The 72,089-nt window shown below is 36.8% G+C and overlaps 1 protein-coding gene and 1 long non-coding RNA gene across 8 annotated transcripts in view; one reads left to right on the top strand and one right to left on the bottom strand.

Annotated features, from left to right (window-relative positions):
* The window catches only part of GRXCR1 (glutaredoxin and cysteine rich domain containing 1), a 33,355-nt gene extending 28,802 nt beyond the window's left edge, over positions 1–4,553 (top strand). The window contains exons 3-4 of the mRNA XM_042871108.1: positions 2,371–2,436; positions 4,377–4,553. Of these exons, the coding sequence (XP_042727042.1) occupies positions 2,371–2,436; positions 4,377–4,553 (243 nt within the window). The remainder of the gene's footprint in view (positions 1–2,370; positions 2,437–4,376) is intronic.
* A 25,574-nt stretch (positions 4,554–30,127) lies between these two features.
* On the bottom strand, positions 30,128–56,281 carry LOC122180117. 7 transcript variants are annotated; one of them, XR_006178919.1, is made up of 8 exons: positions 56,241–56,281; positions 53,218–55,542; positions 52,017–52,108; positions 48,086–48,199; positions 46,044–46,127; positions 42,893–43,036; positions 36,302–36,647; positions 30,128–33,446 (listed from the first exon to the last, which is right to left on the bottom strand). It is a non-coding gene; the product is annotated as an uncharacterized LOC122180117 (long non-coding RNA). The 7 variants fall into 7 exon arrangements; XR_006178920.1 differs by lacking the exon at positions 36,302–36,647 and having other exon boundaries at positions 53,218–54,051; positions 55,415–55,542; XR_006178918.1 differs by lacking the exon at positions 36,302–36,647 and having other exon boundaries at positions 42,180–43,036.
* Positions 56,282–72,089: the final 15,808 nt, after the last annotated feature.

The following is a 72,089-nucleotide window of genomic DNA, read 5'->3' as shown; positions in this document are numbered from 1 at the left end:
CTAGTTCTGCCAAACCCATACACAAATAAAGATGCATCCCATGATGAGGAATTATATCAGAATTACATCATGGCAATGGTAACAGGTTACATTCATGATGGATGAGCATCAGGCTAGTTTAACGACAAGACAGATCTGGTGTAGTAGGTAATTTACTGGGCTTGTCCTAGTTCTGCAATTAGTGGGACCATACCTGAAACATGATGCTAAATACTGGATAATCTCAAAGGAAAACAGAGAAAATAGTTTGAAGAATAAAAATGGCATAGCAAACCATTTGAATGATTTAGCAAAGTCTGCACATAGCATTTATCTATCAAAAAGAAAGCAATCACCTCACTGCAGCCCCTGGGCTGGACTGTGCAGATAGGTATTTAAACTAGGAGATGGGGCATTAGCAGGCTGGAGCTTGGAATATTTCCCTGGTTCACAAAACTGAAAGCTCTCCTCTCTTGGCTAAATGTTGTGGCCCTTCTAAGTTGTGTTCTTGATGTCCATCTTTAGATGAAAGGCTCTTAACTGTGACACATCCCTTTGTGGTCAACTGCAGACTGACCACAATCTGATAAAAAGAGGCATCACTCTGTGATCAGAAAGCAGCTGTTGGACTTATTTAACAGCTGCTTTAATTACTCCATTAATTACAGACACTGCACATTAGGCTTCACAGATTCAAAGGGTAGATTAACCTCTGCAAAGTATCTTTTATTCAAATTTCACTTGAGGCAGACATTAATCAAGAGGACATATTTAAGCACTTGAAAATGCTGATAGTCATTTGGAAGTATGGTTTTTAATTTTAAAGACATACTAATGAGACTTTCCACTTTGGGAATAACACAGCTGGCTGACTGAATGTCATCTGAAATATAAATCCTTTGAAATATCAATCTATTATAAGAAACCTGTCAGACTTTTAATTACAGGCTTCCCAAAGCCAGTCAGTGTTGCTGTACAGTACCATTGAATCACTAAGCAGAAGTCACAAGAATGGTTTCACAAGAAATGATCTCCGCCTGCATGAGGGCAAATCAGGGCTTGACCTGCTTAGAGAACTTGCAGTGCTGCAATTATATCTGCAAAGCTGCAAATCTTTAATGTTTCTTCCTTGTGCAGGCAGTGCAAACTCTCCCAAGCCAGTGCAGCGTGTTTGAGCCTGAGCTGTGCATAGTTCTCAGCCACAGGCAGAACTGCTGGCCTCTTTCCTGCCTGCTCTGTTCCTTGGAAGATGTGACTGTGGTTGACTCAAAGTAATGGCTAGACTGATCTGTCATATGCAGCCTGCCCCAGAATCCTCTTGTACCTCTCTGCTCACAGATTCACCAAAGGTGAATTTTAGCAGTCTGGGCTAAATTCAGGGACAAGGAAAGAGAAGAAATGCAATGGCATGAACATGTTACTTATGGCCAATTGTTCTCACCTGTGAATAAGCATTTATGCTTATTCACACTGAAGAGATGGAAACCTATGCCTCGCCTCGCCTATGCTCTGCTACTAGCTGGCTTCATGACCGTGCCATTCCTTTTGTCCATGACTAGATTTCCTCACCTTTTCTCACTCTTTTCTGAATCACCGACTAAAAGCACCTGAAAGCACTGGTAGTAGTCAGAATTCAGTGTATTTAGTTGTATAACTAATGTGTAAACAGTCAAATACAGCCCTCTAGTTACAGGTGGGAAATAAATTAATTAAAGAAAAAAGGAAAAAAAAAGTTTTATATCATCTTTAACACCTTCATTATTTTTTTTCTCTAAAAATTTATCGTAATTTACTTTCAGAAGGAAATAAGAACTACCTCAGCACTGCCTTTGCTCAGCTCACAGAGCCCTCAGAGGCCCAGTGTATTCATATTGAATTATTATTATTCATTATTCATTGTTGTGTCTGACTTTAATGTCGTTACAGTATTTTCATTACACTTTTTCTCCTGTTATACATTCAACATATTATATCTTAATTCAATACTCAGCTGCTAGAATACTTGAAATAAAATTTTCTCCTCTCATTTATCTGCATTCTCTGATATGTTGTATATTTGAGTAACTGTAATTTCTGATGTAGTAACTAGACATATTTTTTACTCTGTCAGGAGGCATACTCTGTAAAGTAAAGTGAACACAACCAGAATTTCCAAGCTATGTCACTTTTTATGACGGGGAAATGCAATACAACACTTGGTAACTAACCTCAGACAGTTCTACCACAGCTGCCATTAGGTTGTTCCCTCCTTCTAGCTTGCCTGAGGTTGACCTAGTTACAATATACCTAATGTGAATCAAATTTGTACTCAACTTCCTTAAATCTTCAAGACCAAATATTCTAATCATCTCAGGCTTTTCGTGCTGACCTTTTTCTTCCTTTTACTAATAGGGTGCTGAGAAAATTATGCTAATGAATGAATCTGGGGAACTGCAGGATCTCTTAACCAAAATTGAGGTAATTGTATTTCTGCAATTAATCATAGGGAACATACACTGAATATTTACAATTGAAAATGCTTTTCTCAGCTGATTACTTTTCTTCTGTTACAAACTGATGATTCCAAATTGAAATTGATTAGCTAACCAGAAACTCTCAAACAAATGTGTACATGCAATTAATACATGTGGAATTATTGTTGCCTGAGAGGATAGCTAGTACCTCTCCCCAGCATTTTTTGTTAGTTTGGAATAATTGTCCCTGTATGCTGTCTATAGGGAGGCCCTATGACATTAGTTCCAAACTCAGTGTAGGTCCTAATATTCACACAGCGAATACAATTAAAAGACAAAAGATGCCAGGCTACAGCAGGCTATGGTAACTGCTTACTGAATACAGTAACTACTTTGAATACGTAGTTACCTGCTGGGTTTTATCACAAAAAATGGTTTTGCTACAGTTACAAGGGACAGTCATGTTTCTTCATTACTGAAGGAACAGAGAGTGGTTATAGAAACAATGTGTTCCAGAGAGAAATAGTGATTTTTTGAGCCACTAGGATAGAATGTTTCTTTCTTAGCTCTCAAATTCAGCTTTCTTCATGGAAAGGTTGTTACTTACAAACATAACAAGTAATAATGAATTTAATTATTGAAATACTAATATTGTATTAAAATTTAAAGATTAATTGCAATGATGAAAGACAAGGGCACACCTGAGATAAAAGTAATTGATAGATTTGCACTAAATTTTTCTAAGCATTGCTTCTAGAGTAAAACAAATCATTTGTCCAGTAAAGAATGGAGGAAAAAACTAACAAACTAACTGAAAAACCCCTTCCAATACTCCATGCTACTGCATTTCTAGTTGATTTGTCCCCCATAAAAAATTCCCATATAACTGATTTTTGTTTGATAGATGTATATATTGCATAATCTATTGGTCTTCCTATGACTTCTCCTTATCTATAACAATAATCTAACAGAGCAATAAAACACATGGCAAGAAAGAATGATGTAAGTATTTTGCATATCTAGTAAGACCAAAATACGCTGCTTTAGATAAATTTGCACAATAGCTGCTGAGTATGAGCCAAAGAACTGTTGTATCAATAGTACTGTCAGGTGAAGTAAGTAGGAACGCACTTCTCCATTGCAGTATGAGTTTGGAGCAGAATAATATACCACCACTAAGCAATCACTTAAATTAGCAATACTTTCATCAAGTATAGCTTAAACATGCCTTCAAAATCCCTTTCTGTGTTCTCTGCCAAATAAATAAATAAGTGAAATGAGAAAAAACATTGTTTTACTCATGAATTAGGACACCTGAGCAAACCTAAGACTTGCGTGCAACAATTTTCTCCAAGTATAACATGAGTAATGATGATCTTTCTCTTTTCCACATAAAGCTTCAGTGTTCTAAACCCATAAACATGAAGACACTACTTATTTCCTAAAGCACTGCTTGTCAGAAGCTAGGATTTCTTTTTACTTTTTACTTATTTATTTATTTATTGTATGATCAGCTCTAACTTTAATAGGAGCATACTCAGCATAAGAATACAGGTGATGAAAGTAATAATATGTTAACATACATTGATATAAAAACCAATCAATTCCAGTACCTAGTAGAATTGATGACTGCAAGAGAGCAATGTACGCATTCTTTCATTTTGCTAGCTATTTTGGCAACTATGAACATGAGTTACTGAGGTATAATGTGACTGACAGATCTGCAGTGAGCCTCTCTAGCTACTGCATGCATGTTTCTACAAAGGAAAAGGCAGACATACTGTTCTTCTGTGGTGGCATAACTTAGGATGGGGAAATGGCAGTTTCTCAAGATGGGAACAAAAATGTGTTTCTGAGAAGCTGTCCCAGAGGCCTCTTTTTCCAAGAGCTTATGATGGTTGACAAAGTAACATTTTGATCTTTCTCACTTTCTTCCTTGAGCAGAGAGTCCATCCTCACGAGTGCCTCTCATGTGGGGGCTTTGGTTTCCTTCCGTGCTCAGTGTGCCATGGGAGCAAGATGTCTGTGTTTCGAAACTGCTTTACGGACTCATTCAAAGCCCTCAAGTGCACAGCTTGCAATGAGAATGGGCTACAGCGCTGCAGAAGCTGTGCAGGTTAAACAGGGCATCTCCACATGTGCAACTCAATTTTATTGTACTGCAGCAGTTTGTAATATGATTTTTTTTTAAAAAAGAATTTATCTGTTTATCTAATTCAGTCAATAAAAATCAATTTATAGTATGCTTCTGCTGGTTTGGTCATTGGAACACTTTCAACCTGTGCCTGACTATATAATGAACTCTGTGGTGTTTGTTTCTACATTGATAGATAGATTTGTTGTCTACCAAACTTACTGTGCTTACATTTGAGTATGAAGTATTCCCTTCTTCTGTGGGTAATCATCAGCTACACCAAACAAATGAGAAGATAACATAGCATTATATATCACATGGAAATTTCTGATATTCAACTTAGTAACAGTTATGGATCAAGGTCTGGTCTAGTGCAACTGTTTTAGAGCATTTGTTCTTTCCAACAGGGTCTGTGGTCAGACAACTCTATCACTGCATAGAACTTCATCATTTTTGGATGATTTCCCCAACAGGAACACAAAAGAATTAGGAACAAATTAGGAACAAAGCAGAACGAAACAATTTTCTCCACTTTTCATAGAGTCATAGAATCACCAAGGTTGGAAAAGACCTCCAAGATCATCCAGTCCTCATATGACGAATATTTCCTACTAAAACATGTCCCTCAGTACAACCTCTAAACATTTCTTGAACACTTCCAGAGATAGTGACTATACCACCCCCCCGGACAGCCTGTTCCAGCACCAGATCAGGGAAGTTTTCCTAATGTTCAACCTCCCCTAGCACAACTTGAGGTCATTTTCTCTTGACCTTTACCAGTTACATGGGAGAAGAGGATGATCCCATCTTGCCCCAACCTTTCTTCAGGTAGTTTTAGAGAGTAATAAGGTCTACCCTGAACCTCCTCTTGTCCAGATTAAATAATCCTAGTTCCCTCAGCAGCTCCTTATTCTGCTTTGGACCCCTCCAAATCCACCTTCATACCACTTGCTATAACCAGATGTGGCTGTTGGTGCTAAGAGTTGGACTAACATATGTTTTTGAAAATCTGAATATAAAGGACTAACGTGTATTCTATGAGCTACTAATTGTGCAGGCTCGAAAATGCTGTAAGATCCTACAGCTTCTGCAGTGAGGATCAGAATGAATGTCTTGGTCTTTTACATAACATGAGAGAGATTATATTTTATATGGATGACATCCACGGCTCTTAGAAGCACCTCAGCTATAAAACTGAATTGCAGATGTGTTTAAATTATAAGCGTATGGGGAAGGAATAAAAAAAAAAAAAACAGAAAATATGATTCCCTTCTAATATCAATCTGTAACTTCAATTTCTGGCTAATATTGCAGCCCAAAATGGTGTGACTAAGGAATGAAATGTAGCATAAAGCAGAATAGTGATGTTTAGAATCATCATTTCTGTTATATGAAAGCTATTTCTTAAGCTAGTAATATACCATGGCTGTAATAGCTAAGTGTATTCTCAGCAGTGAATACTACACTTCATGTGGCATAAGCAAACATGTTCTTGAAATTAATTTTCAAGAAAATAACAGTGTATTTGTAATTCTATAATTCCAGTCTCCACCCCAGAAAAGACGTATTGTATGATGAGATAGCTCATATCACTGTTCTTCCACTGAAGCATTACAAGGAAACATTACTGTAACTGGTCAGAGCATATCAAATATTTTCAGTGAAACCAAGTTCTTAATTAATCTGGTATAAGGGTTTGAAGATGTTTTCCCAATGTTCTAAGTGATAAGAAAAATCATCTTCTTAAGAATTAGATGAATACACTAAATCTAGTTTATTCCATGAATTACTGCTAAGGGCCAGGCGAGAAACACAGAGAAACTACCCTAACCTTGACACGGCCCTTCTAGAAGAGATATTTCACTCCTATAAGTTCCTACTATGGTGAAACTTCCTCATTTTTCTATTTTGAAGAAGAAATTATAAAATCAAGAGTTCAAGCACATATATATATATTTTTTTTGTCCAGAGAACTTTTAAGGAAAATTAGAAGATAACTTAATAAAAACACAGAGCAAATTATGTTCAAAAATAGAGAATTCCCAGGCACTTTATCTTTCAAGAAACCAATGACAAATTTTTACTGGCCTTTTCTCTTCAGCTGTGTTTTCATTATAACACTCTGGAAAAAAATAAAAATAAAAAATAATAAAAAAAAAAATGTTGCAGGAAGATGTTTTTACTTCATGGTTTGATGTCTTTCCTAGAGTTTTGGGTCTGGCTTCTTCAATTAGCCTGGAAGAACATGATACAATGGAATAACAAGACGACCAAGAAAACCCAGGAGCCAGAAACAATATTGATAGCAAAAGTTAAGGGAATAGCACTTCCTGTTGTAAGGCATCTGGCATCCAGAAACATGACTTCTAAGATAGTATGAGATCGGAGAAGTAGTGCATTTCTGTTCTGATTTAAATATGCATAGCTTTGTTACATCCAAAGTTTTGAACAAACGGAGTCAAACTGAGGAAACTTAGAAAGAAATAAAAAGGGTGTTTCAAAGAGAGGGAAAACAAAACAGAGCAAACAAAATAAAAAATACTGAATGCTATAGATGACATTACCTGGCTAATTTGTGGAAAGGGAACAATTGTCCATTGGATATCAAAGAAAGAAATATCTGGACTACTTTTTACAACAAAACTTAATGCTGACGTGGTAGGGACTAGGAACTGAAGCCATATGTGACATAAGGTCTCTGCCAATGCCTATTCAGTGTCGACACACATTCACTCATGAGCATTCTGACTTGTCTGAGGTGAACAGTTAGTCTGAGAACTTATGTGATAATTTGGTGACCAGACAGTGATTAGGAACTTCTTTCAACTTTTCTCCTTATTTGCCTGACGTCGGGCTTCAAGGCTGCAACAGCAGATTTTCACCCACAGGCTTTGACCTACTATCTTACTCTTCTCATTAATCATAACGATCTGATAATTTTTAAGAATGGAATGAATGTTCTTTAAGCATTGGCCGTGTCACACTGAGGAAGAAATTCATATTTTAAATTTCAACAGATGACTGCACGTTGAACAAACCTCTATGTAATGTCATCCTATGTAGACTCAGGATGGATTTAATTACAGTAATGCGTAAGTAAATTAGTCACTCTAAGTGATAGGATCACTTAAGCAGAATTTAAAATCTCCTCACTTCATTTTCTTTATGTTGACATGCTTCATAGTGATCATTTCTCACTTGCACTACACTTGCACTAGGAATTCCCAATTTTATTTAATATATCATATTTAATACATATTTGTATTTTTACTATGTTGCAGAGAAACTTTTTTCTCTATTTAAATAAAATCACAAAATAAGAAATACTGTTACTGAGAGTCGATTTACATTCAATCACTGGTTATTTCCTTGATGCACCATTTCTGAAGATACATAGACTTCTACCTGCCAGCCATCTACTCTAACAACTTATTTTATATTTATTCTCAATTAGAAGATTTTCTGTGGCAATGTTGCATGGACATGATTGTGCTTTTAATTCCTATCTAAAAGAATATTAGACATGGAGCTAACATTTTTTCCTATTTCTAACATTTACTAATTCCAAATACACTCCTCTCAAATTTAGGAGAATGATTGTATTGACTTAAACACTTGTTTGATTGGGACTACCCCATGTTGTCTTTACTAATGAAGCACTGTGAATGTCTGACTTACTAAATTAACTTTATTATAGTGCATAGCATATTTGTATCTTTTAAAATAATGAATGTGCCTTGAGATTTTCACTCTGAGTTAATTTGCAGGAATTCATAGTTATGATTGAAAACAATGTGACAGGTCTTGAAACACGAGAAATTTGTTCTGTTACAAGTAAACTTGTATTTCAATGAAACACTAGTTTTGACCTCAATGTCATATGAAAAAGTAATTAAATTCCTGAGACATTTGGGTTTTTATTCATGAAATCAGGGAAATAATTTTACTGAGCTGAGTTTTACAGTTTTTTCATGAGAATATTTATAACGGTGGACTCTGGTTATTTTTTCTATCTACTGCCTTTGTGTTGTATTACATTTAATTTTATACACTTCACTTAGTCTTAGATACATTATTTGACCACAAAAGCATTTGACAGGAAACATTTATGCCGTAAATAATTTAGGAAGGAGAAGAATTTAGTCTGCATATCTTACTTTAAATAATTTAGAGATTATTGTAATGGTCATTGTAAGCCAACAATGATTTGAAAAGTAGAAGTTATTAGAAATAAATTATTATATTTAATCCTGTTTCTCTTTCTTCTAGTATTAATTTGCTAAGGGGAGATGAATTAGGAAATAATTGCATTAGAAGGAAAGAGCTGTAAAAAAAAAAACAAACAAAAAAAACCCAAAAAACTAAAAAAAAACCTTGCAGCTTAAGCTTCTTCTAACTTATCTACTTTGCTCTGAAAAATGGCTTTAAAATAAGCTCAAAAGATTTATGAAATCCAGTAAGTTCACTGTTCAAGAGGAGCCACACCGCAATAAGATATATACTACCTTGTGTCTCTCTTTGAGGCCTCATTTTTTCCACTGATAGGAGAATTCTCTTTTTTTGAGAACAATTCAACATCAAGCACAAGAAGTTATGGATTACTGTCCTGAAATTTGAAAATATACAAATATTTTTCAAGATAATATCCTCTAGTAGCCAGAAAAGGGCTATATTCTGATGTGGAGAAAAATGAAATCTGATTTTATTTCTCAAAACGCACAAGGATATATGACCCCATAGAAGAGCTGACTACAGTTGTTATTTTTATTATAGATCATGATCTGTTCAAATTAACAAATGAGGATCAGTAAAAAATCTTAAAAAAACACCATTTAATTGCTAAATTACCACTTAGAATTTACTCATTTAATGTATAGTATTACATCTGGTAGATGATTCTCTTGTCTGTTAGATATGGGAGAAATTTCTTCTTTAAGACAGAGTCTCACAATGGTCATTTGTGCATTAATTTTCCCTTCTGTGACACCTGGGAATAGTGCATCATAGGACAGAGATGTTATACTTCAAAAAAATCAGCCAAACCTGTGTGATGATAAGTTTATGCTAAATCTTTTGCATCAATAGAGCTGCACTGGCAACCAGTGCTTTCTACTGCCTCAGGAGTCTAGTCAGCAGACAGGGCATAAAATCAGTGCCTTAGTCTGTAATGTCAAAGGTCTCAGTAAAAGTCTTTTTGTGTGTGTGTGTGTGTGTGTGTGTGTGTGTGTGTGTGTGTGTGTGTGTGTGTGTGTGTGTGTGTGTTAAATACAAGCACAAAAAACAATAAACAGTCATTGTAAATACTCATGTATTTGAGGTACTGTAATCATTGCTTTTAACATTACATGCAAACTGATGTTAATTGCAGGCTGATATTTGATAAGTTTTATCTATCATCATAATGATAGAAAAAAAAAATTATGTGGATACCATCAAGCAATAGAAATGTACTTTTAAACAGAAGTAGGATGTATCTGCTGTTATTCTATCCATGAATTAAAATCTTGAGAAGATTGGTACAGATACAACAGAAAGTTCAGGCTGTAATTGTTCTTGCTTAGTGTTTTGGGACACCTTTGCTTTTCAGGGAGTCCTCTTGTAATATCAGCTGGCACTGCATACATTGCAGCCAGGCAAGTGATGTACTATCTCCTTTCTCCATGTCCCATATTCTTTTACCAGCCTGAGACACAGTGAGCCCAAATTTGCCAGTCTTACATTCTCTACTAAAAGTTCACATTCTGTGTCAAATAAAAGTTAAAAACAGAATTCTTTCCTGTTTTTATAGCCAATCTTACAGCACATTTTTCATAAGCAGTATGGACTGAAGAACTCTTTAATACTCTTCTGCATTTATTTTCCAGACCTTTAACTGATCTATTATAGTAATAAGCATGTCCTATTTCAGCCTATGCTTCTTGCAGATTATAGGATGTTCAATAATGCCAAATATGTCATACTGCACATTACAGTTCCCTTCAATACCTCAGTACAGCTACTTACTATGTTATTTATAGACTTGGGATTTAGCCATAAGTCCTGTTGCCCTGCCTAGGAGATTTTCTACTACCTGTCTTTGCTGTGGTCTAGAATACTTTGCTATACCATAACTTGTTTTTAATGTTTGATCCTGGATTCACACAGTTCATCTTTTCTCCTTCAGACAGTTTGTCCATCCTATTTAGTAGAGATAGTCTATTCTACTCTTTCCTACTAAATTTTCAGCTGCTGTCAGGCTTTGTATTAATTTAGCGTGCACTTGCAGAGCAACAGCCTACTGATAGTGGCTGTTATTTTTTTTTCCCCTTAACTTCACAGTGAGCTTTCTTTTCAGGAGTTTTAGAAAACTCTTTCAAAATGACTTCCAACCCCCCCCCCCCCAATGTGGAATTCCACATAGATAATATTTGTAATAAAGGAATTCTTGTTAGTGGATCTTAAAGTATTTCACAAACCTTGAAGGTCATCACAGCAGTTCTGGATGGTGAGTCAAATTTAGCAGCCCCATTTTAACATCCCAGCTTGCCTCAGCAGCAGTGAAGCAGATAAAACCGATCTGAATTTCCACAAAAAAGCAATCATTGCTGGTGTGTAGGTTAACATAGATAATTCTGGGCAGAAACTGGAATTTACTAAAAGCTTTACGCACCCTAACATATGCTCTGAAGAACATTCTTCCTTATTCCTATTTTTTACTTTTTTTTTTTTCTTTGTTAAAGAGAATAAAATTTTATTTTCCAAAAGCTTCATATTGGAAAAACTATGAATTCTTTACTTTCCTTATTTTCTTCTTCATTTCATACTGCTAAGATGCCTGGAAACAATTAAATTGTCAAGAATACTCATAGCATGGCTGATTTAGCTTCTACAGTCTGTCTGTGTGCAAAAGTCATATATGTTAAAAAGTAAATCGAAAATTCAAGCTTTAAGTTTCACTTAAGTTCCAGTTAACACTGAGAAGCAGATAAATTCAGCGCTCATTAGAAACATACGTCTGCTTGATAGAAGAAAGACTGGTCACGTTTTCTTGTGTTTAGAGGTATTTGATTCTTATTATCTCTTCTAACGTTTTCAACACTCATGACATTGAGGTTTTTTGTTTGTTTGTTTGTTTGTTTGTTTTTTTACACAATAGTGCATTAGTATCATATCACATCTACCGAAGCAAGAATTCATGCTTCGTACTGAGAGGTCACTACAAGTTTTTGGAAAAATTTGTCAGTTCTGAACCTTATTTTGCTTGGTGATGATTTTTCTCCTGCAAAATGGGCCACAAATATTTTATCTTGCCATTTTGCACAGAGATATAAGAATTGTTAGGCACTGTTTTCTATTGACATAATATTGGAAAATGTCTTATCCGCAAAGGACAACTACTACCTTAATTGCAAGAGAAAGAGCCAATGATGACACAAAAATAATCTCAGTACTTCATCTAATTGAAGTAAAAACAACACCCTTCCTGGAAGAAGTAGTTCATGTATTTTGCTATTAAATGAATCTACCAAACTGAGATTATTAGCTAAAAATGACTTCTTATTCTTACATACTTTTCTTCTTTATATATGTGCAATCTGTTCAGAATGCAGTTGAAAGGAGATAATGAAAAGCTGAGGTAATATTTACCAGAAGTGATATAATTTGTTGGCTGAAAGAAAACCACAGAGCTAAACACAAAGCTACAGTCCCATTTTCCTTCCTTTGTTTCTGAAGAAAATAATACAAACTCTTGTCCCATTGTCCTCATGTATTTGCTTTGCTAGTCACTTGGTGCCATGCAGCATTTGTCTTTTCAGTTACAGAATTCTCTTAGGTGGACCTGAAGCTGCATTCAGCAGAGACATTCTTTGCACAACAGTTAGGATTTTCCCTGACCTTTGCTGGACAAGGCCAGTTAAAATTCGTCATTAATACCTTCAGTCCTGCATGAGGCACAGTGAAAGTCTGCAGCACTTCAGCAAAGGCTCTGGATGCCCCCTTATGCCACATTCCTGAACTAGCAGGATGTCATGCTATGGTAGCATATTGGACTCAGTAGCACCTACTGCTATCACTGCTGGTGTACCTCCATGCACAGGCCAAAATTGTCATTACAACTAGGAAAACACACAGATCTTAGGTAATGCTACTGCTATTCATAATGTAAACTTAACTACTCATTATATCAGTAATTTTCTTCCCTTTCTAACAAAGAATCTTCAGATGTTCAAAGAGATCTGAATTTTCCCTTGTCAAATTAAATAAAAAGGAATGACTATCTATGTGGTTCAAGCCAAAATTGTGCAGATTCATTACTCAATGAAAAAGAAATTTTATCACATGCAGAGATCATGTCTAATTTGGTTTTTGCTGGACATTTTCACATTCTTGCAGGCAAATACTCATCGTGCAACACTGAACACTTTCCCTTTGAAGTACACAACTTGAATTAAATTGTAGCTCTTCACTTGTTCACCAGACCCTTTTCTGTATACTAAATTCATCTCCAACTTCTACTGTGCCAGTAACCCAGCTAAGACAAATAAATAAGAAAAAGGAATCTGTCCCACATAGTAATTACATTATATAATAGTTATATTCCTAATATTTAGAATAGCAAAAAAAGTATGTTAATTCATCACATTACTAGAATCGCTACCTTCTAGTGAAATTGAGGAACAGATTTTTTCTATCCTTTAGAACTGATTTTTTATTTCAAAGCAGGAAATTTTAATAAATAAAACTTCCTCTCAGTCAAAATCAAATGAGAATATTAAATGTACATTGAAACTAATACAAACCCTAAAAATTGTATTTAAGTTGCGTTGTATTTAATTTCACTAAGAAATTCAGATCAGGGATGACAATGTTGTCTCATGTTTCATGTAAAAAAGAAAGAATGTGCTGCCTTGCACTCTAGCACTATGAAGGTCCTCGCTGAAAAATTATAATTTTTTTTTCCCTGTCTTGTAATGCTGTGAACATCCATATGTAAAGAAATTAGTAGCTACAGAAAAAATTTTCTTCTTAATACAACATAATTTAGACATCAGTTTTCTGGAAGGGAGTGAAAGGGCTGAACAGAGAAGTAGCCCTAATCCATCAGTGAGACTGAGAGCCCCTGAGGAGAAAAATAGTGATTATGGCTTTTCAGGGAGCTTGTATAGCAAGTTTAGGGTTATCATCACTATGCTTTAAGTTGCAAACACTGCTGCTTATCACTGAATGAGATTCTCTACAGCAATTCATTAATTGAAAAAAACTCATTAATGCATTTTTAGCATATACTTTTTTGTAGCACAGATCACTTATAAGAAAAAAATAAAAGGTTTGCCACTTTAATATCTGTAGATAAGACAGAAGACCAGACAGAAATATTACCAAGATGTATTCAAAGTTACCTGATCTGGAGATAGTCATTTCAGGCTCTATTTTTAATTCATTGGAAAAGGTCATGAAATCCTGAAAAATATTGCTGAAAAATGGCAGGCTGCCCATAGTAATCATGCTAAGGGTACATGTCCTTCTGATTGAATGCAACAGAAAACGTGGCACAGCAAAATGGACACTGAAGGACTTTCAGAGCTGCCCCAAAGGAACCAATAACAGAAGCAGAGGGACAGAAGTGTTACTTAGTTTAAGGAGAGTAGAAATACCTTTGAGAAACAAAAAACAGTCAAGAGCTGTGAAGCGTCACTTAACGATACATCTATATAAATGATGTAAATAATACAGAGATTGTTGTAAATGAGAAGTATAGTGAGCAGGTCTAAACAGGTAGAGAAACCATTCTTGCTTTGACAATGATGTTTTCCTGTAGATTTTATGTTCCTGTGGAAAATTTGTTGCTGTTTTTAGTGAACATCTTTTACTCTAAGGAGATTTCTCTCTCCAGTTTAAGCTGCTATGAGCTCATGTCTTAAGTGCATATCACATATCATAAGAGATCAATTAGATGTGTTGACTGAATTTTAATGATTTGGTGGAGGAAATCCTTGTTGTGAGAATTCCTCCTGACCTAAGGCTCAGATTCCCAAACTGCACAAATATTTATTAACATCATTTGGACCTAAATCCATATATTTTTATTGGATGAAAATATTTCCTGCCTAGATCTTTCACACCTAATATCACATGCAGCCATAACATCTACACTGACAACAGGCCCTGGCCTATTATATTACCCAGTATATCAATCTGAAATTTGACACAAGGGAACTATGCAGTCTCTGTAATACAGCACACATTGGAACTCCCACATCAGCAACTCATGATCTCTGTGGAAAGCAGATAAAATAATGGCTGTCAAAAAATAAATGCTGATACTGGTATCTCAGCAACTTTGACACATTATATTGCTGGATGTGAACAAGGGCAATTTAGAATGTAATGGAAATTTGGTTGTTTTCAATCCTCAGAAATAACTTGGTATACCAATCAACAATTTTTGAAGCAAAGTCTACTTACTTCTTCCCCTGTAGATACAAGGAATAATATAAATGGGTGGAATAAATAGGGGCATACAAAATATAGTAGGTCATTTCACCAATGACATCCTATAATCTTGGATCAAATAGAGAAAGCAACTTCTATATTTTTATTTATTCTTTTATTCAGTGGGTGTTACTGAGTTTGGAATTCAGATAATCTTTTTAGAAAACAATTTGCATCTCACAGGAAAAAGCAAAAAACCTTTGAATTTGTACCAAAGGTGTTATGAACTTTGAATCTTGTCACATTAGCCCAGCATCATACAAAATGATGTTCTTTCATAGCACTGACAATCTAGCTGAAAATGAGGATTCCCCTTTTCTCTTTTATAAGAAGAAGGTTGTTCAGAAGAAAAAAAAGACAGTGTAGGTATTCCATCGCAAATTCAATAAAATCAGATTTGTGGAATTTGGAATACATTATGTAAGCTGAAAGGCTTGCAGAAAGAAAAAACTACCTAAGAAACTCTAGACCTCATAGCTCAGGCTGCTATTTCCTTCTCAGTTCTTTAGCCTTGCTTAACAAATCCAGGATAGACCTATTGAATGCCTTTAGGGCCTTTTGAAATCCCCAAAGGGGTCAGGAACTCACAGAAGAGGTCCTAAGTGAGGGAGTAAGATAGCTGAAGTGTTTTCCTACAACTGCTCTGAATTATGATTAAAATGGAAAAGAACTTGCCTTTGACAGAATGGAAACGAATGTCTCCTTTGTATCTGTGCTGCTCCTTCTAAGTACTGAATGCTTAGTTATTTCTGATCAGGAAAGCACACAGTAATGTGGTAGGGAGAATTACAACCAAAAGCTGCTGTGTTTTGTTTGTGTTTTGAACTGTCACATCACAGTGACAGCTATTTCTGGAAGTGCAATATATGGTATTTGTAATACCACCAATGAGCTGCAGGGATTAGAAGAAATCTCACCAAAGAGAACAATATACTAGGAAACAGTGATAGCACAGTGTTGATAAAAACAACAGAACCAGCATCTGGAGCACAGCAAATAACAGTGTTCTTACTTTCATTGTAAATGAGAACCCAGCAGAGTAGGTAGAAATCCACATGGGATATGCAATATATCAGTGAAATTCTGTCCTGAAAACATTTTATGGTCAGCAGTTTTACAGGATACCAGGAGTAATTCAAAATGGCTAGGAAGCTCCTTAATGACTGCATTGTTCACAGGCTGGGCAAAATTTGTAGGCACACTGAGACCAGTGATACAGTGGACACGTCACTATATAGCATCGTAATAGTTTATTGCCATATTATTGCCTTTCCTGACAAAAGAAACAAAAACACCCAGAAGCTGCCTAAACTTGGAGATTGGTTGGAAATATTTTCAGTAATTGTTTCTATCACAGGCAATGCAGCTCTGCAGGCAGACTCAGCCTGCAGCTGTCTTTTATCCCAGTTGCAAAAGAGCCACTGGGATGACCTTGCTTCTTAAGAACTCAACACTAATGCCCTCTAACATAAACTGCAATGCAGGAGGGACAGAGCTGCTTTTCCATAGGCAGAATTCCCTGTTTCCTTTTCCTGTTGCTCAGGAAGTTTGTGTCACTTTGATCGCAAATGAATCACTAAGAACAAAGCATAGAGAGAAGTAATTTCTATTTGAAGAAGAAACAGAATCATTGGAGCTCTTGAAGCCTTCAGAACAGGGTGAGGTTAAAAGGGAAGGGCACAGCAGCCAGCTCTGGAAGAGCACATTGGCACTGTCAAAAGAATTTTCTGTTGCCCATTGAAAAGGGCTGTTGTTCCTGGTTTGGACAAGAAGATGTCCGGTGAACATCAGCATAAGCAGAGGTCCTTTACTCACAATGAGAGGCCATCTGAGCAATGCCACTCACAAAACCCAGGCTGAGATTAAAGGGACAAGCAGTGAGTGAACACAAAAGGGAGCTACTTATGTTTCTCTAGTATCTCTAGAACAGGACATGAAAGAATTTTCTTCAAAGAAATAATCTTCAGCAAGTTAGTCTTTTCCAGCCCACAGCAGCTGGAAGAGATTGTCACTGTGGTGTGTCCTCTTCTCATTCATGCAAATACTACTGCTTTTGAGTTGCAAAATACATTTTTAAAATTCCCATAATAATTTGAATGATATAAACAAGTTTGGAAAAGTAAGAGCAGAAACATACTATTGTCTACAACAGCAACTATAGGCAGGTAAGATATTCTGAGATGAAACTGTGTCTCAGAATATCTTAAACAGGTTGCAGATGTTAATTATATACACACATACGCAGAAATATTATGTATATACTATTGCTATGGTGTATATATATATAAACAATTATGTTCAGACCATGAACAAGCACATGAGCTTGCTTACAGTCTTCCCTTTTATTCTTTGATTTGTATCATTGGCTGTTCATCGTGTTTTTATTTAGAGTGTACATTTCTTAGGTTTCTTTGGAATCATCCTTATGCTTTCTGCAAAATGTAATAAAAATATTTACAAACATTATTTTTATATAAGTGTGTCACTTTTCACTGAGGTCTTCCAGCACCTACTGACTGATCGCGATTTGTAAGACAGATTGTTTGATCTCCAGACTTGGTTTGGAAGAGAAACAAACTAGAACGTTGTCTTGATATTGTCTGCATTCTGGGAAGAGGTGGTGGATTATAATGATAATATAATGATAATATAACATTTATATATATTGATAAATCCACATATATAAATGTTATATATATAATCAATCCATTTAATCAATATAATATATATGATGATGATCATGCAGGAAGTTTTCAAGACTGAACTGTCTCTATGTAGAAGATAATTCTAGCCATAAAGAGAAAGCAAGAAAATATACTGAGCACTGATAATGTTATGAACTGCAGATGAAGAGGTAAAATACAATATGCCTGTAGAGAAGCAAAATATATTTTACAATAATTTATACTTTTCTCCTACAACAACAAATCTACTACTAATCTTTTTACTTGGCAGCGATGATAAATTGATATCAGATAAATAACTTTATAACAATTACTCAGCTGAGGGCACGTAGAGATATATGGCTGGGTTATATACAGAAATAAAACCTGTATCAATCCTGAATTTCAAAACCATGTTCTTCGTGTTCCTTTTCTTTCCATCTTTTATTTTGTTACCAAGCACTGACCATGCACAGTCTTCACATGTGAAATAAAAAACATAAGGTAAACTGTGCTCCTGTAATTCCCACTGAAATATCAATATGTAAAGAAAAGCTACCAGATATAAAACCCACTGATCTTTATAGATGACTTGGAGGACACTTTGCTTCTAATAGCTTCATCCCTTGCCAGGTTGTTATTCACTTACATTTCTGTCAACATCCTCATCAGTGTATGCCTATGAATTCCATGAAAACTACCATACTATAAACCTTTCTTTTCAATGAAATTTTAATTGCTTGATGCAGAGGAACAGAAAGACAATAGAACCAGGATTCTGTATTATTTTGCCCTCTATTCTGAATAATTAAGTCTGCTAGGAGAGAAAAATGAGGTAGAACTTGTATAAATGATTTCACTTTTTTTTTTTTTTTTTTTTTAAGACAGCAAGTGAAAGGGCAAGTGAATTTAACCAGGAGAAATGAAGCTGTCTCAGAGAGGCACCTGAAGCAAAACAGATTGCTTGGTCTGGGGTCAAACATCTTGCCTGGCCTTTGCCATCATGGGTAGGATCATTCAAATACTAGGAACTGCTTTAGAAAATAAAGCTTTGCAGTTTTCTTGGCACTGGGAAAGTACTTAAAACCTTCCATTTATTGGGGCAGCCTGACATCAATATGACAATACTACAGAATAATAGCTAGGTATTTTTGTCTGTTTATGTTAGGTTGCCTGGATCATGGGGTAAAAGACAAAGGTAGATTGAAGGTACTTTGAGAAAGGCCTTGGCTTCACCCTAAAGATAATGGCAGTCCAGTGAAGGAAGACCACCAGAGCAAGATTGATGCTGCTGTGCCCAAGCTGGGCAGCGGAGGCAGAAATGAACACTTCCTTGCCCCACACTGAAAGCTCAGCTTGCATTGGCTGAGTCAGTGTATGGTCACATTGAGATCAGCTGGCTATAAGGAAATTTAATTGGCTTCAACAAAACTTGGGAAAAGACAGATGTTGCAGGGCTGGCTGCATTCCCACAACATGATTGTCACCATGTAATTTCCTGCTGGTGTTTTTCACATCCTTGAAAGCCCAATTAACAAACTCAGCTTTGCTTGCAGCAAGCAGAACCAGGAATGCACTGGCTTTCCCTTCGGCTACTGCTTCCTTTTATTTGTCTCTACACCCAGAAAACTGGGTTTACTTTTCAAAGTTTTACTTTTTCTCCCAAGTTAACAGAACTGGAACACAGCACTTTATATCAGCAAGGCTTTAAGAAAAAGCTATTCTATATATTCACATATGTTTCCCTTATATAACCCTATGCAGTTTAATGATTTCCTTTCAAAAGGACACATATATGATTTCAAATATCTTCTGCCAGGCAGAATGTAATTTCATTGCTTTATCTGACTTTCCCTAAAACCCCCAAGCCATTTCCAAAATATATTCCTTCTTACCCTGTACAGCTCTATGACCATGCTTTTCAGGACTTCAGACCTCTTATTAAGTGCTTCTGCTCCCTTTTCTTCCCAGGATTCCTGTACTAACCTCATATCTACCAAAAACAGCTGTACTACAGCTATCTCCAAACACACAGCACACTTTCAGCTCTCTAAAGATTGTAGTGAAGGCATCACAGATTCTCTGTCCTACACAAGCTTATCTGTATAACCCCACCGCTTTCACATGGATAGAAATGTGATGAACACTGTACCTTTTAAAGGCCTAGGCTGGCCGGAAATAAAAGTTAGATCCTTTCTTATTGCCAGAGAATAGTCTCCTAGTATTTTCTAACCATTCTCTAAGGCAAGCTGTGCAGCTGAACTTCATGCTGATAGTGGTCTGAAGAAAGAGGGCTATTCTGATTTTATTTAATTGTATCAGCTACATTATCTTTAAATGAGACATCATTTCTTTTCAGCATAAACCTTATGTATTGCCAAAGATATGACAAAGACACTTTTCCAAGATGGGCTGAGTGACTGGAATGCTCCAGAATATGTTCTCCAATAAGACAAGTCCCATACTGGAAAAGAATTTAATAACTCACATTTTGCATTAACAAGACATGAATATCAGCATTTGAAGAGTGATTACTAATCAATACACTGTCAAAAACAAGATTCTGTGCCAGAGCTGTGGATGACTTGAAAATGCATAGGCACAACACCTGTTTCTTGATCTACAGAAGCCAGAGTTATCAGGGGAGCAGAATGGCTGCTGGTCTTCCAGCAAAGCAAGAGCAAGGCTCCACTATGAAACAGAAATTCACGCATAAACAAAAAGCGCATACACAAAAAAATGAAAGGGAAATTTGAGTCAAATTTGCCACCTTCCCATAAAACTAGCATAACCAGTAAGGAAAACATTTTATTTTTGATGATCCATCACTATTTGTCAAGGATCAAATCTTATTAAAGCTCCAAACTAAAAATCTATTTTAGATTTACATACAGAAACTACTCTATTTAGGAAGTCAGTGAGAGTTGGTGATTTAAAGGTGAAAAATGGACTATATTGTTACATAAAATTGCATGTTGCTTTTGTCTAGTTATACAAAATGATTCCATAGACAGGTGTTTTCAGATATCCCCAAACAGTTGGGAACATAGGCATAGATTTTCTTCCATGCAGAAGAAAAAAGAAATGACTCTTTCAATGCATAAAGGACTCTTCCCTGTATTCCCACGGGGCCTCACAGACAAAGCACAGCTCTTGTCCGGGTGTATAAATGTCAAATGATCTTGAATCATCTTGTTTCACTTAGTTAAAGCCAAATGGGTTGCATTTCACAAATTTATACATCCAGCAGAGACATTTCATCTTGATACAAAGGCATGAAACAGTTACAAACCCATCACTTCTCTCAGATGTTCCCTGTAATGACTGATCATCTTCGTTACTGGAAAAATGCCAGATTTTTCTGGCATGATGTTATGGTCTGGCCATATGTTCTTATTATATCTCTACTATATTAAACATCCTCTTAATACAGAATTTATTTCTGTGGAGATACTTACAAGCAGTAATGGAGTCACCTCTCAAGTCCCTCTATTTGGACTGAACAGATTGGGCTTTCAAACCCTCACTAAAACACAATTTCTCTGGCATTTAGAGCATTTGTCTTTCATCAGAGAATTTTCAAAAGGTATTTTTACTGTGTGGACTCTTAAATTGTACACATTTCCACAGTATAAGTGAAAGTCTCAGCACAGTTAAAAAGAAATCAGTTTCTTTTCCCATACCTTTATTACTAATTTAAGTATCATATGACCATTAACCCTTTTTGCTGCTATATCATATAGGATCTAATGGGATTTTATTAAGAGCACAATATCAAATAGTTTATTCCTTTGAAATCTGCAGTGCAACATTGTTTAGATATTTTATTTAAATGTTTACTCATATCTATCTGGTCCACTCATGCTAGTAATTTATTCAGCTTTTTTGCCATTGTCCCTGTCACCTACACAGTTTTAAATATGTATTCTACTCATAAAGGCTTATTTCTAACACTTTGACTGCTAATCAGTAAAAGCACTCTGAATTTCAGAGTACAAGCATAAAATCAATAACATTAAAGACAAAAACATATTGTCTGTTAGCACCTTTGCACTTTCCTTAGAATCATAGAGTATTTCAAGTTAGAAGGGACCCATAAGGATCATTGCATCCAACTCCTGGCTCTACATGGAACCACCCAGAAATCCACCCGTATCTTTCTCCTTTGATATCTCCATTTTTCCTTAAACCATGCCTGATACAGCTCGTACTGTAGCTTCTACATTCTGATTAGCTGCATTGTATTTTTCCCTATAAGTTTCAAAGTTTCTTTTTTTAACATAGTTGTTATTTTTAGCCTAATTTTAAACTGCACTTATATCCCATATCCATCTTAGGGATAGATTTATTTATTTATTTTTAAACTAGAACCCTTAGCACCAATTATTTACACACAGCAAATCAATTGCTTGTAAGCTACATTGATTCTATGTTTATTTCCCCCTTCCGCTTTTTTACTTTTATTTTTTTAAATAGTCTGATCTACCATCAATCTGGGGAGACAGAAACACACCAGTTTGTTCTTGCCTGTCTTAGAACTTAAGATGCAATTACTGCAGTTCTACTGATTACATGAGAACCCTCAAGAATGTAAAGGCTACACAGGTGTCTGGTAAGGCCTACAATATAAAGACATACAGTCACAGAATCACCAAATTTGGATGAAACCTCCAAGATCATCTAGTCCAACTGCCCACCTACCAACAATATTTCCCCACTAACAACAGAGAAATGTAAGAGAAAGTCAAGGTAAAATGCAGAATAAACAGCTAAATAACTTTACTTGAATAGATATTTTTCACCTAACAGATTGCTCCTCTTAACCAATGAAAATAAACTCATAACAGCAACCTACACATAGCATTAACAGATTTGCAAACAAACCTTCATAGAGACAAAAACATAACAAACTGTTCCTCTACCTTAACAGATCAAACATAATGCTCTAAATCCTCTCCTTTCTTAAAGCTTGTACGTTAGGCTTTTTTTTTTTTTTTTTTTCCTTTTTTTTTTTTTGAGGTTTCAAAGCTTTACACTTAAATACATTCAACTCTAGCCAGTTACTTTCCAGCTGGGATATTTTTGAGCCTAAGTACTGACTTTTCTCAGTAGGTACATACAACCTGGTGAAGAGAGGTCATTCCCCAAGAAAAGGGCTGGACTGCTAAGAGCTGCTAAACCCACGTTTCTGTGGTGCAGAACAAAATTGCTTTCCCACCCCTCCTGTGCTGTGGGATGAATGTGATAATGTGATCCCTGCAGTCTATAGCTAATTACAAGTTCATTGTTTTCTTTAAACACCTTGAAGCACAGAACCTGTTCCTCTGGTGAAATCAGTCTATTAGTCCTGCAGTATGTCTGTCAGCTTTGCAGCTGTGGAACACAGGACAGAATTTGAACACCCTATATGAACCTTAGAAGCCAATAGTTGTAAAGAGTATTTAAAACACCTACTATGCTGTATTTTTTTTTCTGATACATGATCAATACTTTTGGTTTTTTTTCCTCAATTTTTTTTCACTTCCTTGTGTTACTGTTCCTTTCCCTCTACTGCAGCCTGAAGGTTCTGTATTTGGTTTTCAGGAGAGGCTGTCTCTCATGCTGTGCAGAATTGGGCTCTACCTTAGAGAGAAAATATTCATGAAAGGAAACACCCAGAGGTTACTGAGAAGCATTACTACAGCCTCAGATGCTGCCACCTTTGTCTCAGAATTAGCACAATGGCTGTGTAAAATATGCTAAGTAACTGTGTAATTGAATGCCCTAGATTTTCCACCAGATTAACAGCTGGGATGTGACAAGTATACATGTGTTCCCAGAGATGGTGAAGTCAGTATCTGTGAAAAGTTTATCCTACATGTTACCTTACTAGGACAGCAAACATTTCACTACAACACACTTCAACACATTATTTCTATTCCTCCCCCTTCCGCCCCCCCCAGTATCTGTATCATATATATCTGTATCTATATATTTTTTTTTGCTTGTCTCAGAAACTGAGAATTTGGAATTGATTGAGCATATCAAGTATGGAAAAGACTCCTCATTACTCCTTGAGGGACAAAGCCCTCAGAACTAACAGAAGAGAAGCTGAGCAGAAATGATGATAATCAGAGGCCTGAGTTAAGTACAGCAGCAGTTAGTAAGACGACCTTCTACGTGCAGGATCTGTTTAATACAAGCCTCTGTGAGTTCATAGATGCATCACTGGATGGAACAAAACCCTTCATGACCCTCAGTTAGGGATGTGCTTTGGGAGCCTCAAGAGATACTGTTTAGAGAGTATATTGCTCAGAAGCTGTACAAACATCTGTCTTTCCTATTTTGTGTCTGTGTTGTTTATTTTGACTTTGTGTGGATGTCATATTTTTTTCTATAGCTCTAGGCTACCTCTGAGCTTCCTCGATGTTCTTGGGGCAGCAGCCTACCAGAATCGGAATGGAAGGCACACACAGCATAAGCAAGGACTGAAATGACCCTTCCAGTAACCTCCTGGTCCAGGCAACTTCCTACTGTCTCACAGATGAAACAGATCTTGGGATCTTCTGTTAAAGATAAACTGCTCAGAAAGTCTGACACAAAGTTGGTTTCACTAATAAATACATGTAAAAATGAATCATTTGGTAGGAATATTTTATTTTACCTGATCAAGGTATCTTCCTGGTTGATTCATGCTACAATTTAGAGGCCCTTAGAAATCTTACTTTGGGATATAAACTATTCCTTTTTCAGTCTGGCCTCTGACAGTTCAGTAGCAGAGAAACATAACTGTAAACTGCTAGGGCTTACTAGAAAGAAAAATACCTACACATTCTCTGTAGTTCCACCTGTTGATCTAGATTCAGTGTCAGATGAGTTTGACTATGTACCAGATTGACTTCTATTAAAAAGGAATTTTCTCATGTCTGTTTTGATTATTTTGTAGATTTATTTTCTTATCAATTTAACTATCAGTATTTTCTTGGTAGAAGCTGTATTTTAATACCAGCTTTGGTGATTTCTGTCCAAAATTCATATCTAATATATATGCCAGGTTATTTTCTCTAGTGAGGCAAGGAAGTGATATATTGTCAGTTACTTTTCTTTGATGATTAACCAATTTTTCCATGAACAAGAAAATATTAATTTTGACATAAAACCTATTTTAAGTAGAAAGACAATCTTTCTAATTAGATGTTTAATTCAGCACTTCTTATCTGCCCCAACACAATCCTCTTATCTTTACAGCTAACAGAACTTGAAGGATTACTCTGTAATGAAAATCTTCTGAACCAGGTAAGAAAATTTTCACTGATGCTAAGGGCACAGAAATCTATGGAGGTCCATGAAAATAGGAAATATTTAGAAAGATTGGCAGTTCACTTTTATAATGCTACTTTTTACTCTTAATATGAAGGACAGCACATTTTTACAAACCAGACTGAGACATCGTTAAAATACACGTTTTTGTTTCAGCCTTGACAAAGGTGCTTTCGTAGTTTTCTTATCTGCTTTCAGTACTCATCTCTTGATATAAAAGCATGCTAACTCTGGTATTTGGGTAAAGCTCTGCTGACACAGATTCAGCAGATGGAGCTAGTGTGCTTCTAATCTTTGACAGCTGTGCCTTCCGTGAAAAAGATGAGCACACAAGTATACAGGATTGTCTAGGATCTGTCATGGTCAGCACGGTGAAGATTTTCTTTCAGCTTAATGAAAAAGTAGCAAAAAGTAAAGGGAATTAACTATCCTTTCTTAAGCACTAGTGGCTGTGAAGAGTGCAGCTGTGTGACACGGATGATTTATTTCAGAATAGCAAAAATCTGAGAGGTATATAAAATAGTGTAGATGTCTCCCAGGGTTTTATGATATCCTGTTCTGTCACTGTTCCTGTCACGTAGTAGTACACCACTCATAAAGTGACGTTAAATATTAATTAATTCAGAGAACACGTGGCTGAGTCTTTAGACCTAATGCAACATGTTGGTCATATTGGACAACAGTGAACATGGAGATGTCTCTGTGGAGCTGAAGCCAATTACTTCAAACCTGCATTGATGTGAAGAAAATATTTCAGTTGTATTCAGTGACAAGGACATCACACAGCTATTGACACTTATAGATATCTTAATGTAGGAAGATATTAGAACCATCCCTATTGCTAGCAGAATAGAAGTAAGATGCTTGCCAGTTAGTAACAATTGCCAGTTAGTAAACCCACTTCTAAAACCATGAATTTCCATAGTTAAATCCATGTTTCCTGTCTCCAGATTTACCTTCAACCTCCTCAGCGGGCAGGACACAGATTACAGTGAGGGTCTATCCAGAGTTCACTGTAGATGCCCCAACCCCAGAGGCATTCAATGCCAGGTTGGATGGAGCCCTGGGCAGCCTCATTTAGAGGGTGGCAGCCCTGCCCAGGGCAGGGGATTGGAACTAGATTACCCTTGAGGTCCATTCCAAACCAAGTCATTCTGTGATACGTGTTCGTAACAATATTTTCTAATTTTTCCAACCTAATTTTGAAGATCCTTTAATCCAAAGGGTGCTCTTGTGATGGGAGCTGTCACTGAATGAAGGCCCCTAGCTGTTCACACAGCTAGAAGCTGCCCTGTCTCCTTGTATAGGGAAAGAACTTGCCCTATTAACACTCTCTGGTAACTTTATTTCAGGAGCTATGTGGAGTAGGGAGCTATGTGCTATTTTCAAATTTAATATGCAATATTGGCACTATCAGGCTGGACCTTCTCTACAGCTCTTTGGTTTTTACACTGTGATTTATTATAGAGCATTATTAGAGCAGTGTGAGAGTTTCAGAGCTGTCATTGGTCATTGTTACAGCAGCATAACACTGACAAGCAACTGATGGAAAGAGAGGTTTTATTGCTACACTGCTCTCTCCTTGTTGCCCATTTAGGTCTTCAGATTCTGTAAATTAACAACTCCAGACTCTGCTGAATTCATAAGCAAAGTTTCCATGGGTATAAAGCAAGGCATTAGTCTGTCATCTACATGTCTGATACTGAAAGGACAATTCTGGCTTTTTATAAACTACTTGCTGCAGCAACAACTGTGTCTTAATATACAGTTCTGCATACACATACATAAAATTAAAGTCCTGGTTTTGAGTTCATGTTGTGATTTCATGACCTAATTTGAATTTGGCTGACTTTAAAAGATTCTTTCCTACAGATTTCTATTTATTGCTAGTATTTCAAGACTTTGTTCCTCATGTCCATAAGACCATGACTATTTCAAATCTCTGTTGAAGTTTACTGATCTCTGATACCAGGAGCGTAGTGTAAGATGTACTTAGTAATGGAACATTCTCATGTCTGATATTCAAATACAGTGCATATCCAGCACTAATTACACATAAAAGTGTTATTTGCTGTAAAGGAGCAAACATTGCAAAGTGTTGATGAATTTTCTTTGTTACTATAAGTTCCTAGCTATGGCAATGAATCTCAACTGGAAATAAGGATTTTTTACTACTTTTATTATTCAGTATTATCATTATATTACTATTATCATTCAGTATTTCTGAATGACTAGTCCTTGCATTGCTTGTTGTCACAGTCTCTAAAGCAGTACTTGTGCTAATTGCCTTTTGTAAATTCCTTTAAATTAGTGAATGGAAAGTGATCTATGAAACTTGGGTTTAACATTGCACTTCTATCCACAAAATATTTTCAGCCATCAATCTCATCTGGCTTCAGGTGTCCCCAGGCTTCTGTACTACTAATGGAGAGTGCCCTGCAAAGTAAGATTCAAAATACATATGGCGAACGTGCTGTGGTCTCCACATTCTCTCTCCCCATTGTGGCTGTAAAGAGTGCCTAAGGAGATTATCTTCTACTTCAAGAGATGTGATATCTCTCTCACTCACCTCACCACTGCCTCTGAGACAAATTTTGAGCTTGGAGTTAATTGTACAAACTCTCAGAGAAATAACCCAGGGGGGCAGATTCTCTCTGCAACCAGCAGGATTAAAAAACAAAAAACAACACAAAAACGCAACACAGCAAGAAGTGTATTTAGAAACTGATTGAGAGCAGGAGACTAACATCAGCACAGCAGAGATGCACCTGCTTTCCCTTTGCATTTCTTAGTAGAAGGGGTAGCATGCTGTCCTTCCAAGAATAAGGTTAACTTTTGCAATAGGCAGACAGCAAGTTACATGAAAGAACTCAATTTTCACCCACCCTGACTCACAGCACTCACTAATTTCACCACGTATCCAAGCCAAAGTGATAGATTTCTTAAACAATTCCTTGTCTAAAGACTTCCAGAATGGGAATTATGGTCCCAGAAGTAAAGAATCTGCATTCAGACTGAGGCACTGTTAATACACAGATACTGCTAGGGAATAATTAAATAAATAACATACAGAATTATTTTCTGAATTGTAACAATAAAACTAAAAGTACTTTTGCTTCTTTATTACAGTGAATTTACAACTGACACAACCTTTGCAATGAAATATCACCTTGCTAATGCTATTGTTTAAAAACCCATGTGGGCTACCAAAACTGCATTATCCAGTAATCTATGAGGGTTGCTCTGAAAGTAATGCCTCCCTTTTTATTACTTTGGCACACAACATTAGAAGCAGATGTTGGTAGTAATGCGGTAGAGGTTGAACCTTCCCACCAATATTCCATTACGTTTTGTGGCTGTGAGACTGATGGCAGCAGAGGAGCAGTCTGACAAATGGCATCTGACATGGAAGTGCGTATGAGGCAAAAGAGCACCTCTGAACTCCTCCATGCAGAAATAAGGGCACCATCAACATTCATCAATGCTTGCTGACTATTTATGGAGACAAAATGGTGGATGCAAACACAGTGAGGTGGCAGATGGTGTGTTTTTGCAATGATTACAACCGTGTGAAAGACAAACCCATTTTGGATGGCCATAAAGTCTTTTAAAAGCACGGCATACAGGTTTCTGTTCATCCCTGGTAAAAATCCATAGTTAGTGAGGATGACAATGTAGAAAAATAGTATTTTGTAGCTGAGAACATGCTCTATCAAACAGCATTATTTAGCTCTTTGTCTGTGCTGTGTTCTCCACTGAAATTAATAGGAGGCATTACTTCTCATGAAAGCTATTTAGGTTATTCTACAAGTATTTATACACATAAAGCATTCCCTTCAAGCATTTATACACATTAATAACAAGTCTTCTCTTTGCTAGGCTTAACAATGATTTTTGTGCAGTGGTTTTCAAAGTGAGGCAATGTTCAGAGCCAGGAGATAGATACTGACAATTATACTATGATCACAGAAATTGTTTAACTGTTAAAATGGTTCCTGGCTACCTTACAGACTCTTAGGCCATCCAGATATCACTTGTGCAGAGATTCCAACACCTAAACCAAAGCTTACTCCTAGAAGGCAGGATAAGTGATGTTACACCAAGCTTGGCTCCCTCGTCACTCTGCAGTTATCCAAGTCTTTGTCAGAGGTCTGTGAACACTCTGACACTCCACATGCCCAGCTCTGGTGATAAAGCCTCATGTGAAAATGCTTCTTTCACTGGATCAACCTTAATTATGTTGAAAAACTCAGCCTCCCTCTAATCCTGTTACAGCTGTACTGTTTTATATGTCTCCCACCACAAACATTCATTTATTTAAAAAGTCTTATTTCAGAAAACACAAGATTGGGAAGAATTATTGCTGTAGAACTGTGGATGCTATAATTAAACACTGGTTAAGCTACACTGCAGAAATAAAAGAAAAAAAAAAGGATATGGATAGAGACTAATGGGACTGCCAAAGTAAGTAGGAACTTCAGGGGAAAAAAAGCCTAATGTAGAAATTCAAAGCCATCCTTGCTGCCTCACGTTTCACAAAGTCAACTTTACAAAAATGCTTGATAGAATGCATCAGCACTAATGTTGAAAAGCAGATTCAATGGGAAAAAAGAAAACATGCTCAACTTCCCATAGTGCCAGAAGAACATAATGATGAGAAGGAGGCTGTTTTCATCTGTGGAGTGACAGAAAACGTCTCAGAGGCCCTTGTTGCTTTTTAAAGTCTCAAAAATGGCGTTGATTAAAAAGTAACTATTCTCACTGCCACACTATTGATGAAAGTAACACATGGGATGCTCATCTCTCACTTGTGTCACAGCAGATGGTGCCTTGTGTATGATGTGGAGAGGAAGAAGTGTTATAGCACTTATGAACAAAAGATGTTGTAGAATCTGAAGATGAAGACATTGTATGCTGTCACTGATTTATTCATTAGCAAACTCTATGGCACATCTCCTTCAAGCGGAGCATGTAATAAGCTGATAGCAATGGTACAAAAGCCTCTGTATGAAAAAAAAGGAAGCCCTCCATAGAGAAACATGAAGCTAAATTTCATTTTAGAGTTACTGTACATTTTATCCATCCAGTATTAGATAAATGTCCAGCCATACATAAACTTTCATTTGTATTTATTCATTGTATTTATTTATTGGGAAGACTTAGATGTATATCTGCAAAAGAGGAATGAGGATTAAAAATATCCTTGAGGGACTGCACAAGTCAGCTTTCAGTCTCAGCTTTTTTCATGTTGCAGAAGTGCATCAGAAGCTGCGAGGTAGCAGAAATTCACATCTCCCTAATTGCCTGTACGAAACCTTTGAAGGGGAAACTAAAAGTACTGCAGAAACATCAGAAGTGTATTGACACAGCAAAGGAAGAACTAGTTGAGAAGATTTTCTTTTCATGATATAAGAACCAGCTTCAGATTTAAGAGATCCCAGGCTTCTTACAGTTTTCTTAGAGATCTCAGTGCTTTTTTCAGTAATAATTCAAGGAAAGGAGAACTTGCTCCTTTTTCCTGTGACCCAAGGAATACTCCAGATACACAGGTAAAGCTTTAGACCTGAAACAACCTACAAAGGCAAAAGCATAACATGAATCATAACTTACTGTTTTCTACAGAAACTTATAACCTGAGCCTTCCAAGTGATTGCCGGCAAATAAGCACAAAACTTTGAGCTTACTCTTCAAAGCACACACATTATAACACTGTAACACAATGGATAGCACAGCAATGACAACATAGTAGCAAAGTCTGAGGCTCCAGCACCTGAGGACTTGCTCAAAGAGAGCAACCATAGACACAGAAATAAAGGAAAGACTCTACTTACCCTTAAAAGGCCCCAAATGCACAGGGAACTCCAGCAAGATATCCTTACTTTCACTGCTAACCCTATGCAAGGTCTGTGAAGGGCTGTATCCTGACTCCACACCTTCTGGTTCACTCATGTGCATTGCATACACCTGAGATCCCCTAGATTGGCCCTGCCTTCAAACCAGGTGCTCAATCACTGCTTCACCCCATGACAGCATTCCCACTACACCCAGATGTGAACAAATACCCTTAAATATAAATATAAGTAAAGCCATTCTGAGACTGTGGCAAGTCAATGCGATCTTTAGGTCAGACTGTTTGATTATAAGCTTTAATCTCATGTTACTGCTAAACATCAGCAAAAAATTCTGCTGTGTGCCAGACAACCATAAATTGAATAATGATACCAAAATCTCCTAGCAGAAAGTCTGTATATACCATACTGCACCTTCAAAACTGTTTGAATTCTGGTATTGCAGATGGGATGTCCTTCTGTGGCTAAGACTGATACCCATTCAGTCTGTCTGTTCAGAATAATCTTATTTTTGGAAGGGGAAAGGGGGAACGCTTGAAATAAATGCTTTCAGGATAGCTGTCAGATTATATACATGACCAATGGAATGCTCTTCTTCTTTGAGTATCCTAGATGGAAGTAATAATAATAATAACAATAATCAGGAATTCACTTCATCCCTCTTGAGACCTATTTATTACAGCAGTGATTCTGCAATTGATAAGCTACTCTAAGGATTTAGTGAATCAAAATAGGAAAAGCCTGTTGGAATTTCCTTACATGCATCCTGGAGTTAAGACCCATTACTGCTAGCACACAGAATTACTGTGTCACTGGGAAGACTTTACTGATTTTATTAAGGGCAAGAATTAATGACAGCTACAAAGAACACCAATTCTAGACATAAATGAGCCAGAAAAATTCAAGCCTCCAGTCAGAGAGAGCAGGTATCAATCCATTTTAAAGATATCATCACTGCAGTTATGTACAGGCACTTTTTTTTTTCCCCCCATATTTATATAAGGGAAAATGTGTACATTTGTAGTTATTTTATTTACATACATACTTTTACTCAAGTATTTTATCCATTGCATCAAGAGTGGATTGCTTTCTAAGTTTGATGGATGGGCAAATAGATGTATTTGAGTTCAGGACTCAATAACTTCACTACTATGGTTTTTTTCATTTGTTTGTTTTTTTCTGCAAAGGCATAATGAATATTGGTTGTGCTTCCATCCTGGAAAATATTAAAGCAGCAACAACTCCAAGTCAAAGATATCTAATAGTCCTTCATGAAAAATAAATTAATCAATGGAACATGTCCAAATGTGTTGTTAGCTCTAGCTCTGGGAAATGGCTTTTACAGTAGTTTGAAACAAACACATACATCAGTGAAGGGTGAAGACTCAGTATGAATTTCTTTAGGTACTGTTACCCTGAGGGGTTGCTTTAAAAGGCTGTTTTTTATTGTCAAATTTTTGGTCTGTCATTTTTTTAATTTTTGTTCCACATTTTGGCATCTTTTCTTTCTTGTCTTGTCATCCTAAAATAATGATGCTTTTTCTGAGTTTTCCACAGAAGTGAGAGCAGCAAGCAGACATCATGTTAAACTGCAGTATGAAGTACCTGCTGTGTTGTGTGGATGTGGCTGTAGGGCCCAGAGAGTCTTTGGACTAAAGAGACAACTAATTAACGTGCACAGTGAGTTCCAGCTCTCCTGCCTTAGAGCTATATACTTTTTAGAGGAAAACAGTGCACTTGCTAAAAACAATCTATTTCTGCTTTACTGGCAGTTGTGACATACTGAAATGAAACCTGGAGGGTGAATGGAATGAATTAGCACCTGTTTGTTCCTTAGATCATCCTCATGAGTTTGGATGAATTGGTAGGTTTGAAGAATAACAGGGAATATTGTCCTTTCAGTCTTTCAGCTGAGTATCTATTGTGCTGGCAAATTAAAGGGTTGAGCTGATTTTCTCAGGGATATTCAGGTTTCACACAGTCCTCATGGAGACTTCTGCAGCTATCTTATTTGTGCTGTCTTTGGTCCAAAAAAATCTTAGAGACACTGAGGAATAAATTCAGAGGTCCATCTGAGCCAAAGGAGTGATTCATCATTAGGTGTGAAATGTTCATGTATGCCACAGAATCACAGAACCACAGAATGGTTGAAGTTCGAAGTGATCTGGTCTAACCTGAGCTCCAGCAGGGACATGAAAGTAGAGTGCCCAGGTCCACATCCAGGTGACTCTGGAAGATATCCAAGGAGACTCCACCACCTCTGGGCAACCTGTGCCAGTGCTGTCAACCACAGAGCACAGAATTGCTTCCTGATGCTTAGATGAAAGTTTCTGTTCCAGTTTGTGCCTATTGCCTCTTGCCTTGACATTAGGTACCACCACTGCAGAGAGCCTTGCACTTTGCCTTCAAATGTTTACAAACATTGACGAAATGCCCCTGAGCCTCTTGTTTCCAAGGCTGACCATTCCCAGTCTCACATGACAGGTGCTCCAGGATCTTGGTGGCCCTCTGCTGGAATCCCTTCAGTACGCTCACATCATTTTTGCACTGGACGACCCAGAACACAATTCTCTGGTACACCACAGAATCCTGTGTCCTATAAGCAGAAGAACAGCAAAGTTACTTGAACATTTACACTTTCTGAAGCAAATACAAAAATCCACTAATGCAATGGAAAAAAATACCAAAGCCTCAACCCCCAAAGTCTCAGTCTTACAAAAGCCCACAACAAAATGACAAAAATGCAAAACAGTGATACTCAGAAAAATAATTCTTAAATGTAATTAGGAGATTCAGTGCTCTCCACTTGTTTCTTCTAAAAAAATGCAAAACAACAGGATGCTGTCTCAGCTCTGTGGGAACACATTAAACAAGCAAGTGAAACCAGAGGCAGGGGATGGGCTGGTGTCACTTTCTGTGTTCAACATGTGACCCACAGGCAGTGCTGAGAGCTTTCCCTATCCAAGGAGAGAAGCAGAGGAGGAGCAGGGCTGGTTGCCTTTGATCCTGTTCACTGGGTCTCTGTTGTAATCTCAGCCTCTCCAAGGCCAGACATGCTAATGTCCAACATTAAGGGGTAATGTTTTCAGCACAGTGAATGCAAACATTTGATGTTATCTGACATGTGTCATGCTTCTCACAAAACAATGCAGAACTGAAAGACTTAAAAAGGCTTTATTTTTTATTTATTTCATAAATATTCATGAGAAAGAAGCATTGTTAACTGCTGATATTTTATTTATCCATTTTAATCAGCCCTGTATTTTAAAACTTAAACCATTTTGACTCTACTTAATATTATATAGTTATTGAAATAAAGTAAAAAATGTACTTGAAAACAAACTAGCCCACAGCTTTGGGCCCTAAGATGCTTTAATCTTTTTTTTTCTTCTTCCTTACAAAATCAGATGACAAATATGAACTTGATAACTGCTACTTTAGCTGTCAGATTTCTTTTAAGTTTCATTCAGCATTATCAGTGTTTCATCACCCTTGTCTGTGATTAAGAGAGATACCAGCTCTCTCATAACTCAAAAACAGGTCCTTCTGCTTCACAGTAGTTAATACCTTTTTTTTTTTCTCCCATAACTAAAATCTATTTTCTCTGTTAAACTTAAAGTTGTAGACTGTACATAGACTTACACAGAGGCTCTATAGAGACTGCCTCGAAAGCTAAGGTTAAAGATAGGAATCTGTAGAATGCTAAATGCACTTGAATACTGGGTTTGCAGCTGGTATAAGGGAATGTAAACAAGCAGTCTTCTGGCAGAAACCAAATATCCTTAGAGGGCTTCAGTCATAGTATGGTGATGAGATGCTTTTTCCTTGGTGCTATTATGCTCAAAATTCAGGTTTTCTCCTTTAAAAATACATCTTATGAATATTTAATATAAACTTTACAAGTAATACTATGTTTCTAATATCTGGTAGGAGAAACTGTAGCAAGATTTACCGAAGACTTGGATAAAATGGAGTCAGTGTGATTGGAGTAAAGGAGGAGAAAGGGTCACCCTTTCCTGAATACCACTTTTTTTGAAAGGTGCTCTCATAATTTTGCTGCTTTTTTCTAAATGAAGTAAAAAAGTGGAAATAAAGTAGCAGGATAGAAGCAGATATTAAAAATAAATTATTGTTTTACTGTTCTATACACCTGCATTAGAGTATTTTGTAGTGCTTATTACTGTAATGTTGCAGTAAATTTAGGTCTGCTCTGTGGGGGCGTTTAATGCATTTCAGTTGAGTCTTCTGTTCTTTTTCCTTTTCCCATTAGAGATCCAGTGCTCAAGATAAATCCCTTCATTTTGTTTCCTAGCCAGGTCTTCTTACTCAAGCTGTTTTAAGTGGGAAAGCTTTCTTGAAACTTTGCATCTATTCTGATGGTGGTTAGATATCTGGGAAAGCTGACTGCATCACTAAACTCTTCTGACTCTACATATTTTTTTCTCTCTTGTCTTCATGCCCCCTCTGTGAACTGCCTGGCTGCAGCATTCCCAAGCATGTCCCAGGTGACTTGTAAGAGATTTCATGTTGAAACATTAAGAAAAAACCCCAGAAAATTAGAGCACAATGAAGCACAAATTTCAAGTGTTTTCTGTTGCAACATTACTAAGAGGCAGTATTCAGTAGTCAGCAGAAGCCTCTCAAATTTCTGGAGCAGTAGTTTTCTGTAAAACTGGAATAATGAGAAAAAAATCCACATTAATTCTGCCTGATCTACCTAAGCAAGTTGTTCCAATTGCTCTAATACAAATTTTGTGCATAGAATGCAGGAAATTCACTCCAGAACTGTGCTACTGTAATACCTAGTAAGACCGTAGGAGAAGGCTCATTGCCCAACTGACATTAAAGTGCAGTGCTTTTACAAATCTCATGAGGCAACAGCTCCTAATCCCTAATTATTTCTGTGGATTACCTTGTTACAAGACTATGCTTTCTCAGTAGTGCATGTTTCTGCTTACTCCAGTATTGCAGTCTTTCATCTAATCTCTCAGCATTCATGAGCCAGGAGTGTGCGCTTGTAGCCCAGAAGGCCAAATGTATCTTGTGCTACATGGAAAGAGGGGTGGCCAGCAGGGAGAAGGGAGGTGATTGTTCCCCTTTACTTGGCTTTTGTCAAGCCCAATCTAGAGTACTGTGTCCAGGCCTGGAGCCCCCAGTGCAAGAAGGACTCAGAGTCCAGAGGAGAACCACTAAGATGATCAGAGGGCTGGAGAACCTCTCCTATGAAGAAAGGTTGGGGGGATCTCCAAGCTTGTTTAGCTTGGAGAAGGCTCCGGGGGGACCTCATTGTGGCCTTTGAAAACTTTAAGGGAGTGTATAAACAGGAGGGGAACAGATGTTTACAAGTGTGGATTGTGATAGGACAATGGGGAATGATTTAAAACTAAGAAAGGGGAGGTTCTATCTAAAGAATGATCTAATGATGTGTAAAATATAGATGTGTTTGCTTACACTCTTTTCTTCAGCCATTTATTTCAGCCTTCTTCTTAGGTCAACATTTTTTAACCTCTGTCTGAGACCCGCAGACAAGAGTAATTTCTAGATCTGACAGATATCATCAGCTTCATCCGTTTAGTTTTGTTTTAAGGACCCTTATTACAGACAAATCTACAAGGATATGCTTGTGAAACCCTAGTGTTCCACTGTTGATATGAGATTAAAAAGCCTGAAAATTCAGGGTGACATTCAGTACTCTGAATGACATGGGTTCCAGTATAATCCAGTCACCAGACTTGATATCTGAGGTCTTCAGTTCAATCCAGAGATGCAAGAACTTCAGTGTTTTTCGACAGAGAAGCTGGCAGTGGAAAATGAGACAGAGGAAAACAGTGTGTTTGAGCAGGATACATGCAGCTCCAATAGTTACCTTCCTGAAATCATACAAAAACTGATTTTCTGATCTGTAAATAATAAATAAGTATACTAAATATCTTTCAAAAGTGCCTTATAGTAAGATCTTGTATTTCTCAAACAAGCTCTGGCTTTTACTTTTACCAGGAATCTTCGTATACAAAAAGCAGAAAACACTCCTGGAACTTCTAGAGAATAAAACTTGTCAGCAGTATTTAGTTTTTACAAGACACTAGAGATAAACTATGGGAATTTGTTGCCATTCTAAACAACACATTAAGTCTGAGTATCTCAATTTCAGTCCACTAGAGGTCTGTGAAATTATTTATCAGAAACATTTTTATCTTTTTTTGCAGCAACCTTGCTGACTCTGATACAGTCAAAATGAAATAAGCTTTTGATCTAGTTCCTATTGTTCTCATTCAAAGAGAAGTCTACAGTCATATAGAGAACTTTTTAATAGACACAGCATTTGGCAGTCCAGGAAACAAGCCTGCCTACTTCTTTATTCTTAGATTTGCATTGGGAATTGCTCTAAGTACTACTGGACTAATATTTTATGTTGGAAAAAAATAAAGCTTTTCTTACAAATTGTTATTTTTTTAATAGGAAGAGAGTACCATGTGGAAAGGAGAGTTCATTAGCATGAAATGCCCACTATATCATAGTTCTTCATTGTGCTAAATTTACATATGAGGAAAAAGAGCCAAGATTCATGGCCTCACATGGCTAATGAGACCTTCCAGAGTACTGGAAGGACACAGGTGTCTATCTATTAGCATGTAGCACTGACTCTTTGACTTGCTTTCAAATTGCTTGTTAAGTTTCAAGGCTTTAGGTTCCAAATATGCCTGGGGTAATAGCTTTACGATCCTTATTTTCTTCTATACTAACCCATTTCCTTTAATTTCTATCCTAATTACAGTTAGATTAGAGCATATTTTATCCTTAATTTTATTCTGTATTTGTAGTCTCTGCAACTTGGCACATAAAAACAGCTAAAATAATGTTCTAAAAAGCATTAGTATATTTGCAGTTTTCACAAAAAAGACACTGTGTGGTGTTAACATTCAAGAGCAGGAGCACAGCATTACAAATCATAAGATAATTGCAGCTATTCAGAGAGATTCAGGTAGGCTCCATACATCCTAATCTTTAATCCCAGTTGCTGTAGTTCAAAGACAGTGATTGTTGAAGGCATAGGCAGCAGTAAAAATGATGGTATTCAAGAATGTCTGAATTAATTTGAATGTATTATTTTCATCTTCACTCAGGATCAAATGTTTTACTTGGTTTCTGTTAATTCTTTGTATTTGGTTTGTATTCAGCATTTGGTTCATTTGTGCATCACTAAATAGTTCCACTGCACAATGATTTTTATGTGCCTTGAAAATATAATTAATGTAAAGCTGAATATCATTGATAAATGGAGGCTACTTATCAGTATTTAGCATATAGGGAAACGCAAAAGGGAATAATGTAATTTGTCTGAAGCAATTAGTTGTCTGAATTAGAGATAAAGGATTAAGGATGCGACATTTAAAGAGCCAAACAGTGAATAAATATATTGAATGTTCAAAAGTACAGACGTAACACTTTTAGGTTGAAAGTGCCTTGTAAAATGATGGATGTCCTTATGCTTTGTATGGACAGACACAGATTACACAGCACTAAATGATGCCTAGGTGTGATATGCATAATTGCCTTGGAAATTAGTAGACAGGAAACACTGTAATGTGTTAAAGTCTTTAAACAATGATCATTTCAGCGCGTGTTTGCACTAAAGTCTTTGAGTGGAGATCCCCGGCACTGTTATGTTGGAAAACCAATATCTGAAGAGTAGATTCAATTACAGAACAAGTATCTGCACTGAAACAGGAATTCAACTCATTTTCCTTATTTGCATGAAAACATGGGTATAGCCATCATCACTACTATCATGAATAAGTTGTGATATGGTAATAAATAAGACTGCGTTTGAAATAATTGTTCATGAAAGTTTTTTTTGTAGAATAGAACATAGAAGATATCGGGATGGCTTTGTAAATTTGTTTCATGGGCAATTTCACAGCCTTTCTCTCCAGTTGAGAATTTGATAATTGATATTGATTGTTTCGAAAGTGAGTGCAGGAACGTGTGTAATGGTATCGCTATGGTCTATTTGCTTTACATGCATTGTAGCTGAGAAAATAAACAAGAGTCTCCATGTTAACAATTATGTCACAGAGAAGATAACTTTTGCATTTCTGGACCATGAGAATATAATATTTAGAAGAGATGAATCCTTGGTGCAGAATATAAATGCTTACTCCCGCTTGAATGTCTGCCTTCAGAGCCAGAGTGCAAGACCTCAGACTGAGCTGTTCTAATCCTTGATTATGGAAGATGAAAAACCAAACTGTAATATCCCTGAAGCTGTCCCTAGATTTCAACTCCATTTTTTTAACAGGTAATAAACACACAATGCTTAGTGTAGATCTACTGTACTGCTTGCTGTCTGATGAAGGATAATGTGTCTGTTTTGGCTGGCTGCTATGGCTATCAACCTGATCAAGAGGAAGAAAATCTGAATAAAGACATATTTTCTTCTGTCTGCAGCATGCACTCTGAGGAGGTCAACAGAAAGATCGTAGATGTCTTCATGCCACTCTATCCTCCTGTGCAGTGCAAGGATTTAATAACTGGGAAGAAAGAGCAGACACGTGCATCCAGCAATACTCTGTGGCTTGTATGTAGAAGCTATGGTAAAAATTAGCTGAGTGCTGTTCTTGTGGAAATGGTGGGCGGGACTTCAGACCAGTAATATGTATTTATCACACTGCATGTGAAAATGTAGCTTGTTGGCTACAGCTGATTTATTTTGTGTTAGTGACATTGCTCCTAATTTTATCAGGTGGGAAACTGGGAAGAGACTTTGATGAACTTTCTTTAAGCATTTTCTTAAAAGTTGTTTCTAGCTTCTTTATCTCTGGTCAGTCTGACTCTTTTAATTTGATGTTTCAGAGGACTGAAAGCATTTCCACAAAGAAGTATGTTCTATGCAAAGCAATTCTTTCTGACTCTTCTTTGAAACACTAAACTGACATGATGCATTTTAAAAATTGTACCAGAAGCAGATTACACCAAACATAGTAGTGTAATTCTCCAGGTTCTTTCAACCACCCTTGGCTTTTCTATATCCACCTCTTTCTAGAAAATGAACACATTACATTATTCTAATTGAATACCTGAACAAATTTCTGTTCTTATTCATACTAAGTTCCCAATAGTATACCTCAAGGTGTGTCCTCAAAGAAACACCTTTTTAACAAAAGCATGTAGCAGCTTACTATTGTATTGATCCCTCAAGAGGAATTTAACTTTTAATTAAGTGAAGCAGAGTATTTACTGTTCCTATATAGCTGATTAATCAGGGCTTTGCTAGTTGTATAGAGGAAAGAGACTAAATTAAATACACATTTAATGAGTTGATAGGGAATTGACCTCTGCTGTCATCTGGAGGGCAATATGTAAACACAATCACTGAGGGGATTGTTCCAGAGAGGTTAGATAATATCCCTTTAAAGACACCTTAAGCAGTGACAGATTGGTGTTAAGAAATGTAACCCACATGACTGAATGAGGAAATTCATGGAAATTGTTGAAGTTACCTCTAGATTATTAAAGATCACATTTGATGAAGCATCCAGTACAGCACAGTTTAGCCCTTAAGAAAGCCCTAAATGATGTTCAGGTCCCCTGATGCTAAAGTCCTTTGTAAAATATATGGTTTATCTAAGTATCACTTATTTTCCTGAATATCTGTGTTAAGAGTTCAGGCAATGAAAGATGGTCACTTTGTAGAAATATCAGTAAGAGATTTGTAGTCTGCACTGCAGTGAAACCAGTAGCAAAAACAGCAGTTATTTCTGTAGAAATGAAATTTCACCCAAGACCTTCATACTCCATCTCCACTGCAACAGAATCTTTGTGTCTGTGTTTCATTCAGAGAACTAACAACCAATTGTTTTGTCATTAAAGTCTTTTTAGTGGTATAAACAGATCTGTGTCTTAGCAAGTAAGTGGCTGGAGAAAAAAAGTGGCTGTATTAGGGTTCTGGTAACTTAAAGACAGGAAGTTTCTTGGCCTATCATTCTTCTAGAAAAAAAAAAAAAAAAAAAAAGTACTTTGCTGGATGGCTGTTACACATTCTAAATGAACGAGATATAATATTTTATGATGGGGTTCATATTGATAAAAACATTTCAGAAGTATTTAGCTTCTCACAAATAGAACAAATATGAGTTTTATTTTATGAGAAAAAGTTTTGATGGCATTTTTCTTGAATTAGGAAAATATCGTGTTAAAGCAATATTAATAAATGCTTCCTCAACCACTCAATCAGTGGAAGAAATATTACTTCAACCTTTACATTATCTTCTTTCCTCTGGACATTTTGATTAAATGGGCATGTGGTCTTTATTCTCAGGACAGCAAAATTAACCTCAGTGATTAAAGGGTGACTCTGCCCTCCTTTCTGCCTTAGGCGCTACTCTAGTGACACGACTAGAAAGTAATTATCTTGACTCTATGAAAAGGAAGTTAATGAATCGGAAAGTATTATTGGAACATAGCCCTTACTAACTAATATACACATTTACCTACAAAACAATGTCCTTGGAAAACCTGCTGTAATAATGGCAGAGTTTCAAAGGGAATCCCCTTAGACATTTCCTAACTTTTTTTTAATGTATGCAATTGTACACTGACCTGCAGATACAGAGTCATGAAATCATAAAAAGTAAAATTCCAGAGAAAACTTTCAAGAAGCCTTGTAGGACTGAAAGTCAAATTAGTTTATGAAAGAGCTTATGCTTGATAAATAGTGACTGGTCTGTGGTACTTTGACTGCCTATTTAACTTTCAGGGTGATAATCAAGCCCTTCAGATTCCCACTTCTTTTGAGCAAAATGCTCATAACTATTCACATAAATAAGCTTGTAGAGAAAATAAAACCAAGGGACTTTAAAAATTGCAACAGATATTTACAGGGAATTCACAAAGATAATAAATAAGTAGGTTTCATACAGATATAGCTAAGTAGCTATGTGGGAAAGGACAAAGATAATAAATAAGTAGGTTTCATACAGATATAGCTAAGTAGCTATGTGGGAAAGGATTTGCTCTCCTTTGTTTTCTGCTAAGAAATGCATGTTGGATGGAGGTGGAGATGAATGGCTCAGAATTTTTATAAATTGTGGGAAGAAGTCATGGTCTTCCTATGGAACACTAAAACATATTCTGCAGCTGCAGAATATGAACCTGAATAAAGCTACCTCTGTACCCCGACCTCAGCATTCCCAGTGTGTAGGGAAGAGGAGAATGCTACTCTGTTGCTTCTTCCAGACACTGAGTTCCCAGAAACTGTGCCAGAATGTAGTCAACTAGCAAAGCCTGCCTGATTTACACCTACAACCAGAAATGAGTAGCTTATTTTTACCTTCTGAAAGAAGGGGAGAAATTTTCTGAAAGTCCCCACCAATTTAGGTTATCACGATGCAAACAAACAACTTAGATAACCTTGTCTTGGCATTCTTTTCCATGAATGGTTGGATCAGATGATTTGGCTCCCTTCCAACATAGGCTGTCATGATTTTGTGATTCTACTTCTTAGAAAAGATGATGTTGCTCTTTCCACTTCTTGATGGGAAGTGCTGTGAAATTTGTCTTCCTGGGTACAGGAATACAGTTGTGTTCGTTGTATCACCAGTTTGCATTTGTAAGTCCCTGATTTGTGAGCTGGATAACTTGAGACAGCAGGGTCAGGTTGTTAGCTAAGTTTCATTTGAAGTCTCTTTCACACATAGATTATTATAGCAGATGTGTTCATCTTCTCTTTGGCATGAGGTTTAAACTATACTGTTGCAAGTTCTGCAGGTCCAAGCACAGATGGTAATATAAAAACCTACGCTGGGAGATGCCCATAAACCAGGATATTGCTGAGACCTGAGCTCAGAGATTCTTGTTCTGATCATATTTGCTCATGTGAAGGTACCAGTGCACCTGGAGTCTCTGTGCCTAACTCTGAAGAGGAGTGGTCATTTCTATGACCACTTCAATGAATGAGTTTTTTACTCCAGTGCTTCTGATATGCTTGTTGTCTGTCTAGCATGGTCAGGCCTGTCTTTTGGATGGAAGGAGACAAAATCTTACCCCTCATTCTATAAGCGAAGATGACTGTATTGACTTGACACGCAGGGTAACTCTGAGAATTTAACAATTTCTGGGTAAAAAGAGAATATTTTTGTGCTTGATTTCTTTTCCTTTCATTCTCAACAGGTACGAGCATAATTTAATCTGAAAAAAAAGCCACACTGTGAGCAAATACTTTGAGCCATTATTACTGTATTATAATGGATACACCTCAAGCAAAAGCAGAATTTCTGAGGTTGCTTTAATGACTGCATCTTGCCAGCAGATTGGTTTGTATTTTGTGAGCTCTTTTCCCACTTTAGTTCCTTCTGTTCACAGATATTCATAAATAACAACTTAGGGAGTGATTTATTGCTCCAAAGTATTGTCTTTACCACATCAATTAAATAAATACACATCAAACATAATGATAATTGTCTGATGCTCCTCTGGGTTCACTCCCTGGCCTTCTGTTCTGTGTAGTTCATATAATTTGTATCTGTAGATTATGATGATAAACAATCAGGATTGTGGAAGAGATACATTTTGCTTAACATCAACATATTTCAGCCTCTATTAGTGACAGTGTTTTGCTGAAGAGAACTGAATGTCCATAAACCACCTGTCCTTTAGGGGAGTTTGGGTTTAGCACTTGAAACTCTTAGCTCAGTAACTACTTTTAAAAAGTAAAATTACTTTTACTTTGATTAATACATTATATAATAAAGACACTGCTTTTCATTTCTATAGAAGAAAGTAGGTATTTATCTCTCTTTTTGTTTCTTACACAAAGGGTAGATGAAAATGAGAGGAGATGTTCATATGCTTTTCAATCAATCTCTATTAATAGGAAAATACATTTATTTTCACATATTTCCTATTACCAAGAACTAATAACAAAAATTCTAATTAGTGTTATGCATGGCTCTTTTGAACGAATCTGCACTCTACACATTTTTAATTAATCCCTATCATTCATATTTCTAATTAAAGTGCAATAATACTTTGAGAAGTTGCTGCTTAAAATGGCTGAGAGGGGGCAATGTCAATAATTGTTTTTATTTCTTAGCGTCATAATGAATTCTATTTAAAATGTATCAGGAAAATTAATTTTTAAAATATACAGCTATGCAAATTTAATCAGATTTGGAATTCAACAGGGGAATATTTTCTAATTTTCAGCATACTATCTATAATAATTTTTTTGTAAGGAGATTTTATGAACAAATTCATTGATGCCACATAAGCCAGAAAATAATCTGCGCCTTTTACATTCGTGTGCTATTTGTTGTGATTAGAAAGGGGCAATTTTTTTTTTCATATGCATTCATAGATGTTAAAATGCAGTTCATAAACACACACAAAAAGCATGAAAAATAAATCATGCATTAGGCAGGATGTACCTACGTGTTCTTGTTCTTGTATAGACCTTTGTTTGGCTCATGTTCCCCTTGTAATCCATTACAAAGTGCATATCTTTTCTGCAGAACTGCTGTATAGGCAATCATTCCTGATCCCATGTCATGTAATTGATTATTCTTGGCTATATATGCGTGCTCCTCCCTGCTGAACTATATTATTATTCCTTTTCCAGTCTGGTTTGCCTATTTGTCAAGATTGTATTGCATTCTAATGCTGCTATCTAATGTAGTAGCAGTGTATAGGGCGATATCACCTGCTGGTTCAGTGAAAATAATCTCTCTTCTACCATTGAGATCTCTAATAAATATATTAATTAATACTAGACCAAGGGAAGAACTCTTCAAAACCATTCATTCTGTATTGTTCTGATCATGAACCAGTGATATTCTCTATCATCTAAGATTTTTACAAGCATTTTTGCCATTTGCAAGTTATTTTGTAATAGTTTTATCTGTACCTTACTTCCATATCCTATTTATAATAATGTCAAGTAAAAAATTCTCAAGATCTTACTCTATTTGGAAAAGAGAGGAAATTAACTACTGAGAAGTAATTAACCTCACCAGCTTACTGGAAAAACTGATTTAAGAGGTTTTATATCTGTTAGACCAATATGCACTTTTCCTCCTCTATTTTTCACTTCAGGGCTCTTTCAGCTGGCTGGACATTACAATGGTTGATGGCTTCTCAGCTCCCACCCCACAATTCTGTTTAGAGATAAGTCTGTATCATCAGGTATCTCGCTTACCCTCTTTAAGCTCCCTAAAACAACTGATAATGCATCTGAGACTGCCTGACTCCATTCTTTCAGATTGTGAAGTCAAATTCATCAGGTTTTGCCATTCAAAAACATTTGACTTATATAAGTATCTTGAAGCCTGTTGTTTCTTTACTTTTTTTGTCCCTACTACCTCTCTCCCCTCCCCTCAGATAATACAAGGAAATGTATAAATGATTAGAGCTAAAAGACCAGACATTCCACATACAAATAATTCTGTGAAGCTTAAATCTTTTAGCCTCTACTAAATATATTGTTAATAGAGCCCCTACTAGGCTATATTAATGATTTAATTTCCAGATATAAAAAATGAGGCAAAATAGCTGTGAAATGAAGAACTCTCCTGTGAAATTGTTTCATTTCACACTCAAGAATACATTCATCTTATCATGACAAGAGGTCAGCAAATCTAAGCTGAAATACTGTTTTAGTGTTGATAAGGTTCAACTTTATCCCATTAATCCATTTCCAGTTATCTTGTAGATAGAAGGTATTACACTGCAGCCTCAAAGATGGATGGAAAGCAATATCATCGCCATACATTTGCCAACAAAATACCTTAAGAGGCACTGTAGAAACACTAAGGATTACCACTGTATTTTAAGTATGGGACCTTGTCAACGGTTTATGGGCTGGTTTGTCCTGGTTCGGTGACTAGCAGGGTAGAGGGATCTGTGGATCCATGCCTCTGGAAATAGGGGACCTCAAAATAATTGAAAACAGCGGCAATGATCTGAGGTGAAACAAATTTACTAAATATAGTATCAGAATGCAAGATAATGCAATATAATGGAAGTTAATAAATCAAAATATAATGAGAGAGAGAGAGTGTCTGAAAAGTGGATAGGCCTCACCGCAGTGCTGAGGTGAGATGTGCAGTCCAGCTGAGCTGATGAAGAAAAGCAGGTGGAGAAGAGCAGATGAAGAAGCGCAGGCAAAGAAGCGCAGGTGAAGAAGAGAACATCAGGTGACCTTATCAGGAGTTGTATCTCCTCACTGATCGCAAAGCCCCCTGGGGAATGTAGCTCTTCTCCTCCTCCAGACAGGCACCTGGAACTTGAGCATCAACAGTTAAACCCCCAGTGCATTACATGATGTTATGATGTGTAATACCCATAACCAAAAATCATAAAACCATGACAGACCTAGGGAAACTAGTGGTGTTTGAGAGGGCTAACAGCATACAGACTATTGTGGTTGCTGAGAGCTTAGTTACCTAAAATTAATCCTGTTTGAGAGAAGATTTCAGGATCAGGACATGTATTGTGACCTTCAGAATCAGCATTATTTGTGCAAAAACTTTGTTATTCTTACAGCATCATATTCCAATCTCAGAAACTTTTTAGACAACATCAAAAAAACTCATTTACAATGCTGGTATATAATAACCACTTCAGGAATATTTAATTGAAATGGTAAGCATGAAACATCTGCAGTTGTCAACATAACTTTATATATCTTATTAGCCCACAGCTTATGTTGTAAAACAACAGATTGCAGAACTTTTTTCCCTCTTGGAAAACTTCTCTACAAATATAAACTTTCTCTTTGCCACCTCAACTCTTTTCTCAGCCTTTTTTTCCCAACTGCAAGATGCTTATGCAGCTGCAGTATCAGTTGGCATCCTTTGATCTGGTGACCAATATGACCAGAACTGGACAGGTCTCAGGTCTTCATTTTTCTCTCCATCAACACTTGTTCAACCACAACCATAGGGTACATGGACTTTTGCCCAGCCTACAGACCAAACACGTACATCAGTGACATGGGTGGGTGCTGAGAGGAGCTGTGGTGTAAAGCTGATGGTACTGAGGTTCACCTGTGAATGGAAAAGCCTTGTGAGCTTTCCTTCTCACACAATTAATTGTTGAATTGTGTTCTATCTTCTTTATAAGTGGTACAGAATTACATCAGAGGATTAAACTGTTGAGTTTGGCTTCTCTGATATTTAAGCTACTGGTTATTTCTATACATGCATTAAAACAGAGATCCCTGTGAGACTACCCATAAGAATAACAGTTTAGGAGAAAAAGCTCCATTCTATTTGTTGAATAAAATAATTATTTCAGTGTTTATATTTTTTTTAGCTCTTTTTCCTTTTTTAGTCCCATCTGTTTATTAATCTAAAGGAATATAGAGATTTATCTTATTACTGACACGCTGATTTTGGTGTGTCTAGAAGCAACATTTGAGTGATATAATTAAACTTGGTGCTGAGACTGTTTTAATTACATTAATTTTAATTATATACAGTACATTTTAATTATGTAGACTGAGACAGGCAAATTTCCATCTATTAAGATGGTCTGCAACTCACATAATGGGACCCTATTTCTGTTTGTTAGTGTTACTTTTCTTGATGGCTTCATTATTGGTGGAAGGTGATTTTTTTTTTAATCCCACTTTAATTTGTATTTTTAAAAGGCACATTTGAAATCCACTTGACAATATTCCTTGCCCTGCACTGGAAGGATGCATTTTAAACCAAATATTCAAACTAGAGGAAAACAAAGGAAGCTCTCTGTGTGTTACCCAGTTCCTCTGTCACACATGACTTCCAAGGGCTGAACTGGGAAACCACTTTGAGTGTTTTTGAAACACCTGAGGAAAAATTATGTGTAATGTACGAATATTGCCCTATCTCTATGTTCACCACAAAAACTTCATGGCTATGCTCAAATGTGTTTTGAGAGGGAATGCATATTTACCATTAAAGATAGAATTCCCAAAATGGGCTTTCATCTCTGATACCTTTCTTAGATCTTGTTTTTATGTCCCTGATGTGGCCAAGGGCACATGTATCTTCTATCTGGAACATGGTAGTTTCTCTCCAGTCCTTGCAATGTTTCTATCCATGGTGTGCTGCTTGGACCATGGCTGCACTCTTGACATGTCCTGTCCTGTCCTTTGAAACGCAAGTTTCTCCTACCAAGTCTAAGGCTACTGATGACAGTACTGGGCTCAGAATCAAGAGTCTTATTCACAGAAGTCTCTCCGTATATTTTTGGTCTTACTTGGACATTGTACTGGAACTGATATAGTGTGTCCAGATCTGGAGGAGCATGCAGAGTTGTTTGAGTGGGTCCAGAGGAGGCTGTGAAGATGATCACAGGGCTGGAGCACCTCTCCTAAGAAAAAAAGCTGATGGAGTTGGTCTTGTTTAGCATGGAGAGGACAAGGCTCCAAAAGACCTCACTGCAGCCTTCAAGTGCTTAAAGGAAGCTTATAAACAGGAGAGAGAAAGACATTTTACAGGGGAAGACAGAGGTAGTACAAAGGGTAATAGTTTTAAACTAAAAAAAGGGAAGATTTATACTGGACATTAGAAGATGATTTTTTACTCAGAGGGTGGTGAGGCAGTTGCAAAGGCTGCTCAGAGAAGTTGTAGCTGACCCATCCCTGAGAGCACTCAAGGCCAGGCTGGATGGAATTCTGTGCAGCCTCATCTAGTGGGTAGCAGCCTGCCCACGGCAGGGAGTAGAAATTGGATGGGCTTTAAGGGCTCTTCCAACCCAAGCCATTTTGTGATTCTATGATTATTAGGATACAGTAACTGTTTCTTTGCATTTTGTAGTCTGCTTTGGATATAGATAGTGTTTAATTCTTGAAAACACTTACTAACACTGTAAGAAGCTGGTACATTCACAGCTGTCATTTACTTCTACTGCCTTTGTTTCCTAAACTGCAGTCTGACATTGAACTAACTCACTAAGTTTAGCCTTGACAACTGTCTCTCAAAGACCAATACTGCTTTATTGAACTTCCTTCACCATAGGATTTTGGAAATTTTTGTATTCTTTTATTTTGGAAGACTTAAATTCTCAAGTGAGAATAGTAAGTTAAACAAGCAATGAATTATGACTTTGAGAAGAGAAACAATCTCTTAACTAAATGAGTGTCTAGCTCTGGAGGATTATATTTGGATGCCTGTAACTAGTAGTCTAGAATTTGGACCATAAGTGTACATTCAAGTATACCAGAATGAACTAGGAGTTTATGTTTGGTCTTCAAAAAGGAACACAGCACTTAGTGAAGTTTTATGCAGTCAGATGAATGAATCCATCTCATCTCATTAAGTACCTCAATATATCATACCGTTCTATTTTAACTGCTTCCAGGTGGACATAATCCCTTCCCAGTTCAGATGACTGCTTCCTGTGTGTATATCTGACCTAAACCATTTTTGCAGAATGGGTAGGACAGTAATACCACAGATAAATCAGTGTGTATGAGGGAAAGGTGCAAGATTTTCAGTACAGAGATAGTTTGCAGTATGGAGATGATTTGCAGCTGAAGATAGCAAACTTTAGCCTTCAAGCAGAAACAGATAATTTAGCTTAGTCTTTAAATTCCCAGAATACTAAACTGTACAAAGTTATACACCGAAACATAAAAACTGGTCAGATGTTTTCTACTGAGATTTCAGTTCTTTCCCTCTCAGGAAAATCTTAATTTTGGTATTTCAAAATATTTAGTAATTAATTTAAAATGTAATTAAAACACAGATTTAACAAGGAAACATATGGTAGGTCTGATCCAGTACGGAGCAAAATAAATCTTTTCAGTGAAATGAAATAAAATACTTAAACTCAAATTGGTTTAAGAAAATATTCATAGGCAATTTTCCCTAGTTCATTGCCAATCCAGTAGTAGTCTGGGTTCCTTTCTACCTTATCAGCCATGCTCCCTGAAGCACTTTATTCCGCATTATGCAGTGTGGTTTTGCTCCAACCAAACTTTGCACTGTGAATCATAAGAAACATATCATTTCAGGAGAGATGATTTCTATGTCAAGCTTGGACCAGATAGAAAAGAGGCCTCATAGGACAGAATATCCGCATATGGGAGAGCTCAGTGAATATTGTCCTTTTTCCAATTTAAAAGTTTCTTCTGGAACTTCCACTCTGTAAAGTGTATTTGTACTCCAGAATATTATCATAATTTGGTAGAGTCAAATGGTTGACGTGACAGAACTGTCTTTGCAAAAGAGTTAATTGTGAGTTATTGGAAAACAACTGAAAAAAAATCACATTTAACTTCTTAGTTATTCCTTTGGCTCTTACACTGAACACTGCAACTGCAGAGAACAGTTCCAACAGCATTGCAAGTGCTTTTTCTTCTTTTTGCCATGATCATTAATTAATAGTACTAATGCTGAATTTCATCTTCTAATTTTATCATTAAGTCATTCAATACTAAGCTTTAACTTTGACTAACCTGAGTCAATCTTTGCAATGGATTGGCTTTGGTTAGATGTCAAGTTCCTACCCAGCTGCTTGTTTACTCAGCAGGATGGAATGCGGAAGGGGGAGAAAGCAAGGAAAAAAACATAAGCAAAAAAGACAGGGAAATCAATTACCAGTTACCATGGTGGTGAAACAGTTTTGACTTCTGGAAAATAAGTTTCTTATTTTTGCAATTATTTAAAATACTGACACTTTCTGCTGTATCCAGCATGGGGTAGCCCTGTTCTCTTTTCACAACGGCTTCCCTGTTAAGCCACTCTGCCACCAACACCTTGCCAGGTATATCATCAGCAAAGGCTGTCACTTAAAGCACAGTATCATTTTCATATCACTTATTAATGAGTGCACAGTTCAGTGAATACATCTGGTAAAAGTCAGTATGGATTCAGCTGATATCCACTACTTCTTGCACCTGTTCCTACATTTCCTTCCTCAAGTAATTACTTGTGTGCAGAAGGACTCTTTCCCACAGTGGTCAGGTATACGGATCTCCCTTAAAAAGGAATCCATTGAGACCTCAAGGAAATATGAGAAGGAAATATGAATATCTTTGCAAGGCATGACTTCACTTCTGCTTCGTGGCAAATAAAGGTATTTCACACTCATGTTCATTTGTAAGTTGCATTTTAATAGTCAGGTGCACTCTGCATCAGAAGATTGTGCTAGTCCATGCAGAAAAATTTAGTATGATAATCAAAAAGAATATGGATTTTCATAAAATTAAACCATTATACAGTCCTGTGAATTTAAACTTAGAAGGTGGAGTGTAGACATTTAAGTACATGTAATCAATGTGCTACAATAAAACTCTCTATAATGTGCTTCATACAGGCTGTGCCCTTGAATGCAGCATTACAGCTCTGTCCTGAGTCTCACAAGATGCTTCTTTGCTCAATATTGTTGAATGCACTTCACAAAGCAGTAAAAATCAGAAGGAATCCTTTTTGTTGACCCTCAATAGGTTCTGGTGACTTGTCAATAGCAGGATTAGACTTAAGGTTAATGCAAGAAGAAAAATGTATGCAAAACATCTCATACAGAAAATACTACATAAAGAGAAAGGAAAAATTGCAATGAAAATGAAGAGGACTGGGTGGACTCAAGACCAAAGAGCACAGAAAGAATGGAATATAGAAAATAGAGACATCAGAAGCAAGAAGAATAAAAAAAACTTTATTTAAGAGGAAAGAGTTCTTGTCCTTAACAAACTGAATGTTATGTTTTCAGTGTCTCCATTTTTCTGAGACTGGTGTACAGACTGGTGTAAAGGTGTTTAGGTACACAAGTTTCAAAACATAATTACATTGCAAGGCCTGGTTATACTCTTAAAGAACCTTGATTAAGGGTCAACACTGTTGTTACAGAGGAATTAAATTTTTTTGTCCCTTATTTTCTTGATGTTTTAATTGATACTACGGTAATGATAGTTTAAATGAAGACAAAACCACTTGTCCATCACCTGTAGTCCTCAAGAGGGAGAGGGACTCTGAAACAAGTGCTTATATCAACACAAGAGCTAAGGAAGGGTAACACTTCATACTGCTTGCCTCTTGCTGAATACTTATTTCCATAATGTTTTCCCCAACTTATATCTATGTATTTCTCACTCTGGAAATCCATTCTAGCTTGTTTTCAGGATGTAGGTTATAAGATGTATTGTGGCAGGATCTAATCTGTTGCTCTCAGCAGGATGACTTACCACTACAGGAATGATGTTGGAAAGATCTTGTTTTCACCTTGACTTTGTTTTTTCTTCTTCCAGATGGATTTTGCTCTTGCCTGTGCTATAGCCTAAATGGGAAACAAGCACAGAGAGAAGTCATTTTGCAGCACTGTGAATTTTTTTTTTGTTGTTTTGCATTTGCTTATACCATTTACAAGACTGATAGCTCTGATCACAGAAGAGCTCTGAACTCTAAGCAATCAAATCTGCAAGTTCCATTTTACTATCTCAATTAGAACACAGTATTACCAATGAATTAAAGAATAAATAGAGATGTGCTGACTTATTTGGAAAATTAATGGTGTTGGCTGTAAAGGAGAGTGGACAGAGCAGATGTTTGATGTTTGCCCTTGCATAACTAAACCACTGAAACTGGGATTAGATTTGAGAACAGGTATAATGTCTGAAACAAAAACATTTTCTGGTAGACTGGCTCACATCAGTCATATTCCACCATTCACACTGTTTCCAGCCACAGCAGTGCAGCAGTATTTTTCCAGGTGGGAGATGCCTGAGCTGATTATTTTGGAAAACAAGTTGCCGGAGGATATTTTGTCACTGCTTGCATAAAAAAAAAAAAAACAAAAAAAAACTTCACGTATGATTTATGCCACAAAAAAGACACTCACCCAAGCATAAATGAATATAAATAAAGTAAACAATTCTCTTTAGCAATATATTTTTTGGCAATATCAAAATAGTCATGTATTTCTGACAGGGGTCCAAACCATCAAATGCTCAGGCTATGCTTTGATTAGTCCCAGTGGAAATTAGCTCAGTAAGACTTGACAAAACCTAGGAAAGAAGTGATTATCCAATGAAGCACAAGAAATTAAAAAACAAATAAGTTTTTAATTAGGATAAAACATATTTTACATATATTTCTTCAAAAGAATCAGGAATCAAAAACATCTCACTGTGCTCCCAAATGGCCTAAAGGGTGAAGATAATCAAGTTGTAGGAGACCTGAAATAAAGTTCCAGATCTAGCAGATATTTGATTATAGAGGGTGAAACATCTCCAATTTTCACAGCCCAGAGACACGTCCTAGGAAGTGCCTACTGCTAGCCACTCTGTGGTCCACGGCTGATTTTCAGTTGGTGGAAGCCTTCAGATGCAGGAGATTTGGAATAAGCCCACCATGGCACCAAGCTGCTAATTGCAGCTACATGCTTACCTGAGCCATAAGCCGGTGAAGTTCAAGTCCGGTCACTAATAAGTGAAAGCAGGCAGTGACCATATACTCCCCACATTTTGCAGGTGCCTGGACTCCAAGGATTTTAAGGTGTCCCTCCATCAGTTTACTGAGGAGAAGAGCAAGCTTTGCCTTGCAGGTAAATGTCATGGATGCACTTCAAAGAAAGTAGAATCAGGATGACAGAATACCCTGAGTTGGAAAGGTCCCCTAAGGATCATCAAGTCCAAGTCCTTAGGCGTAGAGTTTATTCACTATGCATACAGATTACAAAACAGAGAAGGTGACACTGGAAATAAACCAGTCTGTGAGGTGATATCAAGGAACACAGCATGATTTTATGCACTCAGTTTAACTAAATTCTCCCTCCTATATCCCAGTGCTCTACAAATAATCATTATATCCCCAAACAACCATTCTTTTAAATAAAAAGGTGGTTATTCCTCTTAGCAGCTGATAATAGAGCTGTTTAGAAACATCAGTTTTCTTTCTTCCTTTCTTTTTTAACATTCATTAAGTGAATAGTACTGATATTGATTCAAAAACTGTTCCAGCAGGATTGTATAATCAAATCTATGCATCCTGAGTAAAGAGTACAGTTTTCAATAGCCAGTAGACCTGGCATTCATATACACACACGATCCTTTTCCCAAAACAAATTTAAAAAAGTACTTAAAATTGCAGTTTTAAACTAGACCTATCCATTATGAGATGGTGCTGCACTGTCCTGCCATACTGCAAGGATTAAGTGTGGACTCCATCCTTGGCTGGAGTGCTGTATGATGTCTCATGAGAAATGTAGTCTGATTGAGAGATCTGATCAATACAAGAAAAGAAAAAAATGTGAGCATTTAAGCATTATCTGTGCTGATATACTACAGCAGCATTTTCCACTACAAATCACAGGGGTATGGATTATTTTTCTAGTTACTGATGAGCATATTTTTCCCAGCAAAAACACATTTTGCTGTCAAATTCTAGTTTCAAGCAAATAAATTTCTTCAGCTGTTGCTCCAAGTCATTGCTGTTTAGCAAAACTGTTAGTTGTCCAATGCTCTACATATCTGTGTTACACTGATTTCAAATAAGAGCTAAATGTTTCTCCTGGACAGAGATGTGCAACCAAAAAGAAAAAGTTAATCAAATGTAGGAGAATATATTGGAGGAAAACAGAGTGGGCGAATCAGCCACACATAATTGAATTCTACTTTAAAGTTTGCTAGGGCTGCTGACAGTGGTGTCCCCATTTTCCTTCAGCTGTGGCTCAGCAGACTCTTAGTTCTTCAGTACCACAGACACTTTTATAAGAACCACACTGAATTTAGGATGTTTAAAGTAACTTCTCAGTGTATAAAGAAACTTCCTAATGGGTTTCAAAGGGATACTGAGTTTATTTTATTTTGAAAAAAGACATTTCAAAAATAGAAGTAAGTTATGAACATGTCATCTGAAAATTATGGGGCTTTCTTGCTCATAAAACAAAGAAGCATTGTTTCCATGCCCTGAATTTAAAGACATCTGTCTATAGTGCCTTGAGTACAGGCTGTGAATAAAAGAAGATAATTTTCCTCAGTGCAAATATTTAATAAACAAAACTGTATAAACAGAATTGCTAATGGAGATCCTGCAGAAATCATGAGCAGTGAACTGAACACAAATCAATACTTGGAAAACATTAGGTGAAAAAACACCAGCACCACTTACCAGCAGGCAGGTGCTCTAATCACATGGGGATAGGGGCTGCCACCCCAGCTGGGGGCTCCTGCTGCTGCCAGCACCCACCCATCCCTACTCAACCAGCACCACTTCAGCCATCAGATTCATTTTTGCCCATTGTTAGTGCTGTAGAAATAAAATAGGTGGTCCCTCAGAATGCTGGATTAATAAAACTGATAACTTTGGAAGCCTCATAGTACCTTTTTTATACAGATTTTCAGTGGCCAATACTGTACAGCAGAGTGTATATTTTAGCTCTCCCTCATCCCCTTCTTAGTAGCAAAGATAGCTTTTCCTAGTCAGATAGTTTATTTTCTTAGCTAGATACAAACCTTCTCTAAACTTTTGATTAGAAGCCATTGCAACTTAGAACTGCAAAAAATCATTGCATCAGATCTATCCCACAAACAGCACAGGGGCCAACTGATGATGAAACACAGTACAGAGCTTTCAACACCCTGACCTTCATGTAAGATCTTGTTTACTCCTGCTCTGCTGTGTTGCCGTGATCACTCCTGTTGTTTTCCACACCAAGAGGGGAGAGCAGCAAGGTGTTCCCTGCTTCCATACCCACATAGCTCTGCATTTACACTGGGGATAAAAAACATACATTAAATCATGATGGGATGCTTTTTTTTTTTTTTTTTTTTTTTTTTTTAAGTGCATAAAGTAACAGTGCTTTCATAATACCTACATCTGCTTTTATTTGGCCTGTATATATGAAAGGGTGTGAGGAGAAGGATCAGCTGCTATTACCAGTCACAAAGCTACCTGTCTTCAGTGAGATGAAGACACTGCTCTTTTTCCTACATGTCCATGGACATTTGTTAACACAAACAGTCTTCTTCCTGCTTTATGAGGATGCATTGCCTGATCTTTTGGTTAAAAGAGTAACACAGGTACCAACCCTGTGCTCCCTGCCTGAATGTTCACTGCTGATGTACTCCTTAGCCCTGTACTAGCAAATTCCTAAATGCATGCAGCCAGTGAGATGATTATGGTAAGGCTGCACAACGACAGGCTCTAAAGAAGAGTTCCTGTGATTGAAGCCATGTGCCAAAAACACACACAGTAGTCCAATCATTCTTCTGTGAGCAAAAAGAGGTATAACAGTTATGATACATGGATACCAACAAGGTTAAAATGCAGTTACAATCCTAACAAGATTCAGAAAAAACAAAAAACAAACTGTATAATCAAAGAATTTTAGGAAGTTATAATCACAAAATAAACAAGAGAGTTAGGCAAAGCAGACTATGATAACAAAAGAGAATAAATAGAAAGCTTACCCCTATCCTGGGCTCACTCACAAAACACCAGCAAAGGCAATCTCCAGAACAGATCCTTCCCCAGTGGTAGCCAGCTCTTAAATAGGTCTAGGAGGGGTGGATTCTGGCTCCACCCTTCTGGCAGCACAGGTGAATTGCCTCTGGCTGACTCATGGCTCTCCTCAAGTGATCAATCAGAGGTTCAGGCCCTGACTCAGCAGTTCCCATACACAAACAAACAAACAAACAAAAAAACAACCAAAACCCCCAACATATCTCAAAAACTGGAGGAGTTCATCATCATTTGTTTTAAATATTTGCGTTAAAAAAAAATCTTTTGAAGAGAGGCTGAAACATTGCTCTGTTGACAACCATGACCCATTTTTTGTAGTTTTTCTTGCTTCTTGGCTAAAATTGCATAGGAGGAAGTAGTGAAGATACAGCATATTTTCAATTAAAGTGAACTGAAGCATGGGTTAAAAACACAGAACTTAAAAGATCTTTGGAAAATATTTTGTCAGCATTTTCTTATTTGAGAGAGCTTCTCAAAGATGGAGGCAAACTTCTCCTAACACAGTGATGTTTTAGTATTCTTACCTATGTTTCATCAATTTTCATGCGATTTTATCATATTTATAGTTCTCAACATCAAATTCATCCAGAACTAGGTGGTGCACTGCCATGAAGACAATAAAATCCATAGCTTTTTAAAGCAGCTAAAGTGGTTAAAAGGTTTCTGAATACCTTTAAGCAGATTCCTCACTCAGCCATTTTGCATTTTATGGGGCTTTGAATATTATGGGTAAGTCATCTTAGTAGCACTTCTTATATTCATGTAGAGTAGAAGGTAACAACCTGTCACTTTGTAGAGCATTCAAAAGTAAAAGGAATGACATTGACCTGACACAGGTACATCTTTTTATTTATACAGCAGCTTATTTAAATCACACTGTTTTCATCAAGTCTTTGTCACTGAAACTGATCAAAAGCCTAAGCCCTGGACATAAGCAGTGAAAACTGATGGGGAAGAAATCCATTACAAACGTTTTAGAACTGAAAAATTCTAAAACTGTTGCTAAATTAGAAAGACAAAAATATTGCAGAAAGGAAAAAAGTCCCACTTCAATTTGGAATAACAAATTTCATCAGAAATTATAATAGCAAAGCATGGCTGCAGGGAACAGGAATGTAGTCAAACGAGGTAATTGTTCAGGGACATAATTTCTAGGGAGATTTTGATTAATTAACGTACTTGGAGGAAAGAGAAGTATTACTTGATTTATTAAGTATTAATTCAGTGACCTTTCCCCATTCATTTCTATCAAACATCTGCAACGGTTATGTTATCTTGGTTTCTCATTCCTGATTATCTCATTTAATTATCTTTGATATTATCATGCTATTGAACTCCTATGTCACTTACTCTGTAACTATCTATGATTTAGGGTTGTTGGTTTTTTTTAATAGTTTTTCAAAATGAGCTATTTTTGAAGAGATCTATCCATTAGACCAGTTCCCAGCAATACTACTTGCTTACTGTGGTAGATGGTCTGTGCTCTGGTAGCGTTTTCAACCTGATGTCACCTATTCTAATGCTGTGTAATGCCAAAATGAAACAGTTATAGTCCGGATTTCTGTTCCTAAGACTCAAATGTGCTATTGATTCTTTTAGAGTTAAGTATCTAAATGTTATCCAAATAGTATAAAATACCTAAAGATGCTGTCAGTCCATCAGTTTTTCTTAAATCATCTCCACTTGCCCAGGAGAAGGAGAGAAAGCAGAAAAAAGAGAAAGGGAAGTTTGCTGAATCTTCATATGAAAGTACAGAGGAAAAAGAATCAGTGATCATATTCCACATTATCTGATGTGTTACCTTCTTAGCTTAACTCTTTGAACAGTTAAGAAGAGGATTTTTTTTTGTTCGTTTTTCTGTTTAAATCTTTCAGAATATTTTCTATCAGCTGTGACAACCACTGTATCCCAAATCCATTGGTATCCCGTTAGGGGGAATGGTGGACACGGAAGGAAAAAAGAGAGAGAGAGAGAGAGAGACATCTCTGAATGTTGCTACCTATATGAGAGGTTTGAATCAATAGTAATTTGCACAAAGCTTACCAAGTTAATTCTGCTTTGCATGTGAATTGTACATAGAATCTCTGAGAATCCATGTGTGGATTCTGAACCTGAACACAACAGGAATGATCTCTCAATCTTTTGTCAGAGCATGAAGTATGACTATGTGGTGAATGTTTGGACCATTTGTGTGACCACTTGCAAAGAGCCCATACTTCTAACTTTAATGTGAAGGAAGCAAAATTTTCAAACATCCAAGCCCCTATTGGGACAGTGGGCAAAGTTGTCCCTTGTAGCTTTCACCCTCTATTTCATACTGTTTTTCCACCTATTTCAATCAAGGTAAGAGACAAGATGCTCTCATTCCTTCCAACTTTTTGAGCACTCCCTTTGAAATTAAGGGATTCTAGAAACAAGTTATAGTCTTAGAAAGATGTATTTTGTCATTGGCACCATGAAGGCATATAATAAAGGAATGTTACAAATTTTCTGACTTCAGTTAATCAAGACAGGTGAACATTATGTGGTGCTACTTACTGGGACTTTGGCTCCACTGCATACAGTTAGAAGTACTTTCATTGGACTCTATCTGCACGTTTTTCAGAATTTCCAAGCAAGGCGTTCTGGTATGCTTTGAAACACTGTTGGAAGAAAGTAGCAGAAAAGATAGCAGAGCAATACTTTAAAAAAAAAAAAAACAAAAAAACCCAACAAATTAGGAATAATTTACATTACCTACAGTAACAACTAGCAATAAGGTAGCATCTAGAAACAATTAAAGCAGAAAAAAATGGGGCATGTGGTTTGAAGCCCTGTATTCCATAGTGTTTATATTAATGCTTATATTTCCATAGAAATTGTCTTAATAAAATCTTCTCCTCTCCCAGGCTACATATACCTATCATAAAATCAGAGGGCTGCCACAGTGCTCTACTCAGCCTGTTTCTCAGCATTTTAGTGACCTCTGGAGAGAAAGGATCCTCATGTGCTAGCCCATGGTTATGAGCCCTCAATGCTGTACAGCTGTGAGAAAGGCAAATGTTATCCTAGGATATTTCATCTGGGATACCTCAGCAGAAATAAGGGAGATATTAAAGTACTTTCCACTAGTGCAAACCTCATTTACTGCAACTGATTGTGGTTGCTTGCAGTCATTAAAGGACAGAGTGAGCTCTCAACAGATGCAGAAGAGCTGTGAGGTGATCTTGATTATTTAAAGAAGGAAATAAACAGAGGCAGGGGCTTAGTCCATCAAAAGTAAAGATTACTCCCTGCAAATAACTTGAAGAAATAAGCAATAGGAAGGGAACAAAAAATATTAGATCAGATACTTCTACCTTTGACCAAATAATTTAAACAGATGTAAATAATTGTAGATGAGAATTTTAAAATTATAGTTAAGTAAGCCTTTAGAACAGTCCTCCAGTTGTACCAGGGAGTGAGCTCCATTCCCTTAAAAGTGCATACTGGTTCTGTAAGATATTGATGTGGTTCCTTTGAAGATGTCATCTTGTTTTTCTGCCTCTGCTATTCTTAAAACCTTTCATTTAAATTTTTTTTCTTTAAGCTAACACCATTCTTTATGGCATTTGGCAGATCTCACCCCAACTTCTGGCTCCTGATGTTCCTGTTAAGCAGTTGCTGAACTAGTTTAGAGCTCTCCTTTCAATCTTCAGCTCCACTAGTCTTTTTCCAATTTATTTCAAATCTGATATACTCAAAAATTCCTATCCATTTAATGTAACGGGCCTATAGTCCTACCTAGACAAAAGAGATGCGTTGTTTCAGCTTTGCCTAGAGAAGTTGTTATGGTATGAAAGAAGTCTGTCAGGTCAGCATTGCAAGGGATAACAGGGCAAGAAGTCAGGTGAGATCTGAGATGAAGTATGGTCCTTTAACACTTGGACAAACTTGGAGATTGAATCTGATAACTCAGGATACAGTTTCTAGTCTACTTCATATGAAAAAAGATAAACACAAACTAAAAAAGTTCTTTGGCAACACACAAAGTAACTTTTAAAATTGTATTATTTCTATGCTTACATTAAAATTCTGGGATCATCCAGAATCATTTTTATTCTTTTTGGAGGTGTCTCAGCCATAAACTCGAACCTAAGAAATAGTTTGTATCATTTTAGAGGCACAAGAGTGATCTTTTTTAAAGGGAGGAATTTTCTGCTTTCATGAAGATAAAGAGATGCATTAAATTTCTGTTCTTTAATTATGCTTACGATCTGCATCTACAGGGTTCATAATCATTAGCAGACTGGTTATTTAATGCTGAGCATATCCCTAAATGAGGAAATAAAACAACAGGAGCATCCTTATGTTTCATTAATGATTGATTATTTAACCTCCATAATATGATCGCCTGGTAAATTACCTGGTGCTTTGACCTTTCTGCTGGAATAAAGTACCTTTTGCTCTTGCTTAAAAAAAAAAAGAAAAAAAAGATGCTCTTTTAATGACATTTGGCATGACACTGTGGAAGGCATAAAAAAAAAAAAAAAAGATTGGGAGGTTCATAAACTTGTTTGCATGTATTTTATTTGAATTATGCTAAGATCTAAATAAGTGGAAGTATAGAAAGAAGATCTACCTGCTTTCACTGGCAGTAAAGTATGGTTGTGCAAAAAGGTACCATTTTAGGACAGACTACAACTGCAGTATATTGAATTACTTCCATTCTATTTGGGTGACAGTAGTTTGACAGTAGTTTAACATTTGGTGATAAAACTGAAATCAATACCACTCCTCTAATGTGTCCCTGATAACAAGAGAGTACCCTGACCTAAATGAAAAATAAGTATGTATAGACCAAGATGGGGGAAAAAAGCAAGAGAAGAAACTAGGAAAAAAATGAAAGGAATAATAAAATATTTATGCGGACACTAAAATAAAGATATCACATTAATCCAAATAGTGCACTATTGTACTTTTTGTGCATTCAGGAAAACAATAAGCGTATCTGCTTACTTCGAAATATAAGATTGAGAGCCAATTCTTGATTCTTTAATAACTATATTTCATCTTTCCCATTCTTTTTGATGTTATATTGAAATAGGAATACTCTTTCAAAGCTGAAAAAACATGCCAATTGTAAACCATCAACTTAACAATCATAATTTTGTCTGAAATATTTTTTCTCCTCTGTTCCACACAACCTCTGACACTACCAGTCTATTATTTCACTTTGCTCACTTATGCAATCGACTAAATCTAATGCCATCAATTTTTCTCCTACCTATGTGGTATGTCAGCCAATATCTCATGTCTTTTTTTTTCCCCCCTAGAGTTTTTCATAAAACTGTAGGTGTGATAGAAACAATGAAAATGCCATAAACTCACAATAATAACAATAACAGAAAAAATGGCAGAAGTAATCAGAAGCATTGTCCCTCAAAATACTTCAGATGTATTTTCTGAAATTGACTGTGCTTCAGTTTGCCTTCCTCCCCTTCGATATGTAGCATATCTGGATAGTTTCTCTGTGGGATTTTGAATATAGCATCTATCAGCATAAGTGGCTAGACATTGATTTTTATTAAGGTCTTTCATACCTTTAAGAGAAATATGGCCAGTAAACATCTTTCACAAGTCTAAGCTAGTATTGCTATGTTATGTAAAGAAAAGCCATGACAGAGTGATTTTGCTGGAGAAGGCCAATTAACTGTTCACTGAGATCACAATCATTGCTAATATTGTGTGACAAAACTCTTAGAGAAATCAACCTTTCCTAAGTTATGTATTAGCACTTAAATTTTGCAAACGCACCATTTAACAATCTCTGATTAGCAACATTTATGTATTGGATTTCCAGTTTTGCAAACAAAACCCCCACAAATGAATCTATTGAGCTAAGTGGAGCAACTTTTAATCTACAGCTAGAGGAAAGGATGATTCATCCTGAAATTGGAGAGTTGCTCATCTAGCCTTTTTGTTAGAAGCTTTGAATCATCCAGCACCTGCAAACAAGCAAAACAAACAAACAGACAACAAAATAGATCCAAGAACAGATCACAGGGCAGATCATGGTCTGGTTTCACTTGGGTTTCATATGAATTATGAATTCCAACACTTCCAAGACAGCTATGATGTTACTATCTGCAAGGGAAAATGGTGGTGCAGAGACATGGTTAGCTCAGTTGTAGCTGCAGTTAAAGCTCAGACTGTATTTTCTGCTTGTCTTAGATGAACTGTGATTGCACCCATATGGTATAATCAGTAAGTGATACTGATATGAATAAAGAATAGCAGTGAAGGTACAGCAGCATTTGCTTTGTTTTGTGCAAAAACATGACCAGAAAGTAAATTGGAACCAGGAAAAAATGGGAATCAGAAAAACATCTTGGTTTCTGCAGCTAGATCTTGCATTGTTGCTAATACCACTTGTGTCAACTGAAAATACATATTTCATGATTTTTGCTTATACAAGCAGTAATCACAGCTTTATCCAGGCATACAGATGTATCCTGCATGCGTCATTCCCACTGTGGCAAAAGCATGGGTTATTTGACCATATTTGTTTGTGGAAAATCATGGAGACTCTAGAGACTAAGTCAAGTTTAAGGAAATGATTTTTCAGAGATACAGGCAAACATCACCAGCACTGAAACTGGCCTGGGCAATACCTTTGCATTATTCACAGAATCTTGTATCCTTAGTTTTAACACTTCGTCAAGACTCTGCTACTCTGCTTATTCTCAAGGCTGTGACTGTGGTGACACTGAACATTAGTCACTGGCTCAGCACCCAGCAGGAGGCACAGTGTTCGATCACTTCCAAACACCACTGCTACTTCAACAAAGTAGGGCTGAGGTACATCTATCTCCGTCCTTTCACCTGTGAACCTCAAAGAAAGCTCTCTCCTCAGGGAGCCCACGAGCACCTGAGTCGTGAGCACCTCAGACTTCAAAACGCAGAATTTCATGCATTCAGACTACATCATCTGTTTACCTTTCACTATTAGAATTAACTCAATTTATATAGCTAAGTGAATGTAACAGCCTCTTTGACTTCTAATTTGTCCTACTGAGAGACCCAGTGCTCTGGGTAGCATTTACTAAATAGTCTTCCCTTTGAAGCTATAATGTCTATCTTCTTCCAAGCACATTAAGGTGTTAATTCAAGGGTGCGACTGCATTTTCCATGACAAAACCAACATTTTTTTTAAAGTAGGGGAACATTGAATAAATGTTGCCTCCCCTCCACTGCTTGGCTTTGTAATGCAAATTATTTGAAATTCTCAAGGTTCCTCACTGCTTCTTTCTTTCATATCAGTTGGAAGGAAAAAATAAGGAAGCCATCTTTCCATCCCAAATTACTGATGATAGACCTATCTGCACAAAACGCAGTTCTCTATCTGGCGAAGTGTTCTGGTATTCACATTCTGGCACTCATCCCACTACTCTTCTAAAGACAACCATGACCCCATCCAAATGGGAGACAGAGCCAGGTCACACAAGAGCAGTGCTACCATAGAGGAGCATAGTCACTGTCTCTCTATTACTGGGGATAAAACATCAGGCACTACTTCAGCAACATGATAACACATTGGTTTAAAACAGTATGTTTCAATCTCTACGGATCCTGAAAAATATCCACATATTCCTTTGTTGACCAACCCAGCACTCCAGCACTGTACTTTTGTTGAGTATAAACTGATATTTTACACCAGTCTTCACAATTCCTTGCTAAACTTTCTGATTTATTAGTTCAACCTTTCTTTTTTCAAGTACAGTTCTCATAACAGCAGTGGGCACTCAGCCCTGAAATAAAAAACAAACAAACAAAAAAAAAGCAGTTACCTATTTTTAGTATGTTTGCGTTAAATGTTTTCTGAAAACTCCAAACTGAAAAGTAATTGTTTTCTTCCATAAACAAGATTAGAACAAAGAGCCAACATAAATGCTTTGCAATGTAACATCCTGTTACACCTGATGGAGTGTTTTACTGTTTGAACATGCGTAACACTGTAACATCATGGAAAGCATAGCAGTGACAACAGAATTAAAGTCCTACGCTGCATCAAGTGATGATCTGCAAATTCAGATTTTTTGTACCAAAATAATTTCAAAGTTCAAGAGTTATCAGTGTACTTTCATTCTACATCTGACTTTAGACATAATACTAAACAATTCCTTGAATTCCCCCTCCCATCACCAGCAAACCTGTGCTCATAGGCTGGAATCAGTCCGACATTCCTCTGCAAATTTAACAAGATGGTTAACTGCTGGAAACAAATCCATCATAAATACGTGGCAGAAACCTCTCTGGACTAGAAAGAAACTGTTATTAAATGCAACATTAGAGGTTTCTAATTCCTTCCTTTGTATTCCACTAAGCTCACGGCCAGATCTGAATTACTGTTAATGAAGGAGATTTACAACATGCATTTACACGCAACCTGTAATTTGCATTGATACTTTTCTTTCCTCCGTAAACTCACAGCTGTTCTTTTATCCAGAACCTACAAGGCAATGAGAATAACTAACTTCATGAGGCTCCAGAAACCCCTGTATACTTTCAGATGAGATTCTTGGTTATTATTTAAGATATTTGAAAACTGTACGCAGCAGGGGCAAAATAATTACCAGCAGCTGAGCTATATTTGTTTATCTCTGCTCACCCAGCACTTAGATCACATTCTCAGCAAGGAACTGACAAATGTTTTCTCTGTCTATATGGGTCAAGGAAATATTCTACACTTCTTTTATCTTCTCTAAACACACACTACCTTTAGATTTCCAACCCAAAAGAGATGAGAGTTGTCAGGTTCCTTGGTGGGAAACCTTTCCTGGTGAGCCTTTGTAGCCCTTGGTTCTTGGAGTGTCGTTACATGGTCTGTTCTTTTTCTTTTCCCCCAAATCTGCATGAATTACTTCATGGCACAAAAACTGCAAAATTAGCCTTAAAAAGAGTTTATTAATTGCCAGTAGGAGCAGAAAGACTTGAGCAGAAAACCAGAGATAGCTGAAGTGCGTAGGTATACATACTAAACAAGTTCAGGTACGCTTACTACAACACTAAGTACACCAGCATAACTGAGTGTGACTCTAAAAGAACTTTCCAGCACTTATTTTCCTCAGGGCATTCAGGTTAACTGCTAATCAGTAGCAACTTCACACCAGTCAGGCAAAGAAAAGCTCCTGAATTGATTCAAGTAGACCGGCTAATTTCTGAGAAAACAGCTAGCTCTATCTGTTGAGAGGTTTATAGCCTACAGCCCTGTTCAGGGTTCAGTGGGATTTGTTAGGAACAGAAGCAATGAAACATTTGCCTAAGGCATGGGATAGCACAGGAATACCAGTTCTTCCATCTAGATTAATGACAAAACTCCACCGCGTGGGAGCACTTCATCCCAAAGGAAAACCTTAATAACTTTAAAAATTTGAAATAGTAAGATATCGTTTCTTCTGTGCTTTGCATTTACAGATACAGTGCAGAGAACTGCTCAAAGGGAAAGTTCCCTCAGTTTGAGCTTTGGTTTTCAACTTTAAAAGAAACTGAACAGCCTTTGTATTTACGCTCAGAAACTCCTTGGGTGTACAGGAGTTTTGAGGTTTCACTTGCCTTGTGTCAGTACTGAAACTTATTTTTAATCAAGAAAACTGGGAAATTCTCAGTCTTATTTTGGTATTGTGCAGATTTGTCATGTAGGGGTGTGAGAAAGTCTTATTGCTTAAGGTAGAAATGAGAGTAAACATTTTCTCTGAATGGAATCTTGTTCGATTACTGAAGTAATAAATTAATTTCTCTTGGTGGATAAGGGACAGAACAATTCTTTCTTTATTAGGAGAATCCTCGAACAAAACCCAACATTTTAAAAAATAAATGTATGTAAGAATTGCCCCAGAAGGCAAACAGCCACAAAAAAAAAAACAGTTCTTCCTAGAAATGTGGTAGAAGATATTAATAAAACTATTAAAAGAAATTAAGATACTCCAAACCTCTTATCTGACTCCATGTTGGTCTATTATAAAATATTTGACTTAACTATACTGGTAATAGAGATTTACCTTTCTAAAAATCTGGATTTCCTCATGCTACGCACATTTTAAAGCAAATTATATGATCGTGTTTTCCTCCCGTTTTTCTTATTAAAGGGAAAATTGCTTAACTGTGACTATATATAGAGAAAATGCCCTCTTGATAGGTTTTAAGACCAGCTGAGAATGCTCTGTTCTGGTGCAGAGAACTAGGATTTCCTTGTGGGCAGTGTCCCATTATGGTTACAAATATTTGGTTATCAATGCAGAAGTCTCTGGGACGCTTAAGACCATCTTTTCTTTTTTCTGAGCTGTGAATATGCATGGCTTTCTTCAATGCTCCTAGGAGAAGGGGAACTTTAGCTACTTTGCAAAATTACTCCTTCAGTGATAGTTCTTACTTGCTCTGTTCTATCTTTGTCTTATATATTTCCTGAGTACTCTTACAGCTGCTAAGTCTATCTTTATTGGGGGGGTCAATGTCAGCTTCATCAAGTATCTTCAGTGATGGCAGGCTGCTACAAAATTGTATGGATGGTATAAACTCAGTCTTTGAAGAGAAAGAAAACATTTTTCGTTCTCTCAATGTCATCCTAAGGAGATGCAGGGAAGTTTTTTATTCTAGCAAAAATTGGTTTAGAAAATAATGAAATACACAGCACATATTTTTGCCCATCTGGGGCTTTAGTCAAGACTTGCTGAAGTTAGAAAGAAAATCTTTCCACTGAGCATTCTTAAAAAGAAATTTTTTTTGAGAACAGTGTTATTGCTTTCAAAAATCTAAGCACTTTCCATCTTCTCCCCTTCTTCTGCTGGATAAATCTGCAGTGAATATGGCTTTACAGCTGAAACCTGATGAATTTAAAACCCAACAAAAATGGGGTTTTAATGGGAGATGGAAAGAGAAAGAAAAATCAGAGAAGGTAAAACATTGTGGGAGTGAAATAACTGCAGCTCTTTTAAAAGTGATTGCTTTTGATCTTTGCTCAGTTCAGAAGCAACATGAAGCATGGGAATAAGAATTTCTGGGACTAGCTACAATATAGTAAAAAGTTAATATGGTGATCAATTGGATTTCTTATCTATAAAGCAGAGATCAGCTCAAAGGCAAAAGGCTGCTACACATCAGCCTTTCCAAAGGTACTGTATTGTCCTTCCCATGGGTATTGTATTCTCTTCTGCTCAGTAGGATCTAATTCTCTGAAATTCTTTATTGTTTTTCTAAAATACATAATTTCCAGATATTAAGATGCCAAACAATCTGAGCATTGACAGAGCAAGAGAGTAAGTTCATAACACTGAAGAAAATGAAGGTAATGATGTCTTTCCTCCCACCACCAGTCCAGACCAGAGACAGTAGAGATATATATATATATAAGTGTTATATTTTGAGAAGATCAGCCTGGGTTAGTACTTCTGAAAGTCAACCATGCCTCTCTCCATTCTGTCTCTTGTAAGACCTTTCATTATCTGCACTCAGTTTCCTGAATAAGATAGTATTCAATTTCACTATATTCAAGCCAAGTATGTCATAAAAATTTACATAAGCCTCAATTACATCCATAGTACGTTAATTTATAGGGTGAAGTTATGGATACACTGTTTCTAATGGAACAAGGTAAAGTAATACATAGCAGAGAAATTACAAGAAGTCACATCTCAGTCAATGAAAATGTCCCCATGGATTTGGAGACACTTCTTTTGTAGCCATTCTCAAGTTGCTAACTGCATTTGGAAGACATGATTTCTTTCATGTATGTATGGGCAATGTCCACAGGCTCAAGCCATGTGACTTGGATGACAAAGATACTGAGTTATATAACCACAAGAAATCATATTTCTTAGATTAGTGCATGCTTCATTATATCCTTGACAGATATTGTTAGTGATGCTGAAGCTGGTCAGTGAGGAATGCATGGTAATGTGCACTAGACCTGAGGAGAGATTTGCACAGGTAGAAGCAGTTATTCACAGAATCACAGAATCACAGAATCACCCGGGTTGGAAGGGACCTCAAGGATCATGTAGTTCCAACCCCCCTGCCTAGCAGGGCCAATTTCTAAAATTCAGAGGGACAACCCTTTCTCTATCAGGCACAATGACCTACTCCATCAGAAGTCAGTAAGACCTGGGATCTGCTATGGATGCCTTGCCAAGATGAATGGGGGAGGTACGGACTCACCACTGAGCGAAGGTCATATGTTTCTCCCAGTCCAAAAGTCAAACTTCTAATTCCTTGGTGCAACTGATGCATCATGATCTGATGTTAGAAAGGGTAAAAGTTCTGCATGCATGCCAGGGCCAGTCCCAATGATCTCAGAATCCCCTCAGAGATGTAGTTCAGGAGCAACGCTTTGTTTCACAGGAAAGATGGTACCAGTGAGTTTGCTGTCTACATCTTCCTGCTGTGGAAGACCATGAGCGTAGGACCAAATTAGTTTTGACTGCTTTGGGAATATAATGGGAGCATGTTGTTCCCACTCATTCTGGAGATACTGCAGATGGAGCCGTTTCCTACATTCCCCCGCTAATGTAATTTGGCTTAGCATGAAATGTGTAGCCCATCTTCCTGACAAAACACAGCCTGTCATAATAATTCACTGTTTGTTTTACTGACTTCACATTGTAAAAACACTGATTCCTCATTTGTGCTCAGGCAATATATGGCAGCTTAATGAGACACCTACAAATATGTACCAATCTTGAGTTGCTGTGATAAGGAGACACACATAACTTCTTGGAGGCATTTGGGCCTTGAAAAACAAACCACAAGCTCTCTCACAAAAAGAAAAAACTCTGTGTTCTTATTATCACTTTATTTTTAGAATTCCAAAAACACTTGGTTAATATTGTATCCTCCATAAAAGATTGATAAATAGCTGCAAGTCAGATTTTAAACACTGATCTGTGGCACCTCTAATCTTTGAGTTACTTTTCCAGATTTGAAAGACTAGTTACTCTGGTCTTCCCAATACTACTACCAAAACACACGAAATTTTTTTTAGCTATTACTGTTGGGGATAGTAATGAAGGTGAATGCACAATATTGAAGGTGACTGCAGGACAGAGGAAGGGTCAAAAGACACAACAAATTGAAGTTTATTTCTAAAGCTACATATGTGTGATGCCACATGGATTAACACCGTATTGTTCTGTAGCAAGTCATGAAAGATGATTATTAACTGTGAAAGAGCACTTCTATTAATTCTCCTTGTGTCTAGGGCTTCCAGGATGTTCTCTTTCATCTTTTCCCCACAATTTATACACTGACTTTCCCCAGGTTATTGACAGAGGCAGATTCTTAAAAAGGTATTTAAATGGCATTTGACTTACTACCTACTGCCACAGATAGTAAAAACTCTCAAAGAGAATAAAATAATTTACACTGATAAGAGTATACCCCGGAAACAGTAAAGCTGGAGAGTATTTAATGGAAACAGTTTTTCCTTGTACAAGGAGTACTATAGCTATAGCAGGATGCAATTACCATACAAACTCATCTTTGTGGTTTTCCAGGCTGCTCCATCAACATTTTCTCAGTGTGTCATTTATTGATATTTCCTATTAAAATGCACCCTGACAACATTTGCAGAATCCTTTTTCAAGATACACTGTTTTGAATTTTGAAGATTGCAATTTCAGGTATGAAAATATGTAATAACAGGCTGCTTCACAGGTCTTTCAAAACCCTTGGTTTTTCTTCACAAAATTCACCATGGTTACAGAGACAGAGAAAAAAAAAAACACAAAAAAAAAAAAAACTTCAACCAGAATGGAATGGAATAGTGCTGAAATGTTAAATTCTTGAGCTTCCATTCACCATTAACTCCACATGAGAATATTTCATTGCTGAGTTAAATAAATAAACATTAGTTGGCTAACATATATAATTCATTGGGCTCCAGCTTTCTTGAGCTTTTATTTTAAAATATTTTTATTCTTTTGTGGTTACGAGGAAAAAAGCAGGAAATACAAATAGCTGTCGTATGTGACTAGTGTATTTTGTATACTGTTTGATGTAAATAGCTAAAAGGAGAGTTTCTTGTTGCACAAGTGTTGCTGAGAAAGAAAAGTGCTGAGGCTTTGAAGTGGGTCAGTTTATCTTCACAGCACTCAGCAGGCATTCACTTAGTTTGTTGTGTTTACTTTCAAGAGAATAAAAACAGCAACAGAGCTACAAAGTCATATTGCTGTTTATAGAAAATTGCTAAGGGGAATGCAGAGGGTGGCTTTTTGCCAGCATACAAAGTTCAATAGTCTGTGTCTTTTCACCTGTGAAAATCCTCAGCCCATATCTGTTGGCTCATTTCCATGGGAACTTAAAATTTTTAATCAGGACAGTTCTCCTAGGCTTGGAGTCTTAATTCTCCTTTTCTTCTGGTTATTCATAACATAAAGTACATCCCTAGTCCTTTTAATGGTAACTAGTGGCCTGAAGGCAGCTGCTCTAAGTGCTCAGCTCTTCAGGAACATTGCCTCCTGTTGTTAATGGCAAACTTTAAAGATAACTCTCTATGTTTAGTTATGTCTATGGATAGTTTCCTATCATTATTCCACAGCCTATGTTTCATATACTCTGGGTTCTCTTGTTCAAGATCGGGAACTTCTGGAGGGAGTCCAGCAGAAGGCTGCCACGGTGATGAGGGACCTAGAGCATCTCCTGTATGAGGAAAGGCTGAGAGACCTGGGACTGTTCAGCCTGGAGAACACTGAGAGGGGTCTTATCAACGCTTCCATATATATATGTCTAAAGGGGAGTGGGGAAGTGGGGGGGGAGAGAAGGGGGTCAAGTGGATGGGGCCAGGTTCTTTTCAGTGGTGCACAGTGACAGAACAAAAGGTAATGGACACATACTGGAGTCTAGGAAGTTTCATACGAACATTTGGAAAAACTAAGGGTAGCAGAGCACTAGAATGAGCTGCCCAAAGAAGTTGCCCAAAGAAGTTCTGTGTTCTTGAACTTGAAAGTCCAAGTTCACTATAGAAATGCCCTGTTATCCATTGCTTCATTTTATTGTCTTCTATTTCTCAGAGAAGAATGGAGAAATTAAAAGTAAAGATGTTTCTCATGGAAGATTTTCCCATATAAAAATGAATCAGATTAAATTGTCTGGTTCCTGAACCCATACAGATGAGATTGGAGTACTGTTTCAGCACTCGGTTTTCTTCAATATATTTGGCCAATTAGTGATATGAAAGAGAATGATTGATGAAATACACAAAATACTACTGCACTGTATTGAGTAGTATCTCTGTATCAAGAAAATTATAAAGGTCAGGTTATTAGTAAAAAGAATCAACTCCTAGCAATCAAGATTTTGCAGAAACATCCTTAGCAAGGGCCATCCATTTAAATTGGAATTATATGGAAAATATAACTAATTAGATAATTAAGTATTCTATACAACCAAGAGAATATAAATCAACCCGTGTCTTTTCTCCTTTTTTTTTCCCCCTTTCTAATAAACTCTTAACAAATATTTAAAATTTCACCTTAAAAGAATTTTTATTCTAGCACTTCGTTTTTTAGAATTTATTTATGTGAACGGCATTTACAGGCAGCCTAGCATAGAACTGCTGTTGTAGACAAACTGAAAGCACACTAATATTTGCACAGTGCTAACTGTGACCGAACTGGGGATGAAAAGGAATAATCATCTTGCTGGTTAAAGAATGAGACTTAGTAATGAACAAAGTCAGAAGCTAAACTAGCACATTAACTTCTGCATCCCATAGTGACTAGGGAGATAACTACCTTCTGCGGATGAAGCAATATCCTAAGGGAATGAACTGCTGCTCTGAAACAAGT

Source organism: Lagopus leucura, unplaced genomic scaffold (assembly GCF_019238085.1).
Source record: "Lagopus leucura isolate 7727_CA_CO unplaced genomic scaffold, USGS_WTPT01 Super-Scaffold_100004, whole genome shotgun sequence".
Taxonomy (NCBI): Eukaryota; Metazoa; Chordata; class Aves; order Galliformes; family Phasianidae; genus Lagopus; species Lagopus leucura.
Note: the sequence above shows the minus strand (reverse complement) of the source record. Positions and strands in the feature narration are given on the sequence as shown.